Source organism: Pyrus communis, chromosome 17 (genome assembly GCF_963583255.1).
Source record: "Pyrus communis chromosome 17, drPyrComm1.1, whole genome shotgun sequence".
Classification (NCBI taxonomy): Eukaryota; Viridiplantae; Streptophyta; class Magnoliopsida; order Rosales; family Rosaceae; genus Pyrus; species Pyrus communis.
The window spans coordinates 1,942,757-2,007,079 of NC_084819.1; the positions used below are offsets into that span (position 1 = coordinate 1,942,757).

Here is a 64,323-nt window from a genome sequence, read left to right on the forward strand (position 1 = left end):
ATTCAGATCAGATCGTTGAACAAAGTTGAAATATGCAAATGAAAATATAATAATGTTTAGCTCTAAACGACCCAAACCAAGTCACTCACTAACACCCGATCGTCGAACTTTTGTTTGGTTTGCTTTAGTTTCCTTATGGATTTTTGTCAAATTCAAAAGAAATCAAACGGTAGGATTTGGCTACAATACTTATACGTATAAAATACAATTATCATCTCGATAGTCAGATGGTAATTGCATTAAATACTTAGATTCATATGAATTATATTTAAACATCAAATGATGATTATATTAAATATATATTCACAAGAATTATATATAACCGTCAAATGGTAGTTATATGGAATAAGTGTAAATATTGCTGGTGATCCCCAAGTTTTAATACTATAGTTGATTTAGTTGTAGTTTTTAGTAGGCTAAACAATATCTTACATGACCTGTTAGCATGACATGGGTTAGTATTACCCATGGGTACTGGTTTCATCCCATTAAATGCATGCATCTTTTAATAATTTTATATACCCCTATCAAGCTCATTCAGACCACTTCATCACTAACTCTCGAATTTCAGAAAGACAAATAGTTTTTATAGTGCATGATTGGAAGATTATAGTTGGATATAACGTCTTGTTGATTGTTGTTTGGCGTTAGTTGTTGTCTTGAGATTTCAAGTTCCATTTGCCAAAAAAACATAATTTCTAATGTGTGTCACATCTTAAGTTATATCATCCGTTATCTAAAGAGTTATGTCACCCGTTATCTAAAGAGTCATGTTTGAGTTTGAATTTCATCACTCATTAGCTTAATGGGTTGACGTGATGTGATACATCAAAATGACGGATTAACACAAACATGACAAATACATCTTGTTTATCATGTCTGATTTTAGAGTGAAACCGATTTAATTGGAACAGTGCCTACTGTAGAAAACCCAATGGTAAAAGTAAATTAACATTTTCCTTTGACACATAAACATGATTAATACGAGGAGCCATTGGGGAAATACTTGGCTACTGACAAGTCAGTACCCATTTACACACCAAATTTTATGGCCCAATAAAAATATAACATGTCATTTCCCTACTCTTTTCTATCTTTGTAACCAAACACAACCTCACCCTTAAAACTGTTACCAAACATAAATCTTCTTCGCCGCTTCGTCTGCCTTCCGCTCGAACAAATTGATGACGATACTCATAACCGGCCACCGCGGCCTCGTCGGCTCTGCCATAATCCTGCAAGCTCCATATTCTAGGATTCAACAACCTCGCACTCGCGACGGTCTCGACCTCACTCGCAAAGCCGGCGTGGAGTCCTTGTTCACCACCAAGCGAGAAGCCCCAAGTCGTCATCCTCACCGCCGCAGAAGACGGTGGCATTCACTGCTGGGTGGAGTCGACGATTGTTGAATTTTATCATTTTGGTTTACATCTGCCATGGGAAGAAGATTATTATTTTGGTTTAGGTGGTCTGTCATGGTAGATCGGCCATGGAAAGAAAGGAACAAGAAAAGATGAATGCTTGGTTATTTGAGGCTGTTTGGTTACTAAGATAGCAGGGGTGTGGCCGTGTGGGAGAGAATTTCAAATGACAGATGTTGTATTCCTGTTGGACCACATAGCTCGGTGAGTAAAGTGAGTACTACCCGGACAGCACCTAAGTATCATCCGTGCAAATGGGCCTCATCTGAACTTTATCTCCTTCCTCTCTCACACACACAGTACACACGCACGCCCGCACAGAGAGAAAGGAGAGACGGCGGAGCCGCGCAGAGGGAGAGAAAGAGAGACGGCGGAGAGAGAGAAAGAGAGAGTAGCGTTTCCCTTCCATCTCTTACTTATCTCCAGACTCTGCAAATCAGAACAGCAATTGGATTAGCTAGCTGCCTGGATTGCAATTCCTTCATTTCCTTCCCTCCCGACCCTCTGTTTTCCAGGCAAGTGTTTGTTCCTTCCTCTTACTCCCACCTTCTTTTTTCCAGTGTTTGGTTATTAATATTATTGTTATTATTTCAATGTTTTTATTGTTCCATTTGAAAACACTGATATATTTTCTTTGTGGGTTTCTTAGTCCTCGTTTGGCATCTAGGATTGGTTTGGGATGGATAAACCACTTTCTATCATTGTTGTGTACCAGAAATTTTGCTTCTTTTGATTTCTTATGTATTGAAGAACCCTTTTGATTAAGGCTAAATCTGTGCTTTTCACTCAATTTTGCATAAGTTCTTAATCAATCTCAATCTCTGAACAAATGATTATTTTTTCTTATCTCATGTTTTTATTTTTTGCATGACAGTTCTTTCTTTTTGGTTGAATTCTTTTTAATGTTCTTGTGAGTTGTGATGCGATCGCTCCCTCTGGCGCCTCTTCCCTGTGGATGTGTATATATGTATGTCGTTGTGTCATTTGGTGATAAAAAAAAAAGGGACCCCAACTCAACAAGGCTCCTCGCTTTGCGAGGGTCGGGGGAACATTTATTGTACGCAACCTTACCCTTGCTTGCAAAGAGGCTGTTTCCACGACTCGGACCCGTGACCTTTCAGTCACAAAGGAGCAACCTTTTCGTTGCACCTAGACTTGCCCTCTGTCATTTCGTGATACAATATCATAATTGTTTTGGTTTTTATTTGGTAGGGTTTTTGTTGTTGAACCATCTTTTTTTTATCCGTGATTGTATAACTGGAGCATGAGAATTCGATGACTAGGTCATGGCTGGGTGTTTGCTTAAGACCCAGCGGAAAGTTCAATTTTTCTGCAGAGAAACCTAGTGTTTGTTTCATACACAATGGAAAACGTTGTCGATTCGGATAGTTAGGTAGGATTCCTTTATGGAGAAGAATTCTGTCTTCTGGTGGTTAGGTTGAGTCAAATTGGCAAATTGATACTGCTAATTTTGCTAGTCATAGATGTACAACGTCTTCTCCATCTGAATATGGGACATGCAGGTTCCTTTTTCCGCTTATAGATATCAGTTTCCTAAGAACACTGCTTTGCACTGTGGTTGAAATTGTGTTTGCTTGTATGTGTGGCTAAACTTAGGGCTGATGCATGTATTTTGAACCTTTTACATGATTATGTGACTTAAATTTGTTTTTGTTTACAGGATAGTTGGATAGTTGGATAGTTGGAGAGTTGTGCTTCTTTGTGACAGTTTTGCTTCGTCTTGCTCATAAGAAACCACTAAGGCTGGAAACGTTTAATTTGACCCATGTGTGGATAGTGAGCCAGATGGTATTGTTGTACCCTATATAATGTCACCACACATGTGTATTGTGTAGGGTGTAAAGATTGTGAGTGTGAAATATGGAGTTGTCTTTGCCTTTCTCGTTGCAAAGGGATTTACCCATCATTTCTCCCAGATCCAGCTTCCTTCCTCGGAATCCTCCTTGCTTATTAGGTACAGTCAAGAGGAATTATAAAAACAATAGGATCTCAGAAAATATCCCTTTTTCAGTTTCTTGCTTGTCTGTCAAAACTGTCCGCAGTCCTTCACTAGACAAGCATGTTGTGAAGCAAAACAAGATACGTTTTGTCCAAAAGCTACAAACACTGCTTCTTTCCAAACCGAAATGCTATATTCCAATTCATATTCTCAATAAGTGTCGAGCCTACCTTTCCCTATCAAAGCCACGATCCATTCTCTCAATGATTCATCGATACCCTACTATTTTTGAACTCTTCTCGATCCCAACGGCTCCCTTGCCATCCAATGCAACTAAATCATTATCACAACTCTGTGTCCGTCTAACCCCAGCTGCAGCAGCCCTTGCTGCTGAGGAATTAAGTCTCAAATCAGCCATCTCTGACTCCTTGGCCACAAAACTCCAGAAACTTCTTATGCTCTCTTCTCATCATCGACTACTTTTGTCAAAGTTGGTTCACCTAGCTCCAGATCTTGGTCTTCCCCCTAATTTTCGCTCTCGTCTATGCAATGACTATCCAAATAAATTCAAGACTGTTGACACCTCCTATGGCCGTGCACTTGAGCTTGTCTCCTGGGACCAAGACTTGGCAAAGCCTTTACCATCTCCAGAAGTTCAGTCACGTGAGCTAATAGTAGACAGACCCTTGAAATTCAAGCAGTTGACGCTCCGAAAGGGTCTAAATTTGAAGAGGCGTCACCAGGATTTTTTGCTCAAATTCAAAGAAATTCCAGATGTGTGCCCATACAATACCCCCATCTCGGACTTGCCTAAAGAGTCAATTGAGGCAGAGAAGAGAGCTTGTTTGGTGGTGAGAGAAGTGCTAGGGATGACGGTTGAAAAGAGAACTTTGATAGACCACTTGACTCATTTTAGGAATGATTTTGTGCTGTCCAACAAGTTGAGAGGGATGATCATACGGCACCCGGAGTTATTCTATGTGAGCTTGAAAGGGCAGAGAGATTCAGTGTTTTTAGTGGAGGGTTTTGATGACAAGGGTGCACTGTTGGAGAAGAAAGAGACTTTGGTGATAAAGGAAAAGTTGATGCAGTTGGTCAGAGAAAGCAAGAGACTAAGAAGAGAGAGGAAGAAAGCTAGGATTAACAACACTGAGATTGGTGGCTCTAGTGATGACTTTGAGTCTGATGATGATGATGATGACGACGACTATGATGATGGTTTTCAGAGTTTGTTTGAGCCTGAAGATTTTTATGGGGATGATGATGGTGATAAGAAGGGTGAGACAATTGACTACAGGGAGAAAGGGCAGTTTTGGACTGTTGATGCTCATTCTGTTCATGATGGCGGGAAGCAACAAATGGAACCTTGGTAGAAGAGAATGTCAATTGTTCAGATCTTACCCGAAAATAATCAAAGTGCGAGGATAGTATTATGGCAGTGATATGAATGACTGTAAAAATGAAGTCTCACGGTCTGTATCTATATATATGAAGCAAATGGCCCTTCACCTAAAGGGTAATTTTCTGAAATACCTTACATTATCCTGAGTTGAAAAGTTTACTTAATTCAAAACCACTTCACTTCACTTTCCTGTTAATAAAATTGGCTTATGGAAGAAGCAGATTGTAGGCAACCTACATAATTGAAGCTTAATTTAAGGTATCTAAGTTTGTGCTGAGTGTGCTTTTCATATTCTCTTATTTTATTCGAGGAATTATAACTGTTTTGTTTAAAAGTTTTCCTAGATGAGTAATCAGTAATCATTTTACTTGGTCTTCTCTAGTAGTTTGGAAACTAAAGATGTAACCCTAATCTTTTCAATGTATTAGATTATCATCTTTGATAAAATGGAGCGTGTTCTATGGATCATTCTAAATTTGGTTGTATCCTAGTTTATGCTCCTAAAATGATGAATTGGCTTTCGATGACTACATAGTACGAGCCCTACTATGTGGACAGATACGGGTCAAACATTTTTCTAATTCTGTTACCACAGTAACCGGGATTTGGTTCTATGCAGAGGCTTTTCTTCCTGACCTACTGGTGGATTTGGGAAAAGTGAAGTCTCTAACTTACAAGTGCATAATTTCACCACAAATTTTCTCAGAGATGGCCTGCTTGCTTATGAAGAGTTGTTGTTTGTGTCTTTGCGAAAGTGTTGGACTCCTTTGTTGCCCTTACCTTATTAAATGTTTTTGCCCTTGCAGGCCAAGAAGTGGCACAGATAATTGATCAAGCTCTTCATGGAGGTAACATATGCATAAAGATAGCTGATTCGTGTATATCCACTGCAGCTTCATGGTTCTCAACCTCTGCATCAATGGCTCCATTACCTTCGTGCTGTTCTGCTATGTATATCTACTCAAAAAGCGGTTTCACTTGGAATTTCCTTTCTCGAGCGTGAGCATAGGTATGGAGAATGGAATTACCTTTCATTTTTTCACGTTGATTCAACTCACTTTGATATATTTCGACTACGCTGTTACTCCTAATGTTTGATTAACATCTGTGAATGAAATAGTTGATACATTATTTCATTACTACGAAACACAGCAAATTGTTGTTGGCCAACACGAGAACTCATCATTACTGCCAAAACTAGAACACGTCAAGCATATATATACTCTATTTTTCTGTAAGCTCTCATAAACATCTATGGAAAACTCGTGGGAAAGGGAAAAGGTGCTGTTCCGCACGCTGACAGAACTTATATCCTTAACTCAGGTACAGTGAGGCAATATATCTACTGAAGCAACTGCTAAATTGATTCACTTGTGATGGTAATATTGGACATTAATACTAGACCAATGGTGGGTGCTGCCATGCTGGTTCAAGAGTGGCACCTAAAAGGAGTCCTGCACTTAGGTGCGCATCAAGGGAGACCTTTAAATTCTATGATTGGTACGAGGAGCAGATTTCATGAAGAATATGAGGAATGTGGGGTGGAGCAGCTAGTCCCGCACCCGCAGCACTATGCTGGGGAAGGAGGATGGCAGGTTGTTCATACGGAGAGTGGCATTTGGTTGACTATTTTTGGGCTTCTTCCATGTGATATTATATTTTTCTTATATACCAAATAGTATTCATCCCGTTTCGCTACTCTTCAGAAGTCCGCAGTTAGTGAAACGGGATGAAGACATTCAAACTGAGTGACCTCTAACCAGTTTGAATGTGTGTAGGCTGCGTGACCGTTGATCAAACTTTTGGCATCAACAATTTTTAATCTACACTATTTGCAAAACACGTTCCTTTTCGTTAGGAACCCTCGGTTTGAAGGTATACTCAACTGCTGCGTTTTAAGTTTTTTTGTTCATACAACTTTTTGAATGGAAATTATTTCAAATATAACGGAGACTAAAGTTTCTGTAAACCCTTGTTACGTGGAAATTTTGATTAAATGAGCATTACCATTCTCTAATTGAATGGTCATGCTTTTGACTTTCATAAACTTTGTAGATTAAACAATAGAGTCGTCATCGTAATCCACAATTATTCATTTTCTTTCGTTGAATCAAACATTATGTTGGAATGGAGTTTTGAACCCGAGATGTATAGGTAGTAGAAACTTAACACATTATTTATTAGGATATTGAATCATATTTAACGAGATGTCAAATATATAATATGTCAATATTTGATGACTAATTTGGCAATTAGATATAAATGTTAAATCTTCTTCTTTTTCAATAAATGTGTTGAAATTTATTTTAGTAATATATTAGGCCCATAGGAGGTTACTTTAACTTTTAAAAAAATTAAAATTGATTTTAGTTTTCATCCTATTGGTGGTCTATGAGACTCATGCATTAAAAATATAAAAATAAAAGCATTTAACTCCATCTTTGTTTGTTGTAATAAAAGACAAATATAAAGTAAGAAGCCTAATGACTCAATTACCACTTGGAGAATACTTGATGTCTTATTTCTTCATATGAGCAAATTAAGGCCCATGTGGAGTTGTTGTTTGATTGGACGGCATCATGTAAATAGTAGAGGCTTTGTTACTCACTTTTCACAGACACTGACGTATCAGCGACGGGTCATTTCTTGCATCTTGGGCCCCTGGAATTTCCCCTAAGCAGATTCTATTTACCAACTTACTTGAATCTTTTGGACTAATACATTTGATTTAGATCCTGATTCAAATCTAAAACCTTAATGTTAAATATAATATCTTAATTGATGAAATTAAACAATCGAGATTAGGATACGGTAATTTCAAATGCTAACATGTATCACTTATGATAATTTCATCTTATCTTGGTAATTCAAGTTACACGTGTAATTTGTGTGAGACCTGCGACTTTTCTCAGTCAGCTTAATTACTGGCCAATTTATTAGTGAATTTTATTATTTTTTAAAGAAATAACGATATTCATTAAAACAATTTCAATAATAAGTACATTAAAAACATGTACAAGACACAAATTTTAACATAATTGTAAAAGAATAACTTCAAAGGACTAAACTAACAATCAGAAAACCCGTAACACCAAAAAATTTGACATAAACCCACATCCAAGCCTACATAGCTCAAAACAACCAAAACCCCAAGGGCCTTTTGGTGGGCTAGATGAGATTAGGCCTTAGAGATAAGATTGGATTTGCAGAGACATATAAGACATGACTTGTAACTCATGTAGAAGAATATGTTAGATAACCTACTCGATCGTGGATTCATAACCCATCATGTCCAGTTCTGTCCATCTCACATTTTGACACAACAAACAATGGATTAAACTTAAGTCCATTTTGATTGACCACAACCTACCCCATCCAGCCCACCAAACGGGGTCTAAATGAATCCATAACCCTCAATCATAACTATCACCATGAATCGAAGTCGCTTTGCCACTGAACACACTGCATTTACCCATATACAGCTTGTAGAACAAAGAGAGGATATGGGAAAAAGTCAATCTCCCATAATCCGACTGCGAATAATAACAAAAAGGAGTTGCGTAATAACAACAAGAAGTCGTCATCAAACAAAATGACTAAAAATAAGTAGACAAATCACATTAAAATCCTTCAAACATAGTATAACAAATGAAAGAATACAAACAAGTTAATTACAAAAGGTAAAGAAAAGAAGAATTGAGTGGTAGCAGGTTGAAGTATGGAGTGGGCAACTCTTTTCATGGTTCTACTTACCAACTTACTTGATGTTTTGGACATAATACATTTGATTTAGATCCTAACATGTATCACTTATGGTAATTCCATTTTATCTGGTAATTCCGGTTTCACATGTAATTTGTGTGGGATGTGTGACTTTTCTCAGTCAACTTGACGAGTCAAGTGTCAAAACCTTTGATCACCTAATTACTAATCAATTTACAAGTGATTTTTTTTCTTTAAAGAAATAACGATATTTATTAAAACAATTTCAATAATAAATACAAAAAAAAAACGTGTACAAGATACAAATTTCAACATAATTGTAAAAGCAATAACTCCAACGGACTAAACTAACTATTAGAAAACCCAAAACACCAAAAAATTTGACATAAACCCACATCTAAGCCCATATAGCTCAAAACAACCAAAACCTTAAGGGCCTGTTAGATGAACTGGATGAGATTGAGCCTTAAAGATATGATTGGATTGATAGGAACTTGTAAGACATGACTTGTAACTCATGTATAATGATATGTTAGAGTCTGTTTGGTACTCTACCTGAATCCAACTTTTTAAACTCAAAAACAATTTTCAAGTTTTAGGCCTTAAAAATTTGTTTGGTATGAATATTTTCAAAAACTGAATTCAAAACTAACTCAAAAATATAGTATATTATCTAAAAACACAAAAAGTGAGTTTTTAAAGTTTTTAAATTTAAACTCACTCATTTCTTTTCTCTCCCTCCTCCCCCTCACTCCAAAACTATCTCTCTCTCTCTTTTCTTCTTTCTCTCTCCACCCCCCCCCCTTTTTTTTTTTTTTTTTTTTTTTTTTTACTTTTTTCGTCTCTCATTCAATCCTTTCTCTTTATTCTCCCAGTTCTTTTTCGCACTCATCTTCCTCTCTATCTCATCCGATCCTCTCACTTCTTTCTCTTTCCTCCAATCATCTTACTCTCTTTCCTTCTCTCTCCTCTTTCTCTCTTGACCCCATCTTTTTGGATCTCTTTGTCCAGTTTAAGTTATAAGATTTTTGAGTTTTAAAGAAAATTGTTTTCAAGAAAAATTCTTAAGAAATGTTTTGAGAAATTATAAAAACTTTCAAATAGGACACCAAACAAGCCCTTAGATACTTACTCTATTGTGGATTTGTAACTCATAATGTCCAGTTTTGTCAATCTCACATTTTGACACAACAAACAACATACTGAACTCAAGTCCATTTTAATTGATCATAACTTATCTCATCAAGCCCACCAAACGAGACCTAAATGAATCCATAACCCTAAATCATAACAATCACCATGAATCGAAGCCGCTCCGTCATTGAATGCACCGCATCTTCCCATAAACAACCTCTAAAACAAAGAGAAAATGAAGAATGGTCAATCTCCAATGATCCGACTATGCCTAATAACAAAAAAGAATTGCATAACAACAACAAGAAGTCGTCATCAAATAGAGTGACTAAAAATAAATGGACAAATCACATTGAAGTCCTTCAAACACACGAATCATACACAAATGAAAGAATACAAACAAGTGAATTACAAAAAGTAAAGAAAATAAGAATTGAGTGGTAGCACGTTGAAGTATGGAGTAGGCAACTCTTTTCATGGTCGAGTCCCCATCTCTCATTTGATCTTCGCACCCTCTCAAACCTCCCTTATGATTTCACTTCACCTTTCACAAAAAAAACCATGCTTGCCAAATGAGGGAGGAGCTTAGCACTTAGAGCACTTCCACCGTGGGCAATAGCCTGATGGACAAGCTCCCACTTCAACCCAATGGCCTGAGCTGCATGCTCTAGCCCACAGTGGCATGTGGATGAAAGGGGCCCCGAGCGAGAGGCCCGTGGGGAATCGCTGGCCTAAGAGCCCAGAGTGGGTATGATGCAAGGCTAATGTCAGGGTAACATCAGCCACGTGTTGTCTCTTTTTTGCGTCAGGCGTGTGCGCTTCAAGTGAGCGTCGGCCGACACAAATTCAGAGCTGGGGTCCTCGACGCTTTTATGAGATGTTACCGTTGGGAAGGCCACGTGGTTTCCCCACGTCCCTTGGATTTCAATGACAACATTTTATGGACCGTTGGATTTCCAATAGTTAAAAAAAATTAAAAGCTTATTTAATTTCAGCCGTTGGATCTAAGATCAACGGTCTACGTTATTCGGCTTTATAAATTAATAAAAAAAAAGTTTAAAATTCTGAAATCTTACTGTTGTGCCATGTAGCACAATCTGGAGTGTTGAAATTCAATTTTTTTTTTAATCCAAAGGCAGAGATTAATTATGTGAATAAAAAATTAAAAAAATTAATAAAAATCCGGAAAATAAAATTTGAAAAATTAAAAAAAAAAAAAAGATTTTACTTTTCTATAAATACATTTTCATTATCTTCTACCTTACACTACAATTTCATATTTTGTCAACTAGTTTCAACCACATTCCATCTTTCTCTCAAAGTTTCAATCCAATTTTTTTCCAACAAAATGACCAATGATGCAGGTACGAATTATATGCTTATTGAAGATGTAACGTTGTGTACTAACTTGGTTGAAGTTATTTATGACCCGATTATGGGTAATGAGATGCAGTTGTGAGAAATGTGGAATCTTATTCATGCCAATTATCTTGAGAAAATTGGTGGGAAAAGAACTAAAGAATCGATGTCTAGTCGTTGGAGAATACTCAGCCAATCGTTTAGTATGTGAAGAGAGGCCTTGGCACAAGCTAGTAATAATCTTCGAAGTGGGAAAAATTTAGCAGGTCAGGTAACAATATATTATTTGTTTGTTTGTACTATACCCAAATTTACATTACCTACTTTGATTATAATTATTTATTCTCCCGTATTGTGTAGGCACTTCAAGCACAAGCTTGGTATAATGCCAAAACCAAAAGCAAAAACAAAGCATTCAACCGGTGGGAATGATGAAATATTGTCAAAAGATTGTCCTAAATTCAGAGTTATGCCTGTCAGTCTAAAAGTTTTCTTGAACAACACCCCTCTACACTCTACGCCAGATCATGCCTCACATGTTCATGAAGATAATGCAAAATAAGTGCCCAAAATGCCCCTTGAACAAGCGTCGGGGTCGACCCGTTATCCAATTAGGCCTCAAGGTAAGAAGGCTTCAAAGAGAAAATGGAGTGTTTCCAAGAATGATTATGCAAAGTATATGGAAGAACTTGTTCGCTAAGGTGAATTGACTTTGGCGCGGGAAATGGTTAAATTTAAGGCTGATAAGGCTAGAGATGAGCCAAAAGCTGCAGCTGTTGAAAGAGAATTTCAAGCTAATGAAAGAGAAAGAGAGCTACTTAGGCAAGAAAGGGAACAAGTTAGTGAAGAAATAATGGCTCAACGAGATCGTGACATTATGAACACGCCTTCATAAAAGAAGTCTCCGAATTCTAAATATTTTTGGAAGTCGGAGAAAGCGAATGTGGTGTGAATGAGGCGTGCAAGAGAAGCGAGAGCAATAGGAGATGGTCCTAGCACGACAAGAGAAGATCATCCTAGCACCGCAAATTGGTTAGGTGATGATGATCCATTCACGAACCCATAACTTTCCAATCACTTTGTTTATAATCGGAGCCCATAATTTTCCAATCACTTTGGGTTATAATTTATTATTTATTGAATAGAGTACTTTATGTTGTTTCCAATTTATTGAATTTAGTACTTTATTTAAAGTAAGAGTAAATTTATTTAATTTGGTAATTTAGTTATACTAAGAGAATCTTTATTCAAATGACAAAAACACATCAAATAAAATTACATAAACATACCAAATAATAAAAAAAAAACTCACTAAATGAATTATAAAAAAAAACACACCAAATAAAATTACATAAACATACCAAATAATAAAAAAAAACTCACTAAATGAACTAAAAAAAACACACCAAATAAAATTAAATAAACACACCAAATAAAAACAAACACACTAAATGAACTTAAGTATCTTGAGCTTGTTTCAATTCCCACTAGTACTCTATCAAGTCAATTTGTCGGGCATTGTGCATGTAAGGCTCCTGAAGTGCAGTATATCGTCGAATGAGTCTTTCATTGTAACGTCCATCATTTTCTAATGGCTCGTGTTGCATGGGTTCTTCGGTAACATCATGAGCACAATATATTTGTCTTCTAGAATTATTCATCGTGTCTGGCTCATATTCATCAACGACATCATAATTGTACTCATCTTCCATAATCATGTTGTGAAGAATGATGCACGTCATCATAATGGATCGAAGCAACTCTAAATCAAACATTTTGGCAACACCCCTGACAATCGTCCAACGAGTTTGGAGGATACCAAAACAACGCTCCACATCCTTCTTGCACTCCTCTTAACAGCTTGCAAAGTGTTTTTCCTTTGCACTTTGCGGACATGACACTGTTTTGATAAACGATGACCACCTTAGGTAAATGTCGTCTGCTAGGTAGTATGGCCTGTGGTATTTATGTCTGTTGACCCAATACGTGACTTTTGGTGCTTTTCCTTGCAAGACTTCGTTGAACATTGGGGATTAGGCAAGGGCATTGTGGTCATTTTGAGCTCCCGGAACCCCGAAAAAGGTGTGCCAAATCCATGTATCAAAAGATGCCACTGCCTAAAAAATGATACTTTTTTGCTTATTTTCTGTCCCCAAAAGCGTCTTGCCATGCACTTGGACAATTTTCCTAGGTTCAGTGCATACAGTCGATGCTTCCAATCATTCCAAGAAAACCTCGCATCTCGCCCTTCTTCAGAAGCCTTTGCAAGTCCATCTCAATAGGTCTTTAGAGGTACTCTACGGTGCAGATAGATTCGATTGCTCCACAAAACCTCATTAGGGACTCAAGAATGGTTAATTTCCCCATCCTCGCTATCTCATCCACTTGGTCTGCAGATACTCTATATACAAGCATCCGCAAGGCAACATTAATTTTTTGCTTAGGAAGGAGACCCATAACATCAAAAGCATCCTTCTTTTGCACAAAGTAAGAATCATGGTTGCAAACAACAATCATGATTTTGTTGAACAAATGTCGTTCCATTCTAAAACGATGTCTAAAGTATGTATCAGGAAATGCACTGTTACAGACAAAATAATCGTCCAACAGATCCATACCTCGTCGTTGCCTGCTTCTATTAAGGTTTGCGGAATGGCTGGGTCTGCAGATCTGAGCCACAACTTGGATGACTCGATGGGAATGTGAGGCTTTGGGCATTCTTGCTTCGACATCTGTCATTCTACACTCCTCATCCTCTTTCATCTCATTTTGGGCCACCTGGAGATCGAACATTCCTTCTGATTGGTTAAACAATTCTTCCTCTTATTGATCGATTTCTCACATCATCCTTGAAGAAGAAGACATTGTAAGAAGGAAGTAGAAACTATGAATAATGATACAAATTTTAATTTTGGTGAAGAAGGAAATAAAAACTATGAATAATGATAGAGATCTTGAGAAAATTGGTGTGAGATTTCTGAGGATGGATGGTGGATTATATGGAGAATTCAAAAAGGATTAGGTTGTAGATAATGCCACGTGGCATGCTGTCATTTGTTAAAAATCTTATCGGAAATCTATCCTCAACGATTCTGAAAAGATAACGACACATGGCACGAAGATATTAGATAAAAAATCCATCACCAATAATTGTCTTTTCAGATAATGACACGTGGCGCAATAAAAACGATTAAAAATCTTATCCAAAATTACAAATAAAATTATTTTGTATTATTTTATAAATAAAAAAAATACTAATATTTTATTGTCCATTGCTAGGGTTATTCAGTGTAGGGGTGAAAATGCAAAAGACCGTTACTGTTCATTAATGATAGTTACCGTTCACTCGTTGGATTAAATAGTGCATAGCCCCAGGGACCTTAGCAACGGTGGAGTTGCTCTTATCAGCGTGCAAATAGGGTTTTCTGCCGACAAATGAACACGTGACATTTATATCTTCATGGTCCATCCATCCATCCATCCATCGCCCCCATTGAAAAGGAGGAGAATTATCTACCCTCCTATTCTCATCCCCTTCCATCCCCTCCTCTCACACATTATTTTTTGTCTTATTATCTCTATAAAAAAATCAATATAAGATGTTGACGTGATTTAACCGTGACCGTTCAAATAGGAGGGGATGGAAAGGTAAAGATATTAGAAGTAAAGAATCCTGCTCCTTATCAAATTATTATTTTTCCATCGCTATCTCTCGCCCTCTCTCTCAGAGGCAGATTCTCTACCTTTCCACTTCCTGTGTCCTCCTGTTTATATGATATTAATTCACGTCAACATTTTATATCACCATTCATTTTTATCTTATTATCTCTATAAAAAATATATATATATATATATATATATATATAGCTTAACTATGACCGCACAAAACCAGGAGGACACGGAAAAAATGGAGGGAAGAGAATCTGCCTCCCTCTCTCTCATCTGTTTCTCTCCGCTCTGTCATTCACACACAATTTGATACAGTTTTGACGCAATCGACACAATTGACACACGCACGCAGAGAGAGAAGAGAGAAAGAGGGCTTGAAGGAGGCGCGTTTTTGATTGGTTGAAATCCATTCATTTCCTTTGCAAAAAAGAAAAGCCCAAATCTCAGTTTTTCAGGCAGGTGCTTTTTCTTTCCTCCCTTCTGCTAATCTCTCTCAATTTTAACTTTTTTCCCCCAATTTTTGACCTAGGGTTTCTGGGTTTCAATCATTATTGTTCAATTTTAGTTTTTTGTTGTTGTTGTTGTTGCTTTTATTGTTTTGAATAGTTTGATTTGAAAACGCTCAGACATGGTTTCAAAGTCATGTCCTTTCTGGTTGGGGTGTTTGTGTTTGTGTGTATGTGATGAAAGTATATGCAAATTTTATTAATATTTTGTTAGAATTTGTAGTTGGGTTTCCCATAAATTTGTTTTCTTTGGCGGTATGTAGTTTTTTTTAAGATTTTTATAGATGTCAGAGAAACTGTAGACTTTCAATAACATGTATAGATTCTTCTATCTGTTATGTTGCCATATCTATATGTTCTTGTTTGTTCATTTCATGGGAATTGGGTTTTGCTTTTCGGTTTTTTATGTCGGTACATATGTTTATGTGGGAAATGAATTATGATCAATCATCAAGTCTGTGGGTGTGTTTGGTGATTATAAAGTGTACTGGATTATATGGCGGATGAAGGGGACATGTCTGATTTTGTCAAGGATGTGGAGGAAGAAAATCAAGGTGGAGATATTGGTCTTGATGAATATGACATGGTTTGTTTCCATCAACTTTTGGCTCCCATTGTTCAATCCTTTGTTTTTTCCTGTTGTACTACATGGACTTGAAACTCCTTGTTCTTGAGTTTGAGCAGCTTACCGAAGTGTCAGATACGTCATCTGCACAAGCGAGAAGGGGAAAGGACATTCAAGGTATTCCATGGGACAGATTGAACATAACAAGGGAAAAATACAGATTGACGAGGCTAGAACAGTACAGGAATTATGAGAACATCCCTTTATCTGGGGAAGCTGTGGACAAGGTTTTCTTCTTGTTCTCGAGCATTTTCTTCATTTCATTTCATTTCCCCAATTAGCAAGTCACTATTGAAGTTAGCAGACGTCACTAATAATATGTGTTAACTTTGACTAGGAGTGCAAACAAATGCAGAAAGGTGGAAACTACTATGACTTCTTCCATAATACAAGACTGGTTAAACCTACAATCCTTCATTTCCAGGTTTGTGGACTTGCAATGCCATAGCTGTTTATTATTTTTACATTTTTTGATGGTATACTTCACCACTAATCCCGCTCTCTCTCTCTCTCTCATGGGTTTTGTGTGTATGAACTTATTGCCTTAGATAATTTTGCTTTAGTTAAATGAGACTTTTTTTTATTCTAACAAGATAAAGTTATTCACTCCTTTTAGCTGTTTTCGCAAGCTAATGTTCATAAAACTTTTGCATGATAATGTTCATGAAGTTTACCTTTATATCCTACTTGACATTCTTTATTGATTTTTACATGCAGCTGAGAAATTTGGTTTGGGCCTCTTCAAAGCATGATGTCTACCTCATGTCCAACTTTTCAGTCATGCATTGGTCATCTCTATCTGGGAATTTGTCTAAGGTTCTCAATTTTGCAGGACATGTTGCCCCAACAGAGGTAGTACAACCTCCTGTACATAATGTGTATGATCTACTTTCTTTGAAAGAAAATAAAGTAATCAAATGGATTGTTTTTCATTTTTTTTTCCAGCTTTTGTTGGTTTATGCTCTCTCCCTCCCCCTCCCATTTATGTTACATACGTTGAAGTGTTCCATATAATTGCTATTTGTCCTCTACTTATGTCCATAGTTTAAGTTTGCCAAGTTCTATGGTCTTGCAGAAACATGCAGGAAGTTTATTGGAGGGTTTTATGCAGACTCAGATAAGCACACTGGCAGTCAAGGACAATTTTCTTGTTGCTGGTGGCTTTCAAGGAGAGCTTACTTGTAAAGTGAGTTTCTAATGTTTACATCTCAATAGCGTGTTGACAGTGCATGTCTGTTTGATGAGAGTTAAGTATTTCCACATTAGATGTATTGTTTGGTAAATCTGACAATTAGACTTGTCTGGGATCCTGCCATTCTGATGATTTTGCTTTGCCATTGACTTGTCAAGAAAAGAGCTAATGCCATTAGCTGGCTGGAAATTTGGTTACTGTATATGATCTTGGAAAATGACTTTTTTTTGGTAGACATGAATAGCTTGGTTTTTATATTATGAGCTATGATGTGTGGCGCTCGTAATTTCTGTCTTGAAATTAATACTTTCTACCTAGGAAAACAAAAATGAATTTTGTAACAATATTATTAACTTTGTGAAAGGTTATTTAAATAATCCTATTTGAACTTTGACGCAATGGAACTTGCAAGAATTTCTTGTACTAAATCAAAAGCACCTTGTTTTGAAGCTGGACTACAGCTCTTTTCCTTGTTTTGATATTCTGGATAAAAGCACCAATTTGGTCAAACTACCTTATAAGTATTTCACATGTTGAAGGAGGGGAGGTTTTGGAGCTTGGAAGGGATACAGATGTTCCCCTTAAGAGTTCAAAGCTGAATAAGATTTAGCTTAGTTTTATTAGGTAGCATTCTGGTTGAAATTTTTTAGCCATGCTTTGGTAGGCAAAGATGGTATTAGGGTGTTTTCCCAAAATGTTTAAAAAAACAATTTGTTCAATTAACATGCTTGAAGGGGAAGAAAGAAAGAGGAGAAAAAGGAGAAAAAGGGGGGTGGGGGTGGTTAATATTTATTTTTTACACATTGTGTTGAGTGTGAATACCATTTTGTACGTAAGATTGTTGCATGTAGGAGCTGAGATTCTATTATGGACAGGGAATTGTCTAAATATCTTGTAAAATATTTGACCGAATTTAAGTTAAATGAAATGTAAGAACCGACTAATATTGGATATCAGTGAGAGTGTGCCAGTAAGTGTTTGTTGACGTATGTGAATACTTTTTGGAATAGTCTTGAGGTTGAGGGTAATGGAAGCTGTGCTTTGATAGGCAACTTAAAGACACCTTCCCGGACTTGAACCTGGAACAAATGCTGGTTAGGAATTAGATTAGGAAAGTACATAACTAATCCAGTGTTCTAGGATCCACACTGAACTCAGTTTTTGGATTAGGAAAGCAGTTTTGTTGCTCTTTTGTTGTACTACTAGTAAGAATGGTTTGACCCGGTCCTTTCTTTGTGCATTCATATCTTTGGTTTCCGCAATGGTTTGTTAATGAAATGATTAAGTTCAACTGATGTGGTAGCTACTGATGGCATTTTAGGCGCTCATTTCTTGTTGGATATTATTTGTTTCTTGTAATTCTATATTTTTCATTATCAGATGCAAACTAGTGCTTTAGTCTGTTAAAGGATTATTTTTCTGGTTAATGTTCAGTTAAAGTATTAAATCATATTTTTCTGTCTTTATCTGCAGTCTCTTGATAAACAAGGAGTAAGTTTCTGTACCCGGACCACACATGATGACAATGCCATCACAAATGCTGTTGAAATATACGATAGATTGGGGTATTTTAGCTAGTTCTGAAAATCTGTTCATCTGAATTTTTTCTTTTAACAAAACACAACTTGATATAGAAACGCTTTTTCAGGGGTGGAATGCATTTCATGGCATCCATTAATGACTGGGGCATAAGAGAATATGACATGCAGAAGTTTCAGCTTTTGAATCACTTTCGTTTCCCTTGGCCAGTGAATGTGAGTCATCCTAAGAACTTAATTCATATTGATGGATTCTGTCAGATAAACTTACCCGCCTTTTTCTATTTCTATACTAAGAATCTACATATTTGTCTTTACACTTTCACTTTCTGTGATTTTCATTGACTCCAACCTCCCTAGATATTAATATTAGAGGGTTAAGTTGTGCATTGAAGAGTACTATTTCTGATATATTTGGAAATTGTTGAGATGTCAACTAGGAAGCCAAGCTTTCAAATCAGTTTTATTTTGTTCAATTGGTTGTGCTGAGGACAAGGACAATTTTTAAAATAAAAGGAAATTGGTGACTGGTGTAGGTCACAGACTAATTTCATATTTTGGTTTAGCTTCATGGACATTTCGTTCTTTTATAGATAAATTGAAGCAATTTTCCTTTTCAGCTAATGACATAGTAACAATTTTCCTCTCCAACTAAGGTCGATACCACTTGCTAAAATTTTTCTTCATTGACCCTCTCCTTAAAAGCTCAAAATGTTGATTGAGCGAATCCTAGTATTGAAAATATTTTGCAGACTTCAAACAAATTACCTCTTTGAAATAGAAGAGTGCAATATACTTAAGTGCTTGTAAACTGGAAGTGATCTGCAATTGCTTAAACTGGAATTAATGTGTTGGTTTCTGTGGTTATTCCTCCCATAACTTATTTTCTTAACGTGGAGCTGACCTTATTTGCAGCATACATCAATAAGCCCAGATCGTAGGCTTGTTGCGGTTGTTGGTGACCATGTAGATGCATTGCTGATGGATTCGCAGAATGGGAAGGTACCAAGATCTTTTTTCTGATCATGATACTCTTGTCTGCAACTTATTTTGTTGCGTTTCTTTCCATAGAAATATTTTTGCTAATAAGATGAGGTAAACTGTGTGAAAATTGAACGCGAGACATGTAGACTTTGAGGAAATGGTTAATGGTGGAAAAATACCAATACAAGTGTAATCTTTAATACGATAACAGATTTTTGCTTACACAGTTGTTTTTATAATTGTTCAGCGTGGAGATATCTACTTTTTGTTTATTTTTTAGTATTCCTTAACTTCGTGTTAGCAGAGCAGTTGTGCTTCTAAATTCCAAATTTACACCTAAAAGCATTTTCCAGGTTTTATTTTCAAAGATGGGAACAGTTTACTAACTATATACAACTTTGCTTTTTTTTTTTTTTTTTTTTTTTTTTTGTCATTTCAGACTATTGCTAAGGTCGTTGGTCATCTGGATTACTCTTTTGCGTCAGCATGGCATCCTGATGGTCGCATATTTGCCACCGGAAACCAGGACAAGACTTCCCGAGTCTGGGACATAAGAAATCTTTCATTGCCAGTTGCTGTTCTGAAGAATAACTTGGGTGCTGCTAGGTCAATTCGCTTTTCATCAGATGGTCAGTTCATGGTGGTGGCGGAACCTGCAGATTTTGTGCATATATATAGCACAAAGGCAGATTACAATGTGCGGCAAGAGATTGATTTCTTTGGGGAGATATCCGGTGTATCAGTGAGTCCCGATGACGAGTCTTTGTATATAGGAATCTGGGACCGAACATACGCCAGCTTGCTACAGTATAACAGAAGGCAATAAGGGTGGAAACCCTCGTGTGTATAGCTTTGCTTCATCTCGCTCATAAGAAACCACTAAGGGTGGAAACCCTCGTGTGGATAGTGAGCCAGATGGTATTGTTGTACCCTATATAATGTCACCACACGTGTGTATTGTGTAGGGTGTAAAGATTGTGAGTGTGAAATATGGAGTTGTCTTTGCCTTTCTCGTTGCAAAGGGATTTACCCATCACTTCTCTCAGATCCAGCTTCCTCCCTCGGAATCCTCCTTGCTTATTAGGTACAGTCAAGAGGAATTATAAAAACAATGGGATCTCAGAAAATATCCCTTTTTCAGTTTCTTGCTTGTCTCTCAAAACTGTCCGCAGTCCTTCACTAGACAAGCATGTTGTGAAGCAAAACAAGATACGGTTTGTCCAAAAGCTACAAACACTGCTTCTTTCCAAACCGAAATCCTATATTCCAATTCATATTCTCAACAAGTGTCGAGCCTACCTTTCCCTATCGAAGCCACGATCCATTCCCTCAGTGATTCATCGATACCCTACTATTTTTGAACTCTTCTCGATCCCAACAGCTCCCTTGCCATCCAATGCAACTAAATCATTATCACAACTCTGCAAAGCCTTTATCATCTCCAGAAGTTCAGTCATGTGAGCTAATAGTAGACCGACCTTTGAAACTCAAGCAGTTGACGCTCCGAAAGGGTCTAAATTTGAAGAGGCATCACCAAGATTTTTTGCTCAAATTCAAAGAAATTCCGGATGTGTGCCCATACAATACCCCCATCTCGGACTTGCCTAAAGAGTCGATTGAGGCAGAGGAGAGCTTGTTTGGTGGTGAGAGAAGTGCTTGGGTTGACGGTTGAAAAGAGAACTTTGATAGACCACTTGACTCATTTTAGGAATGATTTTGTGCTGTCCAACAAGTTGAGAGGGATGATCATACGGCACCCGGAGTTATTCTATGTGAGCTTGAAAGGGCAGAGAGATTCAGTGTTTTTAGTGGAGGGTTTTGATGACAAGGGTGCACTGTTGGAGAAGAAAGAGACTTTGGTGATAAAGGAAAAGTTGATGCAGTTGGTCAGAGAAAGCAAGAGACTAAGAAGAGAGAGGAAGAAAGCTAGGATTAACAACACTGAGATTGGTGGCTCTACTGATGACTTTGAGTCCGATGATGACGACGACGACGACGACGACTATGATGATGGTTTTCAGAGTTTGTTTGAGCCTGAAGATTTTTATGGGGATGATGATGGTGATAAGAAGGGTGAGACAATTGACTACAGGGAGAAGGGGCAGTTTTGGACTGTTGATGCTCATTCTGTTCATGATGGCAGGAAGCAACAAATGGAACCTTGGTAGAAGAGAATGTCAATTGTTCAGATCTTACCCGAAAATAATCGAAGTGCGAGGATAGTATTATGGCAGTGATATGAATGACTGTAAAAATGAAGTCTCACGGTCTGTATCTATATATATGAAGCAAATGGCCCTTCACCTGAAGGGTAATTTTTCTGAAATACCTTACATTATCCTGAGTTGAAAAGTTTACTTAATTCAAAACCACTTCACTTCACTTTCCTGTTAATAAAATTGGCTTATGGAAGAAGCAGATTGTAGGCAACCTACATAATTGAAGCTTAATTTAAGGTATCTAAGTTTGTGCTCAATTTGCTTTTCAATGTAGTTTGTTTAAAAGTTTTCCTAGATGAGTAATCAGTAATCATTTTACTTGGTCTTCTCTAGTAGTTTGGAAACTAAAGATGTAACCTTAATCTTTTCAATGTATTAGATTATCATCTTTGATAAAATGGAGCGTGTTCTATGGATCATTCTAAATTTGGTTGTATCCTAGTTTATGCTCCTAAAATGATGAATTGGCTTTCGATGACTACATAGTACGAGCCCTACTATGTGGACAGATACGGGTCAAACATTTTTCTAATTCTGTTACCACAGTAACCGGGATTTGGTTCTATGCAGAGGCTTTTCTTCCTGACCTACTGGTGGATTTGGGAAAAGTCAAGTCTCTAACTTACAAGTGCATAATTTCACCACAAATTTTCTCAGAGATGGCTGTTGTTTGTGTCTTTGCGAAAGTGTTGGACTCCTTTGTTGCCCTTACCTTATTAAATGTTTTTTCCCTTGCAGGCCAAGAAGTGGCACAGATAATTGATCAAGCTCTTCATGGAGTTAACATATGCATAAAGATAGCTGATTCGTGTATATCCACTGCAGCTTCTCGGTTCTCAACCTCTGCATCAATGGCTCCATTACCTTCGTGCTGTTCTGCTATGTATGTCAACTCAAAAAGTGGTTTCACTTGGAATTTCCTTTCGCGAGCATGGGCATAGGTATGGAGAATGGAATTACCTTTCATTTTTTCACGTTGATTCAACTCACTTTGATATATTTCGACTACGCTGTTACTCCTAATGTTTGATTAACATCTGTGAATGAAATAGTTGATACATTATTTCATTACTACAAAACACAGCAAATTGTTGTTGGCCAACACAAGAACTCGTCATTACTGCCAAAACTAGAACTCATCAAGCACATATACACACTATTTTTCCGTAAGCTCTCATAAACATCTATGGAAAACTCGTGGGAAAGGGAAAAGGTGCTGTTCCGCACGCTGGCAGAACTTATATCCTTAACTCAGGTACAGTGAGGCAATATATCTACTGAAGCAACTGCCAAACTGATTCACTTGTGATGGTAATATTGGACATTAATACTAGACCAATGGTGGGTGCTGCCATGCTGGTTCAAGAGTGGCACTTAAAAGGAGTCCTGCACTTAGGTGCGCGTCAAGGGAGACCTTTAAATTCTATGATTGGTACGAGGAGCAGATTTCATGAAGAATATGAGGAATGTGGGGTGGAGCAGCTAGTCCCGCACCCGCAGCACTATGCTGGGGAAGGAGGATGGCAGGGTGTTCATACGAGAGTGGCATTCGGTTGACTATTTTTGGGCTTCTTCCATGTGATATTATATTTTCTTATATGCCAAACAGTCTTCATCCCGTCTCGCTACTGTTCAGAAGTCCGCAGTTAGTGAAACGGGATGAAGACATTCAAACTGAGTGTCCTCTAACCAGTTAGAATGTGTTTAGGCTGCGTAACCGTTGATCAGACTTTTGGCATCAACAATTTTTAATCTACACTTTGCAAAACACGTTCCTTTTTCGTTAGGAACCCTCGGTTTGAAGGTATTCTCTAATTGAATGGTCATGCTTTTGACTTTCATAAACTTTGTAGATTAAACAATAGAGTCGTCATCCTAATCCACAATTATTCAATTTCTTCCGTTGAATCAAACATTCTGTTGGACTGGAGTTTTGAACCCGAGATGTATAAGTAGCAACTCAACACTTGATTTACTAGGATATTGGATCACATGCAACGAGATGTTAAATATAATATGTCAATACTTGATGACTGATGTGGCAATTGAATTTATATAGATGTTAAATCTTCTTCTTTTTCAATGAATGTGTTAAAATTTATTTAGTAATATATTAGGCCCCATTCATAGTTACGTTAACTATTAAAAAATAATTCAAATTTATTTTAATTTTCATCCTATTGGTTGTCAATGAGACTTATGCATGAAAAACATAAATTAAAAGCATTTCATTCTATCTTTGTCTGTTGTAAAAAAAAGACAGCTAAAAAGTAAGGATTCAAATAATTCAGTTGTCACGTCAATTATGACATGTCTTTTAGTCATAAATGGCGTATTTGACATATCCTTTGGAGGTAGTCTTTGAATAAAAATGTTCTTATTTCTTCGTAGGCGCATATTAGGCCCACGTAGAGTAGTTTTATGATTGCACGACGTCCCTCAAGTGGTAGAGGCTTTGTTACTCACCTTTTATATATTGGGAATAGGGGGAGGAAAGAAAATATAAGTTTGCTTACTACACTCTAATCAGCATATTCAAGATTTTCTTAACCAAAAACTAGCTTATGGATCTGATATCGACTATTATCGTACCTGACCATGGACGGAGGGAGGTAAGGCCCAGTGGGGGCACATACCCACTGTGACATCCCACATCGCCCAGGGGAGTGATCCTTATATGTATATTCCCATTCCTACCTAGCACGAGGCTTTTTGGGAGCTCACTGACTTCGGGTTCCGTAGGAACTCCGAAGTTAAGCGAGAAGAGGGCTAGAGCAATCCCATGATGGGTGACCCACTGGGAAGTTGCTCGTGAGTTCCCAAAAACAAAACCGTGAGGGAATGGTAAGCCCAAAGCGGACAATATCGTGCTAGGGTGGTGGAGCGGGCCCGGGAAGTGATCCGCCCCGGGCCGGGATGTGACAATTTGGTATCAGAGCCTAACCCTGGTCGCGTGTGTGCCGACGAGGACGTCGGGCCCCTAAGAGGGGTGGATTGTGACATCCCACATCGCCCAGGGGAGTGATCCTTATATGTATATTCCCATCCCTACCTAGCACGAGGCCTTTTGGGAGCTCACTGGCTTCGGGTTCCGTAGGAACTCCGAAGTTAAGCGAGAAGAGGGCTAGAGCAATCCCATGATGGGTGACCCACTGGGAAGTTGCTCGTGAGTTCCCAAAAACAAAACCGTGAGGAAATGGTAAGCCCAAAGCGGACAATATTGTGCTACGATGGTGAAGTGGGCCCGGGAAGTGATCTGCCCCGGGCCGGGATGTGACACCCACTCTCATCCCTTTTTTTTTTTTTTTCCATTACGAATTATTCAATTAATCATTCCCATTTTTTTTGCTTTCTAGATTATTTAATTAATCATATTAAAATAGTGAAAATCCTCTTTTAGTTTTTAAAATCCCCCACCGTCTTGTATATTTTTCTTATGCACTAATGTCTAAATCTTGTTAAGTTGCATGCATTTGGTTAATTAGTACAAATTACCATTATATTGTCAACAATTAAAGACAAAATTAGACAATAGAGTAATAAAATTAAGCATTTTGTAATTAATTTTTTCAGCATTTGTAAAAGAACTAGCTTTATTTATCCATAAAAGGAGCTCACATTTTTTAAGGTACCCCCTCTTAGTTAAATTTATGATTTCATCCCTGTATCTTGACGTTAACATTACATAACGAAAGGGGTTCATTTCTATAATTTGTTCTTTTTAAAGCGTTTTTCATTAGCATCAAGAACTGTCAAACATAAAGGAGAAAGTCCTTGTACCGAACGTCACATTGTGTGGGCCACCCGGCCGGAAAGGACACGTTGAGTGAGATTAAAGGATGGTGGGTAGGGCCGAAATACAAACCAAGTGAGCCTAGATACAAGTCTTTATGTGTGAGTCATAGTTCCATTGATTATCCGATTGAATTTCCTACTCTTGATCTTTTCATCACATTGGTAAGAAACTGATAAAATTAAGACACGCGTCTATCTTTGAATAATGTGGTTTAAAATTATTTTTGACGAAAATCGAACTTAAAATCTCTCACATACAAATGAAGATGAATGCCACATAGACTGTCATACTAAGTGGCCCGTCTGGAAAGTGTTTTTAAATATTGAAAACGCATTTTGAGAAAATGTTTCTAGTTTCAACGCATATAGGGCGTGTTTGTTTGCCCTCGTTAAAGTTCATTGGATTGGACTACTTTGCTAAGACTATTAATCCTGTATTTGGTGCAAGCTGGACTAAACTTAAATGAGATTAAGTCGGACTCGTTCTAACTAAGAGCTTCGCTAAGTCGTCCTAGTGAGATCCCCCAAAAACCAAGGGATTGCTAATCCCATCTCCAACATCGTTTGCACACCTTTGTCGTCTGCAACTCCTACTCCCTTACCCCTATCCAGATTTGAAACCCACCCCCCACCCACTGCCTAAATCTCAAAACCCAACATCTAAAATTCCCCCAAAAGCACATGCAGACGAATCTCCCAAATTCAAAACAAAAACACAAAATCACCAGAAAATCAGAGGATGAGTTAGGTTGTGAGCTCTGATGAATCATCTGCATAAGGAAAAAAGGGAGAGGTTAGGGAGAGAGTGGACGGTGGAAAAGAGGGGATGGAAGGGAGATGGACGGAGGAAAATATAGAGATGTATACGGAGAGTGGAAGAGAATTCTAGAAAATGGTGAACCAGATGAAAAAAGGGAGAGGGGAGGGAGAGAGTAGCAGAGGAAAGAGGAATGGGTTAGAGTGATATGCTTGGAAAAAAAAATACTGGCCATTAGATAGGTGTTTCCAGAGGATTTGGATCCTCTCCTAAGCTAATGGAGAAGATCATCCTGACCCATCATCATGGACCATTGAATTTTTATCCAACGGCTACAATTATTATAACTTTAAATGGACCCCCCTGTTTATAGCTGTTGGATAAAAATCTAACGGCCCACGATGATAGGTCAGGAGGATCCTCTCCATTAGCTCAGGAGAGGATCCAAATCCGTTTCTAGAAACAAGTAAAATGATAGATTAATAATAAAATATTAATAAATAGAGATTAAATAATATAGTATCTAAATTTAATAGTTATTCTGCTTCTTAGTCTGACATTGCATCAAACGCTTCACTAAGTCAGTCTAGCTTAGTTTAGTCTAAGCCAGCCCAGCTTAGTCCCTGAAGCTAGTCTAGTCCGAGATAGTCCAGTGCAACAAACGCACCCTTAGTGTTTCTTGCAAGAAGCACTAGTTATGTGTTTCTTGTAAGACGCACTCCGAGTGCCTTTCTAGGATTAACTTGCATATTTACTAAGAATTGACTTCAAACAAGGTAATTTCAGTGATTTAAAAGCATTTTCCAAACAAGCTCTAAGAGGTTTACTGAAACCATTCGCGTTGGGTTTCCTTATTTTAATCACCGAACTTGATAATTTATTTATTCAAACAAAAAAAAAAGTATATAATATGGGGAAATTCCAATTAAGATAATATTTATTATTGTAGATACATTTTGTGATCTATCAACTTATCAAGGTTCATTTATGGACACAACAAACAGACAATGACTTATCGGCGACGAGTCCATTTTCTTGCATCATCAGTCTTTGGAATTTTCCCTAAAGCAAATTCTACTTACCAACTTACTTGATGTTTTGGACATATTACATTTGAATAGATCCTGATTCAAATCTAAGACCTTAACGTTAAATATAATGAGAGAGGATCCCAATGATCCTTCAATCACATATGTTCATTATACATCGTATAGTCAGAAATCATTGTAATTTTTTTTATTTAAAATTGAATATAAACAGTACTTGATGAAAACTGACCGCATGATGTATGATGAACGAATGTGATTGGAAGATTCTTGAGATCCTCAGAAAGAGGATCCGGCTATGATCCTCTCTCAAATATACTATCTTAATTGATGAAATTAACCAATTGAGATTAGCCTACAGTAATTTCAAATGTTGACATGTATCACTTATGGTAATTCCATCTTATCTCAGTAATTCAAGTTACACATGTAATTTGTGTGAGACCTGCGACTTTTCTCAGTCAGCTTAATTACTAACCAATTTATTAGTGAATTTTATTATTTTTTTTTTAAGAAATAACGATATTCATTAAAACAATTTCAATAATAAGTACATCAAAGACGTGTACAAGATACAAATTTTAACATAATTGTAAAAGCAATAACTTCAAAGGACTAAACTAACAATCAGAAAACCTATAGCACCAAAAAAATTGACATAAACCCACATCCGAGCCTACGTAGCTCAAAACAACCAAAACCCTAGGGGCCCTTTAGTGGGCTGGATGAGATTGGGCCTTAGAGATATGATTAGAACGGCAGAGACATATAATAAGACATTACTTGTAACTCATGTATAAGAATATGTTAGATAACCCACTCTATTGTGGATTCATAACTCATCATGTCCAGTTTTGTCCATCTCACATTTTGACACAACAAACAACGGATTAGACTCAAGTCTATTTTGATTGACCATAACCTATCCTATCTAGCCCACCAAACGGTGTCTAAATGAATTCATAAAGCTAAATCATAACTATCACCATGAATGGGAGTCGCTCTGCCATTGAACACACTGCATCATCCCATATACAACTTGTATAACAAAGAGAGGATATGGGGAAAAGTCAATCTCTCATAATCCAACTGCGCATTGCGTAATAACAACAAGAAGTCGTAATCAAACAAAATGACTAAAAATAAATAGACAAATCACATTAAAATCCTTCAAACATATGAGTCATACACAAATGAAAGAATACAAACAAGTTAATTACAAAGGTAAAGAAAAGAAGAATTGAGTGGTAACACGTTGAAGTATGGAGTGGGCAACTCTTTTCATGGTTCTACTTACCAACTTACTTGATGTTTTGGACATAATACATTTGATTTAGATCCTAACATGTATCACTTATGGTAATTCCATTTTACCTGGTAATTCAGGTTTCACATGTAATTTGTGTAGGACAAATGACTTTTCTCAATCAACTTGATGAGTCAAGTGTCGAAACCTTTGATCACTTAATTACTGATCTATTTACCAGTGATTTTTTTTTTTCCTTTAAAGAAATAACGATATTCATTAAAACAATTTCAATAATAAGTACATCAAAGACGTGTACAAAACAAAAATTTCAACATAATTGTAAAAACAATAGCTCCAAATGACTAAACTAACAATTAGAAAACCCATAACACCAAAAAATTTGACATAAACCCACATCCGAGCCTATATAGCTCAAAACAACCAAGACCTTAAGGACCTGTTTGGTGGATTGGATGAGATTGGGTCTTAGAGATATGATTGGATTGGTAGGAACTTGTAAGACATGACTTGTAACGCATATATAATGATATATTAGATACTTATTCTATTGTGGATTTATAACTCATATTTTGTCCATCTCACACTTTGAGACAATAAACAACAGATTGAACTCAAGTCTATTTTAATTGACCATAACTTATCTCATCTAGTCCACCAAACGAGACCTAAATGAATCCATAACCCTAAATCATAACAATCACCATTAATCGAAGCCGCTCTGCCATTGAACGCACCACATCTTCCCATAAACAAGCTATACAACAACAAGAAGTCGTCATCAAATAGAGTGACTGAAAAAAAAGGACAAATCACACTGGAGTCCTTTAAACGTACGAGTCATACACAAATAAAAGAACACAAACAAGTGAATTACAAAAAGTAAAGAAAAGAAGAATTGAGTGGTAGCACGTTGAAGTATGGAGTGGGCAACCCTTTTCATGGTCGAAGTCCCCATCTCTCTTTTGATCTTCGCACCCTCTCAAACCTCCCGTATGATTTCATTTCACCTTTCACAAAGAAGCATGCTTGCCAAATGAGTGAGGAGCTTTGCTCCAAGCAGCGTGCAAATGGGGTTTCCTGCCGACAAATGAACACGTGACATTTATATCTTCGCAGTCCATCCATCCATCCATTGCCCCCTCTGAAAATATCAAATTATTATTTTTCCATCGTTATCTCTCGCCCTCTCTCTCATCTGTTTCTCTCTCCTCTCTCATTCACACACACAGTTTTGACGCAATCGACGCAATTGACACACGCACGCAGAGAGAAAGAGGGGTTGAACGAGGAGCGTTTTCTTTCCCCTTTTGTGTAGTTTTCTTTCCAGGCTTTGCAATTCAAATCATGCTAACAACTGGGTAGCTGTTGCCTGATTGATTGATTGATTGATTGAAATCCATTCATTTCCCTTGCAAAAAAGAAAAGCCCAAATCTCAGTTTTTCAGGCAGGTGCTTTTTCTTTCCTCCCTTCTGCTAATCTCTCTCAATTTTAATTTTTTTTCCCCCACTTTTTGACCTAGAGTTTCTGGGTTTGAATTATTATTATTCAATTTTAGTTTGTTGTTGTTGTTGTTGTGTTGTTGTTTTGAATAGTTTGATTTGAAAATGCTCAGACATGGTTTTCAAAGTCATGTCCTTTCTGGTTGGGGTGTTTGTGTTTGTGTGTACGTGATGAAAGTATATGCAAGTTTTATTAATATTTTGTTAGAAGTAGGATTTGGGTTTCCTATAAATTTGTTTTCTTTCGTGGTATGTAGTTTTTTAAGATCTTTATAGATGTCAGAGGAACTGTAGACTTTCAATAACATGTATAGATTCTTCTATCTGTTATGTTGACATATCTATATGTTCTTGTTTGTTCATTTCATGGGAATTGGGTTTTTCTTTTTATTTTATATATATCGGTACATATGTTTATGTGGGAAATGAATTATGATCAATCATGTCTGGGTGTGTTTGGTGATTATAAAGTGTGCTGGAATCATATTGAAGATGTTGAAATTGTGAACTTGAAGGCAGATAGAGCATGTCTTACCAGCAGGGCTATCAATTCGATTATATGGCGGATGAAGGGGACATGTCTGATTTTGTCGAGGATGTGGAGGAAGAAAATCAAGGTGGAGATATGGGTCTTGATGAATATGACATGGTTTGTTTCCATCAACTCCTGGCTCCCATTGTTCATTGTTCAATCCTTTGTTTTTTTTTCCTGTTGTACTAAATGGACTTGAAATTCCTTTGTTCTTGAGTTTGAGCAGCTTACCAAAGTGTCAGATACGTCATCTGCACAAGCGAGAAAGGGAAAGGACATTCAAGGTATTCCATGGGACAGATTGAACATAACAAGGGAAAAATACAGATTGACGAGGCTAGAACAGTACAAGAATTATGAGAACATCCCTTTATCTGGGGAAGCTGTGGACAAGGTTTTCTTCTTGTTCTCGAGCTTTTTCTTCATTTCATTTCATTTCCCCAATTAGCAAGTCACTATTGAAGTTAGCAGACGTCACTAATAATATGTGTTAACTTTGACCAGGAGTGCAAACAAATGCAGAAAGGTGGAAACTACTATGACTTCTTCCATAATACAAGACTGGTTAAACCTACAATCCTTCATTTCCAGGTTTGTGGACTTGTAATGCCATAGCTGTTTATCATTTTTACATTTTTTGATGGTATACTTCACCACTAATCCCGCTCTCTCTCTCTCTCTCTCTCTCATGGGTTTTGTGTGTATGAACTTATTGCCTTGATAATTTTGCTTTAGTTAAATGATACTTTTTTTTTTGTTCTAAAAGATAAAGTTATCCACTCCTTTTAGCTGTTTTCGCAAGCTAATGTTCATAAAACTTTTGCACGATAATGTTCATGAAGTTTACCTTTATATCCTACTTGACATTCTTTATTGATTTTTACATGCAGCTGAGAAATTTGGTTTGGGCCACTTCAAAGCATGATGTATACCTCATGTCCAACTTTTCAGTCATGCATTGGTCATCTCTATCTGGGAATTTGTCTGAGGTTCTCAATTTTGCAGGACATGTTGCCCCAACAGAGGTAGTACAACCTCCTGTACATAATGTGTATGATCTAGTTTCTTTGAAAGAAAATAAAGTAATCAAATGGATTGTTTTTCATTTTTTTTCAGCTTTTGTTGGTTTATGCTCTCTCCCTCCCCCTCCCAATTATGTTACATACGTTGAAGTGTTCCTTATAATTGCTATTTGTCCTCTACTTATGTCCATAGTTTAAGTTTGCCAAGTTCTATGGTCTTGCAGAAACATGCAGGAAGTTTATTGGAGGGTTTTATGCAGACTCAGATAAGCACACTGGCAGTCAAGGACAATTTTCTTGTTGCTGGTGGCTTTCAAGGAGAGCTTACTTGTAAAGTGAGTTTCTAATGTTTACATCTCAATAGCGTGTTGACAGTGCATGTCTGTTTGATGAGAGTTAAGTATTTCCACATTAGACGTATTATTTGGTAAATCTGACAATTAGACTTGTCTGGTATCCTGCCATTCTGATGATTTTGCTTTGCCATTGACTTGTCAAGAAAAGAGCTAATGCCATTAGCTGGCTGGAAATTTGGTTACTGTATTTGATCTTGGAAAATTACTTTTTTGTTTTTTGGGTAGAGGTATGACCTCGCTACCAGAGTTTAACTCCAGTTTAGTTTGTCCTTTACCAATCAGAACAACTGGCAATAGCGGCTTTCAGGGGAGTCAGACATGAATAGCTTGGTTTTTATATTATGAGCTATGTTGTGTGGTGCTCGTAATTTCTGTCTTGAAATTAATACTTTCTACCTAGGAAAACAAAAATGAATTTTGTAATAATATTATTAACTTTATGAAAGGGGTGGTTAATAGGTATTTTTTACACGTTGTGTTGAGTGCGAATACCATTTTGTACACAAGATTGTTGCATGTAGAAGCTGAGATTCTATTATGGACAGGGAATTGTCTAAATATCTTGTAAAATATTTGACTGAATTTAAGTTAAATGAAATGTAAGAACCGACTAATATTGGATATTAGTGACAGTGTGCCAGTAAGTGTTTGTTGAGGTATGTGAAAACTTTTTGGAATAGTCTTGAGGTTGAGGGTAATGGAAGCTGTTCTTGGATAGGCAACCTAAGAGACACCTTCCGGACTTGAACCTGGAACAAATGCTGGTTAGGAATTAGTCTAGGAAAGTGCATAGCTAATCCGGTGTACTAGGATCCGCACTGAGCTCAGTTTTTGGATAAGCAAAGCGGTTTTGTTGCTCTTTTGTTGTACTATTAGTAAGAATGGTTTGACCTAGTCCTTTCTATGTGCATTCATATCTTTGGTTTCCGCAATGGTTTGTTAATGAAATGATTAAGTTCAACTAATGTGGTTGCTACTGATGGCATTGTAGGCGCTCATTTCTTGTTGGATGTAATATGTTTCTTGTAATTCTATATTTTTCATTATCAGATGCAAACTAGCGCTTTATTCTTATTTTTCTGGTTAATGTTCTGTTAAAGTAATAAATCATATTTTTCTGTCTTTATCTGCAGTCTCTTGATAAACAAGGAGTAAGTTTCTGTACCCGGACCACACATGATGACAATGCCATCACAAATGCTGTTGAAATATACGATAGATTGGGGTATTTTAGCTAGTTCTGAAATTCTGTTCGTCTGAATTGTTTCTTTTAATAAAACACAACTTGATAAAGAAACGCTTTTTCAGGGGTGGAATGCATTTCATGGCATCCAATAATGACTGTGGCATAAGAGAATATGACATGGAGAAGTTTCAGCTTTTGAATCACTTTCGTTTCCCTTGGCCAGTGAATGTGAGTCATCCTAAGAACTTAATTCATATTGATGGTTTTGGTCAGATAAACTTACCCACCTTTTTCTATTTCTATAATAAGAATCTACATATTTGTCTTTACACTTTCACTTTCTGTGATTTTCATTGACTCCAACCTCCCTAGATATTAATATTAGAAGGCTAAGTTGTGCGTTGAAGAGTATTATTACTGATATATTTGAAAATTGTTGAGATGTCAACTAGGAAGGCAAGCTTTCAAATCAGTTTTATTTTGTTCAATTGGTTGTGCTGAGGACAAGGACAAGTTTTAAAATAAAAGGAAAGTGGTGACTGGTGTAGGTCAGATTAATTTCATATTTTGGTTTAGCTTGATGGACATTTCGTTCTTTTATAGATAAATTGAAGCAATTTTCCTTTTCAGCTAATGACATAGGAACAATTTTCCTCTCCAACTAAGGTCGATACCACTTGCCAAAATTTTTCTTCATTGACCCTCTCCTTAAAAGCACAAAATGTTGATTGAAAATATTTTGCAGACTTCATACAAATTACCTCTTTGAAATAGAAGAGTGCAATATACTTAAGTGCTTGTAAACTGGAAGTGATCCGCAATTGCTTAACATGTTGGTTTCTGTGGTTATTCCTCCCATAACTCTTTTTTTTAACGTGGAGCTGACCTTATTTGCAGCATACATCAATAAGCCCAGATCATAGGCTTGTTGCGGTTGTTGGTGATCATGTAGATGCATTGCTGATGGATTCGCAGAATGGGAAGGTACCAAGATCTTTTTCCTTATCATGATACTCTTGTCTGCAACTTATTTTGTTGCATTTCTTTCCATAGAAATATTATTGCTAATAAGATGAGGTAAACTGTTTGAAAATTGAACGCGAGACATGTAGACTTTGAGGAAATGGTTAATGATGGAAAAATACCAATACAAGTGTTATCTTTAATACGATTAACAGATTTTTGCTTACACAGTTGCTTTTATAATTGTTCAGCACAATCTACTTTTTGTTTATTTTTTAGTACACCTTAACTTCGTGTTAGCAGAGCAGTTGTGCTTCTAAATTCCCAATTTACGTCTAAAAACATTTTCCAGGTTTTATTTTCAAAGATGGGAACCATTTTCTAACTTTATACAACTCTGTTTTTGGTTTTTCTGTCATTCCAGACTATTGCTAAGGTCGTTGGTCATCTGGATTACTCTTTTGCGTCAGCATGGCATCCTGATGGTCGCATATTTGCCACCGGAAACCAGGACAAGACTTCCCGAGTCTGGGACATAAGAAATCTTTCATTGCCAGTTGCCGTTCTGAAGAATAACTTGGGTGCTGCTAGGTCAATTCGCTTTTCATCAGATGGTCAGTTCATGGTGGTGGCGGAACCTGCAGATTTTGTGCATATATATAGCACAAAGGCAGATTACGAAGTGCGGCAAGAGATTGATTTCTTTGGGGAGATATCCGGTGTATCAATGAGTCCCGATGACGAGTCTCTGTATATAGGAATCTGGGACCGAACATACGCCAGCTTGCTACAGTATAACAGAAGGCATACGTACGGATATCTGGATTCCTATTTTTGATCCTTTTGGCGAAGGGCTGTCCATCAGTGTTGGCAATGTGATTTTCTCAGAAGTTCAAAGCAGAAAGAGTGCACTGAAGTTGCGGTTTACTTTTTCTGAACTCTTTGTTTTAACTTTTATTTTTTTTTTGTGTGTAGGTTAGTTTGATAAACCAAGTTTAAAGTTGGAATAAGCCAATGATTGATTAGAATTTAGAATTTGTACAGTGATGTGAAACCCTTGTTTGTTAAACCATTTCCTGATAAACCCATTTTTTGCTTTTTCCTAATCTTTTCTTTTCTTTTCACTGTTCCTTGTGCCTTTTTCTCTCCTATAGCAGAGTGAAATACAACAATTTTGTTCAAGGGTTCCGGACCGCTTAGTGGTCTGGAAAATAATCGTGAAATACAACAATTTTTCATCTTTGTCGTTCATTTTCTGAACTACTCAGTAGTCTTGAATTATTGAAGATAAGCCCGAAATACAATGTGATATTGTAAAATTTGTTTGTTAACTGTTTATTTTTTATTTTTTATTTTTTGTACTATACATATGAAACATTTTTTTTGTACTTTTAAGCGTTTTTTTTTAAATGTTTTAAGTTATTTTAAAAGCGCTTTCAAACGAGCTCTTAATCTCAATGCTACATGCTCTTAATTTTATACTCTCTTTTTTTATCATTTGTAATAACTAATCATGAATGATTAGTGTGACATCCCGTCCCGAGATTATTATAACGTGCGTGTGAAATGACCCTTTTGTCCCCGGTTTGTTTTCGTGATGTGGTTTGGTTGTTGTGTGGTGTTGGCATGTGTTGGGCCACACACACACACATACACTCTCACTGTCTCTCTGCCCTCTCTCTGTCTCTGTCTCAGGTCTCTCTGTCTCCCTTCCCACTCACCATAAACGTACGGACAAACACACAACTCACTCAGCCGTTTACAGATCGAGGAAACTAAGGGCACCTTCGAACTCGTGAGGCTGAGAGGAACACAGTCGTACCAATTTCAGGTAGGAACTCCACCGTTTTCACGTCGATTCGATGTTTTCCGATTTGAGTACTATTCATGCAAACGTAAATACTTACGTTTTAAGGAAAATGGAGCTCGTAGGTAGCTTGGTGGTGTCCCAAGGAGCCTTGGAGTGCTTCGTTGGAGGTGTTTTGACGTCGGGATAGCTTGGTTCGAAGATGGCCGGTTTTTGAGTTTGGAGACAGGTATGATTCCATGATTTTTAGGCTTTAAAAGTGGTCTAACATTGTTCTACTAGTTCTATGCTTCATTTTGGCGTTTGAATCGTGAAAAATGGTTGAGAATTGAGTGAGAAAACACGATTTACAGTTTTTCCAGTTTTCCGGCGCCGGCGACGGCGCCGGAGGCTCGCCGGAGAAGGAGACGGAATATTCCGTCAAATCTGACGGAATATTCCTGACGCCGTTGACGGAATCCGTTAGAACTAACGGAATATTCCTCACGGCGTTAGTTGACGCCGTCTGTGTGCGCCGCACGTGCCTACGCGTGGCGGGCGCATGTGGCCGTGCCTTGGCCGGCGCGTGGGGGCGCGTGCGGCGGAGGAAAATTTTTCTAAAAATATGGTTGTGATCTTGAGGTTGTGTAGAGCACGTTGGTATATTCAATTGTCCATTTTGAGCAATGTATGAGAAGTTATTACGAAAGTTAGGTTATGTGCTTTAAAATTAACGTTTTTATAGTTATTTCGCATATAGGTAATTCGTATCCCGAGGACGAGCGTGCGCACTCGAGACAGGGGGGCTACGACCCTTCCACTTACCAGTGAGTGGGCTTTTGGTTTTCCATATATACCTATATACATTTATATTCCTAGAAATTGATTTAAAAAGGGTTAATTATGTTATGCCATGCACCACATCATTATCATTTATGCATCTTTACATGCATTAGTAGTGACGTATATATACATATTCATAATTGGTGCTGTGGACGCACAGGTAAGTGCCAGGTAAGTGGTATTCATGTTATATATTTCAGTAGTGGTTAGAGATGCTTAGAGAGCTCATAACCTGCACCCCCGGTGTTAGTGCTCCCGCCCAGAGTAGGGCACAATCCTTCACGTGATGTTCACCTCCCGCACCACACGCTCAGCTTGGATCCAAGTTAGGTGCACAGTCTTGTCGTACAGACCACATTAGGTGGTTCCGACTCGTAGGTGACCCGCGATTATTCGCACAGCCTTCACGTGATCATAGCACTAGAGCGTATATATATTTTACACCCAGGCCTGTCGTACAGACCACTTTAGGTGGTTCCGACTCGTGGGCAGGTTCAGTGATTTAGTTTGAGATTTGAGCTCTATATGCAGCCGTACAGGTCACTTTAGGTGACTCCGGCTGCCAGTTTTTATGTTATTGTTATGATTTATACCTGAGCACTTGCATATCATTATGAAGCTTTGACATGGCACATTCTTGAGCATGATTGGCATACCCTTGAGCATGATTGGCATATCTATACATACGTATATATGTTTATTTTCTGGGAAGTATACAAGTTTTACGGCGATGGGTTAGAATGTATTTTACTAAATGGTTTTCAAAGAGCTTTGTTTTTGCCCACTCACGCTTTTGTTTTGCGCCCCTCCAGGTTCTAGTAGCTTAGCGGGTTCAGTGGTCTTCCCAGAGGGCGTCCCGGCATTTCTGACAGATACTCACCATTGTAGGGTCACCTTCGGGTGTACTATTGTCGTATCATTTCCTTTGGACTGCTGTAGACTTTATGCTCTGAATTCAGCGTCTCACTTACGCTAGCACTTGTCTTAGTACTTTGTATGTTAGTTTTTAAATTATTCGTACTTTTACATTACTTTTATTAGCTTCCGCACGTGCACATGGTTACGTCACCTTCGCGTGGCGGCCAGCACGCCCTGATCTCGGTCGGGGTGTGTCAGTTTGGTATCAGAGCTTAGGTTTGGCAGTTCTGTGTCCTTGTGAGTATTCTAATAGTTTTGGTGTCTTCTGTCAGAATTATGCCGCCTCGTCGGGAACCACGTCGCTCTTCTGAGTCTAGCTTCCCCGATGTTGCTCAGTTGGGAGAAGTTATTGCTATAGCCCTTCAGTCAGTGATGCGCCCTCCCCAGAGGACTCCTCTGGAGACTATGTACAATTTGAAATTGGATAAGTTCAAAGGTAGTGAGGGTCACGAGGGCGCAGAGCGATGGTTAGAGCACATTGAGAAAACTTTCCGTGTGTTGCACAATCAGGGGAACCTTCCTATGGAGAGGTGGGTCGAGACGACCTCATGGTTTCTGGATACGGAGTCTGCAGCCTGGTGGGAGCAGGAGCTTCGTAGGTTGACTCCAGATCAGAGGACTGATTGGAATGTTTTTAAGGATTTGTTCAAGAGGAGGTATGTGCCCCCTGAGTACATTGATCGTAAGAAGAAGGAGTTTACCGAGCTGAAACAACGGAAGATGACGGCTAATGAATACTATCGCAAGTTCACTGATCTGTCCCGCTACCATCCTGATGTTACTGGTAATCCAGCAGAGATGCTTCGTCTTTTCCGTTTGGGCACCAGGAAGAGGTGGCGTTCGATGACGACTACTACGCACTGTGAGACCTACCAGGATTTCTACGAGATATTGTTGAGGATTGAGGACTCTGAGAACATGTCAAGCGACAGTGATGAAGAGGAAAAGGACGGCAAACAGAAGAAAGATGACAAGGGAAAAGGTCAAACGTCGCTTGGGCCTCGCCAGACTCAGAACTTCAAGAGGGGTGGTGCTAGTTCGAGTTCTTCTAGTGGTGGTTTCAGTGCCACTGGTCAGGGACGAGGAGGTAGATTTGCTGGTGGCGCTCGAGGCCAGAGACAGGGTGATGGTGGTCGAGGCAGAGCTCCGGTGTGCCGTAGGTGTAATAATCGGCATTTCGGCGAGTGCAGGCGTGGCAGCAGTGGTTGTTTCACGTGTGGGCAGATGGGACATAGGGCAGCGAATTGTCCCCAGGATCAGCAACAGAAGCCGCAGCAGACCTTCATGCCACCACCTGCACCGATCCAGCAGATTCAGGGTCCGAGTAGTTATGGCCAGGCAGGTCGAGGTAGTGCCTACCATTACCAGGGTGATGCTGTTCCTTATGCCCCGGGACAGTATCAGTATCCCCAGGACCCGTATTCCCAGGGTGGTTATCCTCCATATCCTGGCAGTTATGTGCCTTATCCTCCAGCTTTAGCGGGTGGTTCTCAGTGGTATCAGGGAGGACAGTACCAGCAGGGTGAGATTGCTACTAGCAGTGCAGGGTCTTCGAGACAGTCGGGTCAGCCCAGCCAGGGGCGTGGTACCCAGGGTCGCGGTGTTCAGGCGAGCAGAGGTCGCGGCGGACGACAGCAGGGCCAGTGGCGTATTCACAATATTTCTCTGCAGGATGCTCAGAACGATCCGGATCTGATTATGGGTACGTTAAACATTCTTGGTTATTTTGCTAGAGTCTTAATTGATTGTGGAGCTACACATTCTGTGATTTCTCATACATTTGCTCAAGTGACGCAACCTCGCCCCACACCTCTAAGGTACGATTTAGAGTTCGCTATGCCTAGAGGAGAGAGATGTGTTGTAGATTGTGTGTACCCAGGATGTCCAGTGATTGTTGAGGGTGTTGTTTTGTCAGCTGATCTTATCCCGTTAGATATTGTTGACTTTGATGTGATTCTGGGCACGGATTGGTTGCATTTCTATCGTGCCAATATTGATTGTTACGGGAAAGTAGTTACGTTTCATCGTCCTGGACTACCTGTGGTTACTTTTGTGGGTGAGCAGAGTGGGGTGAGACATGGCGTTATTTCGGCTTTGCGAGCGAAAAAGTTGTTGTCTAAAGGTTGTCAGGGGTATCTAGCTCATGTGGTGTTAGATGAGGCCGTTCCTAGCAGGGTTGAGGATGTGATAGTGGTCAGACACTTCCCTGATGTTTTTCCCGAGGATTTACCTGGGTTACCGCCAGATCGAGACATGGAGTTTACCATTGAGTTGCTTCCAGGTACTAATCCTATTTCTTTGACTCCTTATCGTATGGCTCCCGCTGAGTTAAGGGAATTGAAAGTTCAGTTACAGGAATTGGTGGATAAGGGGTTCATTCAGCCTAGTACTTGGCCTTGGGGCGCTCCAGTATTGTTTGTGAGGAAGAAAGACGGAACTGTGAGGCTGTGTATCGATTACAGGCAATTGAATCGGGTGACGATTAAAAACCGTTATCCGTTACCTCGTATCGATGATTTGTTTGATCAGCTGAGAGGTGCTTGTGTATTCTCTAAGATTGACTTGAGGTCTGGGTACTATCAGCTGAAAATTAGTAGGGATGACGTCCCTAAGACGGCGTTCAGGACTCGTTACGGTCATTACGAGTTTCTGGTTATGCCGTTTGGGTTGACGAATGCACCGGCAGCTTTTATGGATTTAATGAACCGGGTGTTCCAGCCATACTTGGATAGGTTTGGTATTGTCTTCATCCACAATATTCTGGTGTATTCTAAGTCGAAGGCGGAGCATGTTCGACATCTTACTTTGGTGTTGAAGAGGTTGAGAGAACACCAACTGTATGCTAAGTTTAGCAAGTGCCAGTTCTGGTTAGATCAAGTTGCATTTTTAGGGCACGTCATTTCTGCTCAGGGTATTCTGGTTGACCCTCAGAAGGTTGCAGCTGTGGAGAGTTGGGAGCAACCGCGAACCGTCACTGAGGTGAGAAGTTTCATTGGTTTGGCGGGGTATTATTGGAGATTTGTTAAGGATTTCTCTGTGATTGCTTTACCTTTGACGAGATTAACGAGGAAGGACGTTAAATTTGAGTGGGATAATAAGTGTGAGCAGAGTTTCCAGCAGTTGAAGCATTGTCTCACTCATGCACCTGTTTTGGCACTCCCAAACGATGGTGGTGATTTCGAGGTTTATAGCGATGCTTCCTTGAATGGTCTGGGATGTGTATTGATGCAGCATGGTAAGGTGATTGCTTATGCTTCACGACAACTGAAACCTCATGAGTTGAATTACCCTACACATGATTTGGAGTTGGCTGCTATTATCTTTGCATTAAAGTTGTGGAGACACTAACTTTATGGTGAGAAATGTAGGATCTTTACAGATCACAAGAGTCTCCAATATCTTTTTACTTAGAAGGAACTTAATCTTCGTCAGCGGAGGTGGATGGAGTTGCTCAGCGATTACGACTGCACGATTGATTATCACCTTGGTCGTGCAAACGTAGTGGCTGATGCACTTAGCAGGAAGTCTCAGGGTCGCATTAATGCGTTATACGCAAGTCGTATTCCTCTTTTGGCGGACTTGCGTGCTACGGGAGTGAGGTTAGAAGCAGAAGATCGAGAAGTGGCGTTACTTGCTAATTTTCAAGTTAGGCCAATCTTGATTGATCGGGTGCTTGCAGCTCAAGTAGCTGATGAGCAGACTCAAGAACTAATTCAAGCTCATGATCAAGGAAGGAGGAGAGACCTCAGAGTTCGTGATTCGGACGACATGTTGATGCAAGTGGGTAAAATGTTCGTGCCTAATATTGTGGATTTGAAGAAAGAAATTCTTGATGAAACACATATCTCGGCTTACGCCATGCATCCAGGAGCTACTAAAATGTATCATACCATTCGACCATTTTATTATTGGCCGGGTATGAAGAGGGAGATAGCTGAGTATGTGAGTAGGTGTGCTGTTTGTCAGCAGGTTAAAGCAGAAAGGAAGAAGCCGTTTGGGTTGTTGCAGCCGCTTCCCATTCCAGAGTGGAAATGGGAAAATATCACTATGGATTTTGTGTACAAGCTCCCGCGTACACATAATGGCTTTGACGGCATCTGGGTGATCGTTGATCGGCTCACTAAGTCGGCGCATTTCGTTCCAGTAAGAGAGAAGTATTCCTTGAGTCGATTAGCGGAGTTGTTCATCTCGAAGGTTGTGAAGTATCATGGAGTCCCTGTGAGTATTGTCTCGGATCGTGATCCACGATTTACCTCTAAGTTTTGGGTGGCTTTTCAGGAAGCTTTGGGTATGAGACTACTTTACAGTACGGCATATCATCCTCAGACGGATTGGCAGTCAGAGAGAACTATTCAGACTTTGGAGGATATGTTGCGAGTTTCGGTGTTGCAGTTTGGTGATGCTTGGCACCAGCGGTTGGATTTGATGGAATTTGCCTACAACAACAGTTTTCATTCGAGTATCGGCATGGCGCCATTTGAGGCATTGTATGGTAGGTCTTGTCGCACACCGTTGTGTTGGTCAGAGGTTGGAGAAAGAGTTTTAGTGGGTCCGGAGATTGTTGAGGAGACTACTTAGAATGTTCAGGTAATTAAGTCTAACCTAAAAGCAGCTCAGGATAGGCAGAAGAGTTTAGCAGATCAGCCTGCTACGGACAGAGTGTATGAGGTCGGAGATTGGGTATTTCTGAAGCTTTCACCGTGGAGAGGTGTCGTGCGGTTTGGAAAGAAGGGGAAGTTGAGTCCCAGGTACATCGGACTATACATGGTCACATAACGAGTTGGTGAGGTAGCTTACAGGTTGGAGTTGCCTCCGGAGTTAGCTAGAGTGCATAACGTTTTTCACGTGTCTATGCTCCGACATTATGTTGCTGATCCGTCGCATGTGATACCTCTTCAACCGTTAGAGATTAATCCAGATTTGACGTATGACGAGGAACCGGTGACGATCATCGATTGGAAGGAGAAGGTTCTGAGGAACAAGACGGTGAACTTAGTAAAAGTTTTGTGGAGGAATCATTCAGTCGAGGAAGCTATGTGGGAGACAGAAGATCGGATGAAGGATTTGTATCCTAGATTGTTCTTTGGTCACTAGGGGTTATACTTGGTTGTTTTGGAATTTCGGGATGAAATTTTATTAAGGTGGGTAGGTTGTGACATCCCGTCCCGAGATTATTATAACATGCGTGTGAAATGACCCTTTTATCCCCGGTTTGTTTTCGTGATGTGGTTTGGTTGTTGTGTGGTGTTGGCATGTGTTGGGCCACACACACACACATACACTCTCACTGTCTCTCTGCCCTCTCTCTGTCTCTGTCTCACGTCTCTTTCTCTCCCTTCCCACTCACCATAAACGTACGGACAAACACACAACTCACTCAGCCGTTTACAGATCGAGGAAACTAAGGGCACCTTCGAACTTGTGAGGCTGAGAGGAACACAGTCGTACCAATTTCAGGTAGGAACTCCACTGTTTTCACGTCGATTCGATGTTTTCCGATTTGAGTACTATTCATGCAAACGTAAATACTTACGTTTTAAGGAAAATGGAGCTCGTAGGTAGCTTGGTGGTGTCCCAAGGAGCCTCGGAGTGCTTCGTTGGAGGTGTTTTGACGTCGGGATAGCTTGGTTCGAAGATGGCCGGTTTTTGAGTTTGGAGACAGGTATGATTCCGTGATTTTTAGGCTTTAAAAGTGGTCTAACGTTGTTCTACTAGTTCTATGCTTCATTTTGGCGTTTGAATCGTGAAAAATGGTTGAGAATTGAGTGAGAAAACACGATTTACAGTTTTTCCATCAAATCTGACGGAGAAGGAGAAGGAGACGGAATATTCCGTCAAATCTGACGGAATATTCCTGACGCCGTTGACGGAATCCGTTAGAACTAACGGAATATTCCTCACGGCGTTAGTTGACGCCGTCCGTGTGCGCTGCACGTGCCTGCGCGTGGCCGGCGCATGTGGCCGTGCCTTGGCCGGCGCGTGGGGGCGCGTGCGGCGGAGGAAATTTTTTCTAAAAATATGGTTGTGATCTTGAGGTTGTGTAGAGCACGTTGGTATATTCAATTGTCCATTTTGAGCAATATATGAGAAGTTATTACGAAAGTTAGGTTATGTGCTTTAAAATTAACGTTTTTATAGTTATTTCGCATATAGGTGATTCGTATCCCGAGGACGAGCGTGCGCACTCGAGACAAGGGGGCTACGACCCTTCCACTTACCAGTGAGTGGGCTTTTGGTTTTACGTATATACCTATATACATTTATATTCCCATAAATTGATTTAAAAAGGGTTAATTATGTTATGCCATGCACCACATCATTATCATTTATGCATCTTTACATGCATTAGTAGTGACGTATATATACATATTCATAATTGGTGCTGTGGACGCACAGGTAAGTGCCAGGTAAGTGGTATTCATGTTATATATTTCAGTAGTGGTTAGAGATGCTTAGAGAGCTCATAACCTGCACCCCCGATGTTAGTGCTCCTGCCCAAAGTAGGGCACAGTCCTTCACGTGATGTTCACCTCCTGCACCACACGCTCAGCTTGGATCCAAGTTAGGTGCACAGTCTTGTCGTACAGACCACATTAGGTGGTTCCGACTCGTAGGTGACCCGCGATTATTCGCACAGCCTTCACGTGATCATAGCACTAGAGCGTATATATATTTTACACCCAGGCCTGTCGTACAGACCACTTTAGGTGGTTCCGACTCGTGGGCAGGTTCAGTGATTTAGTTTGAGATTTGAGCTCTATATGCAGCCGTACAGGTCACTTTAGGTGACTCCGGCTGCCAGTTTTTATGTTATTGTTATGATTTATACCTGAGCACTTGCATATCATTATGAAGCTTTGACATGGCACATTCTTAAGGATGATTGGCATACCCTTGAGCATGATTGGCATATCTATACATACGTATATATGTTTATTTTCTGGGAAGTATATAGGTTTTACGGCGAGGGGTTAGAATGTATTTTACTAAATGGTTTTCAAAGAGCTTTGTTTTTTCCCACTCACGCTTTTGTTTTGCGCCCCTCCAGGTTCTAGTAGCTTAGCGGGTTCGGCGGTCTTCCCAGAGGGCGTCCCGGCATTTCTGACAGATACTCACCATTGTAGGGTCACCTTCGGGTGTACTATTGTCGTATCATTTCCTTTGGACTGCTGTAGACTTTATGCTCTGAATTCAGCGTCTCACTTACGCTAGCACTTGTCTTAGTACTTTGTATGTTAATTTTTAAATTATTCGTACTTTTACATTACTTTTATTAGCTTCCGCACGTGCACATGGTTACGTCACCTTCGCGTGGCGGCCAGCACGCCCTAATCTCGGTCGGGGTGTGTCAATTAGAGTTCTACAGTATAATTCTTGGATTGCATTATTTAAGAGCATATCCAAGAGAAGCTCCAAATTTTCGTTAAACAAGATAATGAACAATGGTAAAAAATTAATTTAGCTACTCAACTCAACTTTTCATTTATAGCAACACTCTATATTTTAACGAACTTTGAATATTTTACTATTAACAATTCAAACTGAACCCACTTATTTTCTAAAACAATCTTCTTTCTCTTTTTTTCTCCTAACTCAAGGCTAGAGTCTTATTATTTTTTTAATATTTAGCTGATGAACAGTTACTCTATAAATTTAAAAAGTGACTGTTCAGTTTGCCATAAGAGAGATTCTTTTATGAAGTTATGTGTTTTTTTTTATTTTTTTATTTTTATTTTTAATTTGACTCTTTAATTTAAACCACATTACTCCTCCACCCTTCTTAGTGTAGATACTATATCGTTTTTCCAAAAAATAGAATTTTGGTTATTTTGCAGCATCTCTTCAAGATGCTCTGACACCGAATTTGGACTCGTGTAATTATCATGGTGCATTCATCATATTTAATTTTAAAATGGTTCATATTTTCATTTAAGTTCATGATTAGTCTTACATTAAGTTTATGTTTAGTAACCTCTTCATGGAAGGTAGAAGGTTGTTCCATGCCTAACTATTTAAAACCACTACTTATGTATGGAAATACAATTATTCAGAAATTAAGAATTACTTTTAAACTTGGTTTAGTGAAGAGTGTTTTTCTTCCTATCCATAAACTCTTATCTCTTTGATGGATTCCTTAGAGTGGTGAGTTGTTTATCTTTGAGTATTCACTTGTGGGTTCTCTTTGATCTCCGTTATCTGGTGTCATGCTCTAATTCATTTGTGGTGCCAATGAAATGTAAAAAGGGTAAGGTTATGAAATTGATGAAACTGCAAATCTATCTGCAAGAGTAAGACTAGTGTGAGTCATCTCTGCACTGTCACAATGGAACTGGAAGCCAAGGTTCTCTTGTAGTAAAAATACAGAGGAACCCCACTGCTCCTGACACACCCCGACCGAAATCAAGGCGTGTCGGCCAGCACAGCTCAATTCGGGATCCTAGTGGACATTCTGGGTCGGGCCTGGGATGTGGTGGACCTCGGGTCGGGATGTGACAGCTCCAATATCTAGTTAAGACTGTCGATGGAACAAAAATTCTTGGATGTTACTCCGAATGTTTTAACCATTAGATCTTGATTTACTCCTTCCCTCGACCGTGACACTAACAGCGATGCAAAGTGAGGAGGCAAGTAGGCTGGTAGTATCTCTATAAATATATGATGGGCCTAATTTGCCTTTCAGTCCAAGAACTGGTAGTATCTCTGTAAATAAGTAATGAGGGGCTATGGAATGATACATTCCCGTGCCACAAACAAGTACTTACGACAAGATCTTGTTGCACATCTTTGGGCCAGAAGAAGCATGGAGTAGGCGTTTAAGTTTTATGTTGTTAAATGTTTTAAAAAATGTTGTTTAAGTTTCATGTTGTTAAATGTTTTTTTTTATGTTGGTTAATGTTATTTAATGTTTTTTCATATTGTTTAATGTTGTTTCATGTTACTTAATTTAATTTAATGTTGTACAATGGCTTAAGAAGTTATAGGAAAAAAAATAGAATTTAAAAAAAAATATGAAACAAATTTTGTAAAATAGAAGTTATAGGAAAAAAAAAATAGAATTTAAAAAAAATATGAAACAAATTTTGTAAAATAGAGGTTATAAAAATAAAAATAAAAAGAATTTAAAAATAGAAGTTATAGGAAAAAAAAAATTTGTAAATAAAAAAAAAACTTAAAAAAAAAAATTCAAAAATAACAGTTAGTTGACATCAGCTAGCCGTTGGATTAAAAAATTTGTTTAAGAATTCCTATCGGATATAACCGATAAGATTAATAACAATGTTGTCAGATACTATCGGATATAATCGACAAGAATAATAACAATGTTGTCGGTTATATCCGACAACAATTCTTAAATTTCTGGCTAGCCTCGAGCAAGCTGGCTAGCTGGATTGGGTCAGCCCTTGGGCCCTTTTAGATTCCATGGGGCCCACGAGCCCTCCGGCCTAGCCCTCGGTTGGAGGCGATTTTCGGGCTATTTTCGGTCCTCTGGACCATTTGCTTGGAGATGGCCTTAATAGAGGAGAAATGAAATCTTATGGGTGGAGCTTGGATTATTTAAGGTGTTTGGTATCTATACCACCCACTCTCAAATCCATCAAAATCCATCATTCACTAAAATCCTTGCAAATCTTTGATATAATTTTTCATTGCACCTGGACTCTTGTGGACTTAAAATCATAATCGACTACCTATGAATTTGGATGTATTCTTTAAAATCATTTAAAATCTTAATTTGACTATACACGGATTTCAAAATCTTTTAAAATCTGATTGACTAAACCCGGATTTTAAAGTCTTATTAAAATACTATCAAGTCCTATCAAATCCAAATTTGACTACACCTTCCTAAGAGTATCTTCAAAGGAGATGTCAAATATAATATGTCAAAATTTTATTTGATAACTAATGTGGCAAATTGAATACAAGTACTAAATCCTCTTTTTTTCGAATGCATGTGTCAAATATTTATTTTATTATTTTATTGGGCCTAGTGTTATATTAACTATTAAAAAAATAATCAAAATTAGTTTTAGTTTTTATTCTATTGGTTGTTAACATGACTCTGCATTAAAAAATTAAATTAAATTATTTGACTCTTTCTTTGTTTGATGTAAAAAAAGGCAGCTAGAAAGTAAGGAGTCAAATGACTCATATGCCACATCATATATGACATATCCATTGGAGAACACTTGAATGTCTTTTTATCCTATTTGACATCTCCTTTGAAGATGGTCTAACGTTCTTTTTGATACAATGTCATATCCCGATTTCAAGATAGGTCTAGGATTGACACATAATTTTAAGACGTAACTATATAACTTATACAACCAAAACACTTAAAACATAATTTACATATTGGTAAGGTCTATCCCACTTACATACAATGCAAAAAGTCTGCAAAATATGACAGTAAGGTAAAAGGTTAACCTAACCACTCCAAGCGCTCAATTTCTCAGGGAGTAGGATTCTATCTCCTCTTTTTTTCTCTCCCCTTCTCTCCCCTTCTCTCCCCTCCTATTTGAATGGTCACGGTTAAACCACGTCCACATCTTATATTAATTTTTTATAGAATGAGAAAGACAAAATAGATAATGTGAGAGGAGGGGATGAAAGGGGTTGGGAGACAAAATAGATAATGTGAGAGGAGGGGATGAAAGGGGTTGGGAAGAGGATGAGAGAAAATCCTAATTCATTTCCTAGCATTGCTACTCAAGACACCTCGTACATATCAACATTTATGAACCTTCAAAATGGCTCTCTACACAGTGGTAATAGTACATCGCAAAAAGCAAAAACCCAAATAAGCTATAAAGATGATGTGAATGACAGTAAACGCATGTGATTGAAAAGTCAATTGATCTCATTTATAAAACATGGACAATCCCTTGCATATATAAAATATCTTAACTCACAAAATTAATTGAAGAATCCTTACAGACGATCAACCAGCTTTCCTTTCATACATACATTAAAATAATAGGAGCAACACACTCACAAACATTCTACATTCGAGATCTCATGAAATCAAATAAATCAAATACACAAGAACTAACATAAATCATAATGTTTCGCCTTCCAGACGCACTTATGGAATCAGATAGAATTGACATACAAGATAAGAAGTAGGATTCCAGACTCACTCTATAGAATCCATAAGATGAACATTCTAGACGCATCCAATGGAATCGCAGAATGCATCTAAACACACTCGGAACCTAACAAAATGTAAGGTTTCAGATGAACCCGATGGAATTGTGCAGAATGCAGGGATCTAGACACACACAGACTTAACAAAATGTAAGGATCCATACGCACTCAGTGGCATCTATACATAGAGTATTAGTAGGATTCCAGATGCACTCATGAAATTAGAGTGAAAGATAATATGCTAGGGATTTAATATCCATCTATGAAATCAAGGGCTGAGCTTGTTGCAACTTTTCCCAAAGCGATGGTGTTTAGGGCTGGTTTGGTATTGCTGTGCTTTGAAAAAAAGCTGATTCTGCTGTGCTGTGAGAATAAGCGGCTATGAAATAAAGCAGCAGAGTGTTTGATAAACTTTTTTGTAAAAGTGCTTTTGAAAGAAAAAAAACAATATTATAGCGTTTGATAAACTTTTATGTAAAAAAGATGTGAAAAAAGCCGATTTTTCAAAGCTAGGTTTTGCCGCTTCTTGTTTTTGGCTTTTTTTCACCCAAAACTGTGAAAAAAAGCTGAAGCTGAATGTTTACTAAACACAAAAATAGCTCTCAGCTTTTTTTGATACCAGCTTTTTTCAGAATCACCTCAGTACCAAACAAGGTCTTAGGTGCCTCCTTAGCCCCATCTGCTTCCCATTTGTTTTGGTTTTTTTGTTCTCCTTGCATGGGCTTGTGTTGGCGGTCGACATCTGTTGGCTTTTCTTTGGTGTGACGGTTTTGTTGCATGTTCAATTGTTTTGCGCTGTTATACCTTTCATCGAATTTAATGCATAGTTGATTTTATTCGGGTGGCTACCTTTGTGGTTGTGAACAAGGTGATGGCGACGCCAATGGTCGGCTTTTGCGAGTTGAAGATTAGGCTTTTTTTTTTTGGGAAAATTTGAAATAGATCCAATTTTATAGACTACCTTTTGAAATAGGTCCAATTTTTAGTGACTTTTGACTTTTGAAATAGGTCTAATTTTTAGTTACTTTGGACCTATTTCAAAAAACCCCTTTTTTTTCTACCTTTTTGTTGAATGGGCTTTAGTTATCCCCACCTTATTGGGCTTGTTTAATGTAATTGTATTAGACATTTTTCATTCAATAAAATTTCTTATTTTTCGACAAAAGAAGAAGAAAAAGCTTGGCTTATAGCAGAAGTCACTCTTTATTCTATATTTAGACACATTTCTTCCTTTTTTTTTTTTTTTTTTTTTTTTTTGAGATAATTTGTTTCAAACTTGTTATTCATGAAAGCGAAAGTTAAGATCATTTAACTATTAATAAGAAAAATATCATTAAACTGTAATACTAAATGGCAAATATATGTTTAACTGTGAGTAGGTAAATAAAAATGACTGTTTACAAAGTGAGACATATATATTTTTTTTCTTTGAGAAATAGTTGGTTTTTCTTTCAAAAGGAAAATAAATAGTTCGTTGTTGGGCATCAAATTTTCATGGGTAAAGTACAAAAAACTACCTCAACTATTGGTGTCACGACACTTTCATACCTTATCTTTTAAAATTGACAATGTCATACCTCATTTTATGAATTTGTGCCAATGTTAGACCTCCGTCAATTTTTCTGTTAAATGCTGACGTGGCCAAATACGGGACCCCTTTTTTTATTAAAAAATTAATTAAATATTTTTAAAAATGAATTAAATATTAAAAACAAAAAAAACAAAAAAACAAAAAAAACCCATCAACCCGTGTCCCCCCTCCCCAACAGATCCTCTTATCTGAGTTCTCTCCCACCCAACCCTCTCTCTCTCGCCTCTCTCTCTTCTCTCTCCCTGCAAACTGCATCCCTAAAATCCCAAAACCCAGAAATCTTTCCCACCCGTCCCCTCCCAACCTTTCTCTCCAATCCCACTGATGACAACCCTACCTCTGTCGTTGACTCTAGCAATGACAGCCACGACTCCCAATCGCCCCCAAACCCTAACTCTAGCCACGACCTCCACAACAACATTCCTTTCTCCTCCTCGCCCCCGGAGTTTTCCCTCCGGCGATTTGCGAGAGAAAAACAAAACAATAATAACAACAACAACAATCCCAATAGAAAAACTCTCCGTTTTTCCCAGAAAATTCCGAGATTTTCAGAGAAAATCAGAGGAGGTGCGAGAAATAGAGAGAGGGAGAGAGTTGTGATCTGAGAGTGGCTTTCTTTGGTATGAGTTTTCAATAAATGGTGTATATAGGGGGGTCGGATGAGGAAAAGAGAGTGGAGGTGAAGTCCATCGCGATGGGTTCTGAGAGGGCGAAGCCTCTGCACAATTTCAACTTGACTTGGTATTTGAAGTGGGGGAACCAGAAGCACCTGTGGTGCCAAAAGGAGAGCTCTGACGCTAGCAGGAGTGGCGGGGAAAGGTTTGGGGTTAATCGGCGATCGTCAGCTCAAAGGATTGAGAGCTTGCCGACGGTGATGACTCAGGTGGGAATGGTTTTTGGGTTTTGGGATTTTAGGGATGCAGGTTGCAGTGAGAGAGAAGAGAGAGGCGAAAGATGAGATAGAGGCTTGGGTGGGGGAGAACTCAGAGAAGGGGATCTGGGTTTTTGGGGAGGGGGCACACGAGTTGATTGGTTTTTTTTTTTGTTTATTGTTTATTGTTTATTTTTTTATTTTTTTAATATTTAATTATTTTTTTAATAAATATGGATCCCGTTTCTAGCCACGTTAGCATTTAACAGAAAAAGTAACAAAAAAACTGACATTGGCACAAATTTGTAAGATGAGATATGACATTATCAATTTTAAAAAATGAGGTATGAAAATATTGTGACATCAAGGTAGTTTTTTATACTTTAGCCAATTTTCATTTTCTTTGAACACCACCATGGCACCATCCATTGGTGTATCCAGAATTATCCAGGGGTCCTGATGTAAGGGATCCAAGGATTTTTAAATGCGTCGCAAATGGTGTCGCTGATAATAATATAGCGCCTAAATGTTGTTTTAAGTTTTCAATTAGGCGCTTTATTTTTCAGACGAAAAAGAACGGGCGCGCCTTTCATTCTTCTCTCCCTCCACCTTCTCATCTTTCATATTCGACTGAAAAATGAGAGTCCTAATCCATCCAATCAGAGATTTTGGGAGAATCATCGGAAATTATGGACCACAAGCGGAGATCCTGAAGCGCAATCGAAAATTTCGTAAGGCACTAGAATCATCTTCTCTCTTTTCTTATTCCATAACAACACAAGTGATTTCTAGGATTTTCTTTTTGAATTGATTTTTCTGCACTTCCCTAGCGATTAAAGCTTAAAGTTTTACGCTAGCAGCAGATAGATGTTGGCGGAGAATGGCAGCGGCGGTGCCAACAATATTGGTGGCGATAAGGAAGAGGAGCAGGAGCTCTCGTTTTTAACCGTGCCCAGTTGTTAGTTTTGCTATTTTTGCCATATTTTTTTATTAATTTTGGAAAACTTTGTCTAAATTTGAATTGTGTAATTCCTGAAAAGTTTAATATACTCGGATAAACTTGTGAAAATTAGCAACTTTGAAAGCCCCTTTGATCAAGTCGTTGATATGAGTATTTGAAATGTATCAGTTGCACCTGCACATAATTTTAGTAATTAGTTCATGGGAATGGAATTGCCTAATGGGTTAAGACATGGGTTTCTCATGGATTGCCTATTTGATGCTGTTTGAAAACTGAATTGTCGAACTCTAAGTTCTTGATCATGTGATCCTTTATGTTCGGTTGATGAAACGAGCTCGCAAGAATTTGAGGCCGGTTACCGGCCAAAGCCTGATTTGCTAAAAGCTATTGCAGTATTTGCAGCAGCTGGAACTGGGTAGTGGCAATTAACCAATCCTGGGTTGCTGCCAATTAGATAACATTTTATTTCCAGCATGGTTGTTGAAAAGTGCCTTTCCCATGATTTCGTAAGTACTTCTTCAGCATATAATTGTACACATTTAAAAAGGATGCTTTGTTACAACGCTAAGTTGATGAGACAAACTCATGATACAGGAGTTGCCTTGGCACTGCTGTTTGGAATAGGATGCGTGGGCATCATTTTTGAAGAATCGCTGGCCATGAACAAAAGTGGAGTAGGTTTGTTAATGGTTGTCTACATTTGTTTGTGGTGCAGGGTGGATGAGCTTAAAATCTTGACCGAGGAATATTTAGTCGATATGGCTATCAAGGAAGCATTTAAGGTGCACTTGTACTCTCCCACTTGTGCATGGTTCTTTCTTTGTGATTTGAAGAAGCTTTGATAACTCATACATTGTGTTTATGGGTATCAAAATGATTCTTAAACATTAGATATGAAACTAAATTAACGTGTATAAAAGTTATGGAATACCCGAGCATTGTTGCGTTTGTTGGGTCACCAGCGACTCTAAATATATGTTATGGAATGCAACTTCACATGGTAGTTTATACAATTAGTTTTTAGAGTAAGACCAATGATAAATTGAAGAAAGATATACAAACATTACTTAAATATTACACGTCTTGCTTTTTATGACGTAAATGTACTAATTAAGTTTACACAATCTAATCAACCAATTCTTTTTGTAATTCATAAAATAGCTAACTCATTCAATAGTTCTTGTGACATAGTTGATCGAAGAAAAGATTTGATCAACGTTAATTTTGAAAAACTTCTTTTTGCAGAGGCAATGGTAACTGGTATGGTTAACAAAATTCTATAAGCAAATAATCAATGGCTCAAAGTTGGTAAACTTCTTATTTGAATGGACAAAGTTTGTAATATTAGTTTATATATAAGGTAATGCTAGGGAAACCAAAATTATTGGATTATCACTTAAGTGTTGATTAACGTGCGTATTTCATATTGATGACACATCATTTGATTTTCAAATTTGGTTTAAAATTTTGGACAACTAATGAAAAGGGCTTTAAAACTTTGAGTTTTAATTAAAAGGATAGAAAGGTGTTGTAAGTGAATAGTGCCGGGAGTGACTTTTTAGAGTAAAATTGTTTTTTTTCGTTAAAGTGAACAATACCGGAAGTGTTTCATTAAAACTCCTTTAAAATTTTGATATCCCTAACATTATCCCCATATATATATATATATATATATGTATGTATAATTAGGGAACCCCTCCGAAGTGGGGTCCTAGACTAGCCCGCCTACTCCGGCTACCCTCAGGAGCGATGGTGGGCTTATCAGCCATGTATGCTCATTGTTCACTTGCTTGCGCATGCCTTTTCTTCTTCCTCCCATCTATGTTGGCGTTTTTTCATAAGGGCTACTCAAAGGCTTGTTGGCATGTGCAAGCAAGGAAACTACTCAAAGGTTTTTTCATATGGACTGCTCTCTTTACTTTGTAACGGCAATCTAAAACTTTCAAACAGTTGGTTGGTGACTTGAAGGCATCTTATGTTTCTCAGATTGAACTCAGCATGCTATCTGACATCTGTAGGAGGAACTGGAATAAGCCTAGCCTAAAATCTGTCATACGGTCACATTATTGGTAGGAATAAACACCCCCAGTTGTGTCCTAGGAACAAGCGCTCAATGATGCTAATTTCCTCATACGCATGTCAGATTGCATACTGGTTTTGGTTTTAGAAGCATAAGACATTTAAAGTTTCCAGCCAACATATTGAAAATTTAGGGTTTAGGGCTACCAAATCCCTGTTGTACGTCGTCGTTTTCTAAGGCATCGAAACCTTTGTCCTTAGAATTTGTGGTTTTCTGATTCTTCCAGGCGCTACTCATGTGTACGGCAGCCTGAGCGCGTGGAGGTCTCGATTGATTCCATGGTCTAGTTTTCCGCGAATCGCAATCCGACGGTGGCGATTGCGTCGGCGTAAAACCAATCGACAAAAGTGGATCTCTTCAATGCGTATTTTTGACGAGCCAGTTTGGAACGCAATGGCCAGATTAGTGGCAATGAAGCAGTCGCTTTCTTCCAGGGCTCCGGTCTCCCCAAACAGGCCATGCGCAGTTACTCTCTCTCTACATGTATATGCTTGTGTGTATATATATTATATATATTTATATGTATAAGTGGTTGTATATTGTAGTGTGTATGATTATATTTGTGTAATTATAGTGGTTGATCGGGATTTATGCTGGTGGAAATGTGTTCCAAATCAGATTGATTTTGAATTTTTAGTCTAATTGTAGTTGAAGTGGTTAATGTGAGCTTCGGATGTTGTAATTCGCTGATCTAAGCTGAGATTTTTATTTTATGTCGGGGCTGTTCTTATTTTACCCAAGGGGTTTGAATTAGCCACTCCTGATCGTAGTATAATACGGAATTGATGTTCAAATGGTAGAAAATAAGAAGATGAAGGACTTAATACTACAGTTAGTGAATTTGAGATAGTTGTGTTATCAGGTCATTAATTTACTTTTTGGTGTATTCTTTTGACCTTAGGTGGTAAGCAGACTTTAAAAATGTGTTATAAACTTATATGACCCAAGAATTGTTTATTACATTACAATTGTGTAGTAGTGAAAACCTGCAGCATAAGATGACTACGGAATAGTTAGGATTGTAGCATACAAGGGAAATGTTCTTGGGTCATGACCACATTGACAAATAGGTTCTTGGAGCCTTATATTTGTTTTGCTGAAGGAATTTCCAAATCAAATGATAACCGGGGGCATAATATGTTAAAGATTGATTATATGAGTGCACTTTCTCATTATCTTTTTGTAACAGAAGTTTGGATATGTCCTAGTTTTTGTTTTGGACGAGGATATGTTTTAGTTTAATATTGGTTGCTTACAATGCCCTTAGAATGGACGAGGATATGTTTTGGACGAGGATTTATTGGCAGATTTGGGCACGTGCAGACCCGGGGCAGACTAGTTTCCTTGGTCAGGCAGAGTTTTACAATGCCCTTAGAATTGTCACTGTGGCACAAGTAAGAGAGAGCTTACGCCAGAAATGGTGAAGGCAGCATGATATGGCCCGGCTGAAGCTAGAATACCTGCACCCAAGATAAATCTTGCAGCAACACCCGACTCATCGTTTGGAGATGATGTGTTTTCTGCAACCCCATCTTAACCAAAGCAGAATTTTCCTTCTGGCAACGTACTTATCTCATCAGCCATTGTACCAGTATTTGTTGGGACCCAGTCTTCAGCTAGCCCAAGTACCCAGGTTGGTAGCCAGCCTCAGCACAAACCCGCGACCTATTTCTGAAATAGGGACGACCAAGAGGTAGTCCTATTTTCTTTTTATTCATCTTTTGGCTTGTGTTTTACAGGCACAGGTGCCATATATGTGCTTATTGAAGCTCTTTTCTTCAGTTTGTTTCTCTTCATGTTAGCGGTTAACTGAACTGATGCATCTTTGCAAAACTTGTACTATCCCTATCCCGGAGTTGAAGTTGTTTATTTTTCCTCTTCTGGGTGGTGGATGATTGACAATGTTTTAGTTGTTGGAGTTTAGCTTGAATCCCTGAACATAACAGGCTAGATCAAGCATATTTTTCTGCGAGATGCTTTGCTGCTGGATGTTCGTCCTTTGCATAATGTGTTCGTATTTAGATGTAAAAACTTACGTATGCCATGGGTACTTTGTAGATATAAAATTTTATTTTTTTTGCTGGCCAATTGACATACAAACATCCATAAATACAATTAAATTGAGTCATGTGTGAATGTGCAATCTTGATTGATAGAATGACTACCCATCCATCATGCCACATTATCTTGAAAGAGAACATGTCGTTATTGCATATGACATTTCGAGCTGATAGTGCAGGCATGAACACTGTCCATGGTTACAGTTATGAGGCTATATGGTATGACCATGAACATGACTTTTGGAAGCTATAAGTTGCCCTACCCTTTAACTTTATGATCTTGTTTACATCTGTCAGTGGTTTTAAAAAGGGATTTTTCACAGCTGTTCAACCAATGTTCTACTTACCGAAATGTTCTACTTCGCTGGAAGAACATGAAATATATTGGAGCACGGGGTTTCGCGCTGGATCAGTGACCGCTGTTCCCCATAAATTTAAAGACTTCAAATGTTCCATTGGCTCCAAGATCTCTGGGAAGTTTTCAAGTTTGGGGCACCAAGAGAGATCGAGTTCCTCGAGATATTTCAACTTACAAATGCTCTTTGGAATGCTTGAAAGCCTTTTGCAACTATGTAGATCAAGTATTTTGAGAGCATGGAGAAACTCGATTGATGAGTGTAGCTCTTGAACTGTTGTTCCACTTAAATTTAAAGACTTCAAATGTTCCATTGGCTCCAAGATCTCTGGGAAGTTTTCAAGTTTGGGGCACCTAGAGAGATCGAGTTTCTCGAGATATTTCAACTTACAAATGCTCTTTGGAATACTTGAAAGCCCTTCGCAAGGATGTAGATCAAGTATTTTGAGAGCATGGAGAAACTTGATTGATGAGTGTAGCTCTTGAATCGTTGTTCCACTTAAATTTAAAGACTTCAAATGTTCCATTGGCTCCAAGATCTCTGGGAAGTTTTCAAGTTTGGGGCACCAAGAGAGATCGAGTTTCTCAAGATATTTCAACTTACAAATGCTCTTTGGAATACTTGAAAGCCTTTCGCAACCATGTAGATCAAGTATTTTGAGAGCATGGAGAAACTCGATTGATGAGTGTAGCTCTTGAACCGTTGTTCCACTTAAATTTAAAGACTCCAAATGTTCCATTGGCTCCAAGATCTTTGGAAAGTTTTCAAGTTTAAAGCAGCCGGAGAGATTGAGTTCCTTGAGATATTTCAACTTACAAATGTTGGTTGGTAGACTCACAAGTCTTTGGCAATGAATCAATGATAATTTAGTTATATCCCTCGGAAGCTCAGAAAACTTGGCAAGAGATGTGCAGCCATCTAGATTAAAAGAACCAGAGAATTTCAGCTTACACATGTTGCTTGGAAGTTTCTCAAGGTCTCCGCAATGACTTATATTCAAGTAAGAAATTTTTTCGTGAGACCAAACTGATTGGGGCAACTCCTTTATACCAGTGTAAGATAAATCCAAGTATTTAATATTTCCTGGCATCTCTGGAATTTCAACCAAACTTCCACAGCCAGAGAGATTTATGTCCACAATGTTTAGACTTCCAGAGAGATTTGGAACTTCAGTTAGATCTATAGAGCCATGCAGATCGAGCACTTGTAAGTTGACAAGTCTCTGTAACAAGAGTAGAGAGAAATATCAAGAATTAATATAATTTCTACACTAAATTTTATACAAGAGTTAGAATGGGCATATAATATACCTGGTCTTCTTTCCAGAGCTTCTTAACTCGGCTCCATGGCATATGAAGCTCAACTAGATTTTCCGGCGAAAATTTTGACGGCAAAGATTCTAGTGGATATCCTAACCAGTCAAGGTAGCGAAGAGAATCGGGAAGGTCTACAGAAGCGGTGGGTTTGACGTCAATTATTTGAGAATTATGCACAAATAGCATTCTTAGGTTTGACATCAGTTTGAAGTTCCATGGTCGTCGCTCTTCACTCTTATGCCATTTAAGGAATATGGCTTCAACAATTGGACTTTCCTGACAATAAGAACAAAGTTTAAATGTATATATTTTCAACATGTTAAAATGTAATGCTTATTTGGAAAAAGAATTCAACAAAGTTATAGAATAATCTAGAGTATTTGCGATGGTAATGATGTACAAGTTTCTAGTAAAATATCCAAGATAATTTTAATAAAATAACAAAGACTACATAAACTTCCTATCACAATTAAAAAATAGTAGAGTTATTCTTATTACTTAGTTGTACCATTACTTGTATTATCTTTCTAATAGAGGTAGGACCCGTCATTGTATGGGAGTCTCATCTCTATTAGAGAGATGATACAAATAATGGTATAAATAAATATTAAGAATAACATTTTTGCAATAAAATTCAATCAAATTAATATTTTAAGAATCTGACTTCTTTTTATAAATGAGTTTTATTTTGTTGTGTTATCTTCGCAGGTTTGCTATTTATTTTTTCTTTAAAAAAAAAAGAAAAGAAAAGAACGCATTGAATGCATTTGGCTCTTACCATGTTACTATTCAATACACGATAGATTTCCTCATTCGTGAACAACCTACTGCGTTTACCAGGATCTTCAATACATTGTTCCTGAACAATTGTCCTTCCCATTTCTTGTAGCGAATCGTGCATCTCTATGACTTTCCTTTCCCATTTGTCTGAAATTGATATGAGAGACCTATCACGGAGATTTCTAATTCCCGATATCGCAAAGAATCCACGAACATGTAACATTCGTTCTACCTCATTCACTTCCTTCCCTTTATGAAAACATGCTATATCCAGAAATATCTGCTTCTCATTTTCTTCCAATCTATTGTAACTTATTCTCAACACTTTTTGGATATCTTGTCTAGGAAATCGTTTCAATTTGTTGAATTCATCTTCCCAGTCTTCTTTGCTCTGGCAATTGAAGAACAAGGACCCCAGAACTATAAGATCTAAGGGAACGCCTCTGGCATAATCCACGATCTTTTTTGACAACTCCTCATAATCTGTTCTACGAGTAGTGTTATTCTTGAAAGCATGCAAACAGAAGAGCTGAAGAGCGTCATCTGATTTTAATACCTTAACTTCGTAGATATTCTCCTCTTCAACAATTTGTCTAAGTGTGTCCTTATCTCTACTTGTGATAATGATTCTACTTCCAGTGCCATACCATTGAAGATCACCAGCTAAACGTTGCATTTGCATTGGACTACTCACATCATCAATAACAATGAGGACCTTTGTGCGGCTAAGCCTTCTTCGAACAATAGTTGATTCTATGGATAGACTTTCTCCCTTGAAAATGTCACTTAGAAGTTTCTTTTGCAGGCAATCTAGTCCATCTGGTTGTTCTGATTTCTCCCTGACATTTTTAAGAAAACAAGAAGCTTCGAATTTAGAAGAGAGTTTGTGAAATACAGTTTTAGCAAGGGTGGTCTTGCCAATACCACCCATGCCCCAAATACCTATAGTGATGCAAGCGTCCTTTGAGTCAATGCCCAGTCGCAATTCAATTTGCTGAATGCGGCTTTCAATTCCAACCAGGCCATCTAAATCACATGATGATTCACAATTCAAGTTTGTCCAAATTTGATCAACAACATTCTTAATTAGATCTGCCTCCGTCCTGGCATATATACATGTATGATTATGTAAAAAAAAAAAACAATAGTTAGCCTTAAAGGCTAGTCGCAAAAGTTGTCACGTAAATAAAGAAATATACTAAAAGTTTTAACACCGTATATTTGTGCAAGAAAAGAAATCTTGTGTATTCTCTCCTCAAAATAAAATTAAAGCAATATTAAAATAGAAATACATTTGTTTTTAGGTAAACAACAATACAACTAAGTAAGCTTGTGTATTATAGCATTCAACCCACTATCTTTTTGAAGAAAATGAACTTGTCCCACTAATGAAATCATTAACCCTAAAGAGAAATCAGATACGTTTAAATGAACTACAACTAATTACATGCTTGGCCAAGGAACAAGGCCACCCCTCCCCAAACCCACAAAAAAATGGCAATTTCGTAATTACCCTAGCCTAAAGTTGGGAGGGGTGGCCTTGTAGCTAAGCTATAGGGCAATTTCAATTGGGGATTTTGATTTATTTACAGAATTTCTATCCTTTGAAAAAAAAAATTCCTATACGCCGGGGTATGATTGGTGTGTTTGGGCCTAAAGTGGGCTTTGTTATGGGTGGCTAACGAGGAAGGCCTGATTCGATGTGCAAATGACCGTAATGCCCATCCAGATTTTAGATCCAACGGTCTGAGGTAAAAGGTGGGTAGGCAATTATCATTTTAGAATAGGTAGAGGTGCGGGTTGCAGTCGGTGAGATTGAGGAAAGTGTTACAGAGAGAGAGAGGAGAGATGGAGCCGTGAACATGGGCAAGTATGACCTGTTCGTACGAGATTTGCGATTCGGTAAGTGGAAGGGTTACATAGAGAGAAAGAGAGGGAGCTGCTTTATTGAATGTTTGAATGGGTTATAGGTTGCAACACTATTCATTTGTATAAGATTACATGTTACTTTGATGTGATGTTGTTCTCTAAATTACAAGAAAAATTCCACTCTTCTTTATGATTTGATTTAATTACATGACAAATTTTCAACGGACGGGCATGAAGTCTTGTTAAAACCAAAATCTCCCCTCAATTGCATTGCAGCAAAGCTACAGTGCCCCACCCCTCCCCAAGTTTAAAATAGAGTAATGCTTTACCAAATCTAATCAAATTCTCACAAGTTTAAAGAAAATTTATAATTTTATACAAGTTAAATAATGAGTTACTTACCCGTGATTGTTTGAATAATCAAACCCAGACAGATCGGCTGCAGCCTTCAAAGCAACCCTCCACTTGTGCACCTTATCAATACTGTCCTTGAAACGTTTTTCAAGTTGAGCAAATGCATCCGCATAACTCCCGTGTTGTTTTCGCACATCAGATGGATTGATGTCATAGAATACGGGTATAACCTTCTGGCCATATCTTTCCTTGCATTCGAGTGTATGCACAAGCTCATCCAAATACCATGTGGAAGAAGCATAGTTTTTTGAGAAAATGATCACCGAATGCGTGGATTTCTCGATTGCCTCTAGAAGGGCAGGTCCGATTTCTTCTCCTTTCTGAAGTCTGTAATCTATGTAGGTTTCAATTTTCTTCTGAAGTAAGGCAGCATGAAGATGGCTGGTAATACCACGGCGGGTGTCCTCACCTCTGAAACTGACAAACACATCATACTTTCCCTGACCAGGGGGGATATTAGCTTCAATACCATCCATCTGTTTGTGTCTCTTTTCTCGACGAGGAGAGATATTAGCTTCAATACCATCCATCTGTTTGTGTCTTTTTTCTCGACGAGGGGGGATATTAGCTTCAATACCATCCATCTGTTTGTGTCTCTCTCAAAGAACTAACAATGGACTTGTAACTTGTGAGTAAAAAAGAAGAGAAAGAGGCGAGCGCTTGATAATATGTCAAAGAAAGAGAACGGAATATTTGAGATGAATGAGATTTATTAAGTTATTGAAAATTTTATGGTGCTCAGGCTTTCCTAGAAAATCATCGAAGAGAGGAAAAAGAAGAAACTGAATCACCTTTACCTTCCGCGTAGAAAGCTTCAACGCGTTCACACATGAAGAAAGACAAATTAAGGGAACATCATCATCAACAACCCACCCCACCCCACCCCCCCCGCCCCCCTCTCTCTCTCTCCCTCCCTCTCCCTCTCCCGGGGGGGCCTTACGCGTTTTATGTACAAACTTTGTTGCTCGATTTCATCTTTTGATCAGCAGAGCATCCAATGTAATCTGATCTCAACAAGGACTACTGTAGCATTTGGGTGAAGTTGGTGCGCTATTAGTCCAGGATGCCACGATGGGTTGATGTAACATGGATGGACATCATATCATTCAATTTGTATTGACAAGGTGCCAGGATGCCACGATGGGTTGATGTAACATGGATGGACACGCAACAATCAATCACCAAAACAGAGTAATTTATAATACACATGATTTCAATAATAAGCACTCTGTATGTTGTGTATCATTCACGCAGTGTTTGAAGAAAGTGCTGGTCTAACCCATGCATCCGGGTTCAAATCCTTCCTCTTTTAAATTATTATAATAATTTTGAACTCTTCTTCTTTCTCTTAATAATAATAAATTCTTTAAAAAAAAAAAAAGAATTCTTCACAATTTTGTGGACTGAAGCAATGTAAATTATTGGGTTTTTTAATACAACTGCACTATGGTGCGGAAATTTGAGCAAATCGCTCAATCAGTTGGTTACAATAAATTAGTATCAAATTCATTATATCTGAAAGTCGGTCATAAAATTACGCACTTAATCACCTACAAGTAAAGAAGAATATTACGTCATTTAGTACTACGATTTAGTAGTATTCCTCTTCACTTGTAAGTGAGAGATATTAGATTCGATTCTTGCCAAAAGAGAATTTGAATCATATTATTGCTAGCCCATTGTGAGGCTTAGTCCACCCCGACCCTCTTAGTGTAGATAATATCGTTTACTAAAAATAAAAAACTACTATTTTTTATAGTGATTAAATGAGGGATAAAATAATTGTTAAGGCAAAACAACATTTTGACAAATTAATTGATGTGGACTAAGCACTAAGGAGTATATAATAATATTAATCAAACCACATTACTGCTTAGGCGTGGGTACGGTGTGGTTCCAGTCTCAAATGGAACTTGAACTGGAAAATATCAAAGGTTTGGTTTGGTATGGTTCCGCTTAAATTTATTACCAAAACTGTACGATTTGGTTTACACTATTCGATTCATGCCGGTTTACGGTTCCAAATATTTGAATATCAAATCAAAATGGTATTCAAAGTTGACTTGTTTTCTTTTTGTGGTTTTTGCGTGCTTGCATTTAAATACAACTTTTAAAATGGTTATACAAAAGTTACAAACAAACATATCATTCAAATACTAAATCAAAATACAAATGTCATTGACACCAAGCCAAAAAAAAAAAGAAAAAAGAACATATAAATTCATAATACAATCCACTATGCAGTAAGAATGTTTAGTACGAATACAATAATTTAAGCCTAAAAGGAACTTATCAAGTGATTTAAAAAATGCCTAGGAAAAAGGGAAAGAAAAAACAGGATGTAAATCACCTTAAGATCATTCTATCGAAGAAAAATAGGAAATTGAAATCTGAATTTCAAATTTGGAGACCTAGGATAGAAAATGACCAATTTTTATTTATTTATTTTTTATATTTTTCCTTTTTATCAATTATGTGCCTTATTTCAATAGGTGAACATGCAAGTGAAAAACCTAATTGAGAAATGCTCCCATGCAGCCGCACTAGTTGAAACCAGTTTGGTTTTCACCTTTCACCACTCATTTAGTGATATCTGTATGCAACTATTAAATTTAATTAATTATTTATATTCATGGTTCAGTTCGGTTCTAAGCAGTTCTATCAACATGAAAACTAGAATCAGAATGGGTATGAATGGTCCAGTTTCGTTATTGAACCTACGTTGACTTTTTTTTGTCAACCCAATTTTTTAAGGTTTATTTTGTCGTGGTTCAATTTGGTTTCGCGGTTCTACGGTTTTTATGCTTATTGTGAAATTTAACCCACTTTCTCATTCTTTTTTATAAATAATATAGTTTTTTCAAGATAGTCATGATACACTCCATCTGTTTGTGTTTCTCTTAAGGAACTAACAATAGATAACTTGCGAATAAAAAAGAAGAGAAAGAAGGGAACGCTTGATAATGTATCAAAAGAAAGAGAACGGGATATTTGAGATGAATGAGATTGATTTAAGTTATTAAAAAATTTATGGTGCTCAGACTTTCTTAGAAAATCATCACAGAGAAGAAAGAAAAATGCCCCGACTAAAGCACCTTTACCTTCCGCGGACAAAAATTCAACGGGTTCACACATGAAGAAAGACAAATTAAGGGAACAACATCATCAGTT

General features: G+C 38.1%; 4 protein-coding genes, 1 long non-coding RNA gene and 2 pseudogenes across 13 annotated transcripts; 6 read left to right on the forward strand and 1 right to left on the reverse strand.

Annotated features, from left to right (window-relative positions):
• Positions 1–3,088: 3,088 nt before the first annotated feature.
• LOC137722330 (protein WHAT'S THIS FACTOR 1, chloroplastic) lies at positions 3,089–6,625 on the forward strand. Its single transcript, XM_068461299.1, has 3 exons — positions 3,089–4,897; positions 5,590–5,792; positions 6,107–6,625. The coding sequence occupies exon 1, from the start codon at positions 3,303–3,305 to the stop codon at positions 4,752–4,754; it is 1,452 nt and encodes a 483-aa protein (XP_068317400.1). The 5' UTR covers positions 3,089–3,302; the 3' UTR covers positions 4,755–4,897; positions 5,590–5,792; positions 6,107–6,625.
• An 8,295-nt stretch (positions 6,626–14,920) lies between these two features.
• On the forward strand, positions 14,921–20,523 carry LOC137722331 (uncharacterized WD repeat-containing protein C2A9.03-like). 5 transcript variants are annotated; one of them, XM_068461300.1, is made up of 10 exons: positions 14,921–15,127; positions 15,658–15,760; positions 15,850–16,026; positions 16,137–16,223; positions 16,517–16,651; positions 16,875–16,985; positions 18,465–18,556; positions 18,640–18,745; positions 19,445–19,531; positions 19,953–20,523. In XM_068461300.1, the coding sequence occupies exons 2-10, from the start codon at positions 15,671–15,673 to the stop codon at positions 20,337–20,339; spliced, it is 1,272 nt and encodes a 423-aa protein (XP_068317401.1). In that variant the 5' UTR covers positions 14,921–15,127; positions 15,658–15,670; the 3' UTR covers positions 20,340–20,523. The 5 variants fall into 5 exon arrangements, with proteins under 5 accessions (XP_068317401.1, XP_068317402.1, XP_068317405.1 ...); XM_068461301.1 differs by having other exon boundaries at positions 14,921–15,123; XM_068461304.1 differs by having other exon boundaries at positions 14,922–15,127; positions 15,684–15,760; positions 15,859–16,026.
• A 386-nt stretch (positions 20,524–20,909) lies between these two features.
• Positions 20,910–23,513, forward strand: LOC137723208 (protein WHAT'S THIS FACTOR 1, chloroplastic-like; annotated as a pseudogene).
• A 6,001-nt stretch (positions 23,514–29,514) lies between these two features.
• LOC137722334 (uncharacterized WD repeat-containing protein C2A9.03-like) lies at positions 29,515–35,285 on the forward strand. 5 transcript variants are annotated; one of them, XM_068461308.1, is made up of 10 exons: positions 29,515–30,049; positions 30,572–30,749; positions 30,850–31,026; positions 31,137–31,223; positions 31,523–31,657; positions 31,879–31,989; positions 33,144–33,235; positions 33,319–33,424; positions 34,094–34,180; positions 34,584–35,285. In XM_068461308.1, exons 2-10 carry the CDS (start codon positions 30,627–30,629, stop codon positions 34,995–34,997), a joined length of 1,332 nt encoding a protein of 443 aa, XP_068317409.1. In that variant the 5' UTR covers positions 29,515–30,049; positions 30,572–30,626; the 3' UTR covers positions 34,998–35,285. The 5 variants fall into 5 exon arrangements, with proteins under 5 accessions (XP_068317409.1, XP_068317407.1, XP_068317406.1 ...); XM_068461306.1 differs by having other exon boundaries at positions 29,516–30,049; positions 30,616–30,749; XM_068461305.1 differs by having other exon boundaries at positions 29,516–30,049; positions 30,620–30,749.
• A 2,697-nt stretch (positions 35,286–37,982) lies between these two features.
• On the forward strand, positions 37,983–42,032 carry LOC137723209 (uncharacterized; annotated as a pseudogene).
• A 9,647-nt stretch (positions 42,033–51,679) lies between these two features.
• LOC137723397 (uncharacterized) lies at positions 51,680–56,004 on the forward strand. Its single transcript, XR_011066897.1, has 3 exons — positions 51,680–52,047; positions 52,147–53,059; positions 55,665–56,004. It is a non-coding gene; the product is annotated as an uncharacterized lncRNA (long non-coding RNA).
• A 752-nt stretch (positions 56,005–56,756) lies between these two features.
• On the reverse strand, positions 56,757–61,974 carry LOC137723212 (disease resistance protein RPV1-like). The gene is made up of 4 exons (XM_068462380.1): positions 61,141–61,974; positions 58,868–59,972; positions 58,084–58,365; positions 56,757–57,995 (listed from the first exon to the last, which is right to left on the reverse strand). Exons 1-4 carry the CDS (start codon positions 61,734–61,736, stop codon positions 56,757–56,759), a joined length of 3,222 nt encoding a protein of 1,073 aa, XP_068318481.1. The 5' UTR covers positions 61,737–61,974.
• Between the last annotated feature and the right edge of the window lie 2,349 nt (positions 61,975–64,323).

Bases quoted from the DNA above. Each gene is read 5' to 3' on its own strand.
- LOC137722331 (XM_068461300.1), top strand. From the start codon at position 15,671: ATGGCGGATGAAGGGGACATGTCTGATTTTGTCAAGGATGTGGAGGAA. The intron at 16,224-16,516 runs GTTTGTGGACTT...TTTTACATGCAG, and splicing joins CTACAATCCTTCATTTCCAG to CTGAGAAATTTGGTTTGGGC. The intron at 16,652-16,874 runs GTAGTACAACCT...ATGGTCTTGCAG, and splicing joins GACATGTTGCCCCAACAGAG to AAACATGCAGGAAGTTTATT.
- LOC137722334 (XM_068461308.1), top strand. From the start codon at position 30,627: ATGTCTTACCAGCAGGGCTATCAATTCGATTATATGGCGGATGAAGGG. The intron at 31,027-31,136 runs GTTTTCTTCTTG...AACTTTGACCAG, and splicing joins CTGGGGAAGCTGTGGACAAG to GAGTGCAAACAAATGCAGAA. The intron at 33,236-33,318 runs GTATTTTAGCTA...ACGCTTTTTCAG, and splicing joins GAAATATACGATAGATTGGG to GGGTGGAATGCATTTCATGG.
- LOC137723212 (XM_068462380.1), bottom strand. From the start codon at position 61,736: ATGGATGGTATTGAAGCTAATATCCCCCCTCGTCGAGAAAAAAGACAC. The intron at 59,973-61,140 runs GTAAGTAACTCA...TATATATGCCAG, and splicing joins GATTATTCAAACAATCACGG to GACGGAGGCAGATCTAATTA. The intron at 58,366-58,867 runs GTAAGAGCCAAA...TCTTATTGTCAG, and splicing joins GTGTATTGAATAGTAACATG to GAAAGTCCAATTGTTGAAGC.
- LOC137722330 (XM_068461299.1), top strand. From the start codon at position 3,303: ATGGAGTTGTCTTTGCCTTTCTCGTTGCAAAGGGATTTACCCATCATT.